Source organism: Coptis chinensis, chromosome 4, assembly GCF_015680905.1.
Source record: "Coptis chinensis isolate HL-2020 chromosome 4, ASM1568090v1, whole genome shotgun sequence".
In the NCBI taxonomy this organism is placed as follows: Eukaryota; Viridiplantae; Streptophyta; class Magnoliopsida; order Ranunculales; family Ranunculaceae; genus Coptis; species Coptis chinensis.
In genome coordinates, this window is record NC_141459.1 from 14,711,801 (window position 1) to 14,772,748 (window position 60,948).

Genomic DNA, 60,948 nt, shown 5'->3' on the forward strand with positions numbered 1-60,948 from the left:
TCTCAGGTTCTTAACCTTCCTAATCCAGTAACTTTACTGTTTTCATATTCGCTTCGTACCTTTCTTTGGAGAAACCATGTAGACACCAGCAGTGCGATGGAATTTCCTGTGCTTCCAGTTGAAGTTCTGTTGCACAACTGGAATTTTCAAAGAACATTACATCCTTTAGAATAGAAAATCGCAATGAGAAGATAATTTAATCTCTCTTCAAATACCGGTGAAGCGATCAAATCTTTAGGTAAAAGCAGAAAAAGGAGGTTAAGAAACAAAAAGGCCTACTGAATTGTCTTGGTGAAGGCTTGGTTGAAGGCTTGGTTGAGACGTCATCCCATTTGCTTGTAGTGACAGATAACACAGTAGACTTTCTGACACTACCGTGTTTTCTGACACTGTAGGCTTGGTTGAGGCTACGGTTACACGATCCAGGCTAGGGGAGAAATACAACTAAACAAGATTATCTTGCTAATTCGGGGCAATCATAGGACCAAGGCCAACGGACCCGCAAGAATAAAGGATAGTGGCGGGGATAAGTAAAACATTTCTAATATAATCATTCGAGGAAGGGAGTCCGATTCCAACCTTGAATGTGTGTTGAAACTAAAAGATGATTATGGAACTGGGAAGTTTGGCTCAGAACGCTAGTTAAGTGTTTAGTAGTTCTTTCTTATGAATCAAATGTTTGCCCTCATATATATCTCGAGCGGACCAAAGACATTGCTCTTGCTTTCCTATCCGAGTGACCCAAGATAATATCATTTGTTCATACACGAAGGAACACGGTTATCAAGCACATTATCAAATTCTTGTTAAGATAAAACTTAAAAGATTAATCTAGATGAAGAAATGCTAAAACTTAGTAAAAAGCCATTTAGAATGAGGGCACAGAACTGCCGCGAGATTAAAGTACAAGTTACCCGGGCAATCCTCCATATCAAAATCTGAGGGTAAGAGGCACATAGCTCATGGATCAATTATAGTCATGCTAAAATAATAACTATTTTTATCCTTTGTTTCCATGATGTCATCTAAGAAGCATACCAATTTCTAAACTAACACCTTCTTACTATTCACTTAGTTAGTATAGGACTCATGGGGAGTCTTGGGATCGCAAGAGGTGGAGAGGCCCTCCATAAAGTGCATGAGCATAAAAATTGTCCTCATGTGGCAAGGAATATCCATGTGGAGCGATTGGCAATTGCTCAAAAACAAAATCCTTTGAGTTACACGAAAAGAGTCCTCCAAAGCTACGGGTGGGAAAACATCGAACTAATGTAGTAACATCCGGACATCCGAACAACTGAACAATGAACTCTTTCTAATTCAAATTTGAGAACCAACACCGGTTGATCACGGTTCTATGAGACATTCGACATGTTCCCCACACTAAAGGGCTGCACCTACTCATTGACGGACTTAGAAGGTATACTTCTAATCAAGATTACACATTGAGAGCCCTTACCCGTTTTTTATAGTGGGCAAGTCAAACCCCTAAGAACATGACTAAACAACTAATAGTACCGCCACCTTCCACTGATTTACACGCTTAATGTGTGTTACTATGTGTGTGTGCTTAATGTAAAGAACATAATAACCACAATAAAATAAATTTCCCCTCACCTTCAATCCACTGAGCTAGTAACTCCACTATTCAGTCAATAAATTCTAGTTGACTATAAATTCCACTGAGTATGTAACTCCACTATTCTAGGCTTCTAGGGTGAATTGTTTGCTGTTATATTCAATAAATTGCTCTGGGATAAAGTGTCTTTGACAGTTTGACCAAGTAAAAATTGTTGTTGTGCGTATTAGGTCAATAAAATGGGAACAAAATAGTGAGAAACAAACAACAACTCGAGTTGTTGACACCAAAAATTCCACATAAATAACTAAGTTGCGACAGTGAAAAGTGCTAATTGATCACCAAACCAAACTCTAATAGGCTCATTAAATAAAAGTTGTGTGGTCTATGGATCTAGCTTTTACCGTCAAATAATTGATGATTAAAAGCAGATTCCACCAATTAAAAGATTCCCAATGCAAATGAATAAGAATCACTCACCGGAATATGCATATCCCTTCAATGTGTAGGGCATTTGTGTCGTTCTTTGAATTAATCGGTAAGATCTCTTCGCGTGACATGGTGTTGTGATTCTTGAATTTATGTTGATTCGTTGATAATGTATTACGGCTTGTACCACCAAGTGCCGCGGTCGATGCTTAGGTGTTCGGTCTACTATAATAGGAATCGAGGATTGAATATGGTACCTTTCTTTGGAAGGGAGTGTGTTCCATATCCTAAAAAAAAAGTGTATGTCTGGCGTCTTCTTTGTCGATAAAAGTACCCATTATATTAGCTCTTACCTTGAGTTTGCAAGCTCTTCGGTCGACATGGGAAGGGAGTATCGCGATTATCCTTGAAGTGATAGTAATTTTGTGATTCCTCTGTAGTAACTATGATTCTTGTCAACCATTTAACCATTCTCCCACCAATAAATCGGGGAATTATCATCCCATCTTGGAAAACCATGATCCGGTTGTAAAAGCTCACCATTCGCATATAAGCTAATATAATATCTCTTGATGAATCCATTGCAACTTCTTCCTTCTTCACGCTTGTACCATATTTCGATCCACCCTCAGGGTAGATCTTGACAGACCTTCAAAGCACACATTAAATCGCCTAAATATCACCGCTTATAATAAGCCGGACTCTTAGCAGCTCTCCATTCCATGATCCCATTCCATCTACAAAACAAAGACAAACCCAAATAAAAACACATAAACCACAATGAAACAATCCAAAAATCCAAAAATCATCCAAACTAATACTAACAATGATTATTCTCGCAAAACCAAAATCACGGGGCAAATGATTTAGTGTTTGGAAACAAAAAGGCCTACGAGAATTGTCTTGACAGTAGGCTTTTGATGGGCTCCTTCCTCGGCGACACGCTAGAAACCACCACATATAATGAAATTGGAAGTTGAAAGAACCGAATTTGAAATTGGAAGTTGAAAGAACTGAAGTACTTGAGCAAGGTGCGGGAAAAGCACTACTTCTATCAAGCTCGGTCGGGGCTCGAATAATGGTAGGACTAAGAATGGTCTTTGGTTTCAATTCTACATGGTAGCTCGATAATCATAGTTTTCTCAAGTTCGAACCCCAAATTTACTCAATGGAGGTCCACGAGCCTACTTGTTAAGAAGATAATCATAATAATTAAAAGAATCCTCCTTTGATCCTTTCTCTATTTCTCTAATCTCTTCCAAGCATATATAGATTGTAACGCCCGTATTTTTTAATACGTATTTTTCTATTTAATTAATAAATTTAATTAATTATTTATTTTCAAAATTCGTCGAATTGGATTTCGGGATCGTGGGCGCGGTTTTGGGCGAGTGTGCGTGTTGAGAACTTGGGTTTGGGTTCCAAAGATATAAACACTTTTAGAAAATAGGGTTTATAAAAATAATAATATATTAAAAATGGAAGGAGCTTGTTCTCGTTCTTTTCTTTGGGTATTGACGGCTCGATTTCGGAGGAATTAGTGAAGGCTGTTAATACCTGTGAGTAGAGTTAACTCTCACCACTACTGAAACTATGATTTTCATCGGTTTAGATTTTACGAATTTTCTACCCAAATAAACTGTTTTGTGAGTAGTTTATTTTTCGTGTTTTTCCCGTATAGAGACACAGTCAATTGTACGTCCAAAAACCATGTTCTGTGTTCTGTCCATCTTTCATTTTCTGTTATTTTTTTCTTGTGTTTGAACTGTTTTGTTGTGTATGGGAAGGGTGTTGATTAAACTGTGATTAGGGGTCGTTATATTGGTTGATTGGTTGAAATTGGGTGGGATGTTGAACCCCTGTCGAAGCACTTAACAGGCGTTAATGGAGGCGCGACCTCGACTTGGTACTGCCCTTCTGATTGTTGTTGTTTGCTTGGTGGGTTATGAGGTTTGATTGAGGGGATGAGGACTGTCGATTGGGTGCTGGAGAGTGGGGGCAGTGAAGCTTGGAGGCGTTAATGGCGCCGGTGTTGGGCTGTTTTTCTTGGGTTTAAATGGGTTGTTGTGTTTTGTGGTGATGGGTTGATGGTTGGTTGTGAGGGGGTGTGTTTGAGGTTTGTGTGAGGGCGGTTGAGTGGGCTGTAGGAAGCCATTAATGGCGGCAGTAAGAAAAATCTTGTAGATCTAGTTTTGAAGATGGGCGATCGATTTAGTGAATGGTGTTTTTGGTTTTGTTAATGTTGTTTGGGTTGTTATGGGGATTAAAACCGCTTGTATAAATTGGGTGGTCGTGTGGAGGCTTGTGGTGGCCGGATTTGGTGGTGGAAGAAGATTGAAGAAGATGAACAGTAATTTTCGGGTTGGGCTTGGGCTTGGGTCAAGACCAAGTGGGTCGGTTTTGTTTAGGCCCGATTCTAATTTCATTTGTATGTTGGGCCGAAATGTATTTGTTTTGTTTGGGCCCAATTTAATTAAGTTTTGTGGACCAGTTTAACTTAAGTTTTGGGACCAGTTCTAATATTAGTCTATGGGCCCGTTTCATTTGTATTTTTGGACTGAACCACTTAATTGTTTTGGGCCCGTTTAATATTATGCAGTAGGGTCATGGGACTTAAAATAGATCCGATTAGGTCGGCGGGTAGAATAAATAAGTGAACTACAGAGTTTAGGGTTAAGGTTTGGGCTCATGACCAGGTCCGAACCATCATGGTCATGAGTCGTGAGCCCACGAGCTACTGCTAGCTTTCGAGCAAGTAGGTAATTTTATGGCCCTGGGCTTGTCGACCGCCGAGCGGAAGCAACCGGTTTGAAACTTTTGTGATGATGAATTGACTTTGCCAGGGACACATTGACTTTGTAGGAGACGGTTTGACTTTGGCCAGGGATAGTTTGACTTTGGTAGGGCGGTTTGACTTTGACCATCGACCGTTGACTTTGACCTTTGACCATGGGCGGTTGACTTTCACCTTTGACTTTGGCGATGCCGGTTTGACTTTGACCATGGACGGTTGACTTTCACCTTTGACTTTGACCAGGAGCGGTTTGACTTTGACCATGACTTTGTTGAGTTTGACCCTTGACAATGAGGTGTTGACCTTTGACCGCTTGATTTCGACCGGATTGGCCGATTGACTTTGACCGATTATTTGTAAATGTTGACTTTTCAGGTTTTTTCGTATGTTTGTTTATATGGATATATATAGTAATAAAATCTTGTCGGATATTGTATAACTTGGTTGGTAAATTATCTAATTTAGATTTGGCGTGAGTAGTGTGAAAGATATTGGGCTTTGATTGTGGGTATGGATTGTTTAATTGTGATCGTTTTATGTGTATATTATATTACGCATATAGTAATAAAATCTTTGTGGAAGAGTTTTGTATAATTTGGTGGTCATTATCTAAGAAAGATTTGACCTTGATGTTGTGTATTTTTGACACGTGACGATATTGAGATATTAGGAGATATTATATTAAATACGTTATAATAAAAATGTATGTGATCGCCAAGCGTTGTGACGTGAGATAATATCTTTGGGATATTTATATTAATGCAATATCTTGGAGAAATGTATATACACTCCATTATTTTATATGTGAGATCTTTAGTATACCTTTGGTGAATATTTATTGCGGGAGTGTGGCGTTGTGTGATAATAATATATTGGCGTGAAAAGAACGAAAGTGGACCATGAGATATAATTGAGATGTTTTAGATATTATGGCTTAGTGCGATAAAGGTAATTGACCGCAGCGTGATATAGTAGAAATGTTTATGAGTCATTAATGTATACACCGAATAAATTACATAACGAAAATCACAGAACGATTACCACAACTCGTGTGATTGGCCCTTCCGGCGTTCGATTAATCCGAATGGCGCCGGCCCTTACGGCGTTTCGGTTAAAATTTGAATGGCGCGAGGCGACCTACAGCGTCGCCGAATAGTGAAATTGATTATTCCGTTCGCATGAAAATAGAGCGATGATCGCATAATATTTTATCTTGAGAATAGTGGCGGTTTACATAGATTTGGCTTCCGTGTGAGGATTTACGGTGTCGCGGCATCATTCCGGGAGTGGATTCGCATTCGCGGAGTGGCTCATTATGTAAGGGAGGCATGTGGATGTACATGTTGGCGTTGGGTTCGCGATTGTGGTAGCGAAACTAAAGGTAAAGGCATGAATCTGACGTGATTTTAGGACACACAATGAAAGCGCGAAATAATCTAATTATGGTAATATGTTAGTTAATGATGTATCTTTAGATAGATGATTGTATCAGATACGCGGTTATAGTTTAGTTAGAACTGAAAAAGCGCCGATGGATGGAGGAACTACATGCCTTATTTATTATGAGTATAGGTTGTTGTGTGGTTAGTGGGAAGTTAAAATCGAGTGGAAGAACTACACGCCTTTAGTTATTGAACTTAAGGATGTTGTATTAGTGGTTGAAAGTTAAAGGCACTCGATGGAGGAACTAAGCGCCATATGGATTGTGTATGTATATGTATAATTATATGTTGTATTTTAATTTCTCACACCAAAGGCATTTTATAATCTTGACCGATTTGCATGTTTTCTTATCGGGTGTGTTCATCAATGAACATAGTTGATAAGTTTTATTGAGTTTAGTGATGAAGAAGATTAGTTCTTTGCTTGTGGTTTTCGTTAGCAAGATTCGATCTCAGGTTGTGTTTTGTTTTCCTCGAGGTGATATAGATTTTTCGTTAAGATAATATTATTTGCATTTTTCATTTGTAAATTGTTTTATAATGAAGAGGACTTTGTTTAAGTTAAAATTTTATTGGTTTTAATTATCCGCGATACTTTAAACCGTTTATGGGCTTTTGGGGAGTGGAAGTCGTCACACCCGGAGATCGAAGAGTCGGGGACAAATAATGTTTTTCGAATGCATCGAAATTCGGGGTGACGATTTAGTATCGAAGCATTTGGTTAGCTTAAACTAGGGTGAGTCCAAAGGTGATTTCGGATCGTGGTTTATGGGTAGTGTTTAAAGAGTTTTATTTTCAAAACTATTTCACCAGTTGTTTTACTTTTACAAAAAAAAGAAAAATATATATAGAAATAAAGAGAGTTAATATTTTTTTCGATTTGTTTATGCGTGTGATGATGTAGATATTTATATTAGTTCACTTGTGGAGTGGATATGAAATGATTTTTATTTTTCTTATCATATGAGGAGTGGTTATATGTGTAATATGTTAATTATTAACGGATTTGATCAAAATGATGTGTGTTGTTATAATATTGTTTTATTGTTGGTGTTCATTTTCACGCGTGGAGTATTGATTAAGTATGACAATTTTGTTTGTGAACTTTGTATTTGAGTGTTATGTTATTAGTTAAGAAACAATGATATATTTTGATCTATATTGAATGAGTTGTATTATCTGATGGTTTTGTGACGTACTGAGTAAGGAACTATCTCGCCTCACTCGTACACTTTAATGGATGAATATTATTTTGAAGTATAAGAGATTAAAAGCTCGTTGAAGTGATTAATTATAAATAGAGAATAATAATAATAAATAAAATAAAATATCGTGTATTCTTTTTGAGATGTGTATACTTGCGTATACACGTGTGTTCTTTTGAGATGTGTATACTACACGATACACGCGTGTATTCTTTTGAGATGTGTATACATGCGTATACGCGTTTATATATTATTGTATATCGTGAACTATTACAGATGCGTATATGATTGATTTATATCGTTAAATTAGTTCCACATGATTTTTGCATATTCGAAAGTATTTATTCGAATTGTTCGTTTCAGATCTATATGATTTTGATAGAGAATATGAAAAAAAAATATATATATATATATATTATTTTTGATAACGTCTTATATTTGATCTAGTTGCAAGCATGAATTAGGATTCAAGGGTTGTTTTAAATTTAATATTTCGGATAGCATGACTAAAGTAAATATAGAGTTTATTATAGTATCAATGACATGAGTGATTTTTTGTTTTAAGTGTGTCGGACACTAATTTTTTTTTTATGCATGATAATGAAAACTCCATAATGTTTTATGAACTTTTTTCCATATTATTGATTAGTTTACGTAGAATATTTTTCGTAGAGTCTACTACGTGTCAAGAAACTACATGCTAAAAAAGATATAATATATTTATCCGGTGTTTAAGTGACATAATAATTTATTTTAATATAGGCGGTTAAAATGTAATAGATTTTGTAATGGCATGAGGATATATATTAGGGTATTATTTTAAAAAATAATTAATATCAATGTTATCTTGTTTAAGTTTAATCAACGCGTGTATTCTTGTATAGGTTAAGTTAATAACCAACGTTGTTTGTTAGATATTTTACTTCCAAATCTCGGGACGAGATTTTTTTTGAATGCCAGATATATGCAGAGCGTATTATTTTTAATATCGTATTTTTATTTAATTAATAAATTTAATTAATTATTTATTTTCAAAATTGTCCGAATTGGACAAAGGGATACGATGAAACGGTTTTTAAAAATTACGTGTTGAGCGGCAGGTTTGGACTCCAAGATATAAACACTTTTTAGAAAATAGGGTTTATAAAAATAATAATATATTAAAATGGGAGAAGCTTGAAGTTTCGTTCTTTGGAAGCGATTGAGGCCTTGCCCGGACTTCGGAGGAATCGTGGAAATTGTTAATACCTGTGAGTAGAGTTAACTCTCACCACTACTGAAACTATGATTTTCATCGGTTTAGATTTTACGAATTTTCTACCCAAATAAACTGTTTTGTGAGTAGTTTATTTTTCGTGTTTTTCCGTGTTTTACACAGTCAATTGTACGTCCAAAAACCATGTTCTGTGTTCTGTCCATCTTTCATTTTCTGTTATTTTTTTCTTGTGTTTGAACTGTTTTGTTGTGTATGGGAAGGGTGTTGATTAAACTGTGATTAGGGGTCGTTATATTGGTTGATTGGTTGAAATTGGGTGGGATGTTGAACCCCTGTCGAAGCACTTAACAGGCGTTAATGGAGGCGCGACCTCGACTTGGTACTGCCCTTCTGATTGTTGTTGTTTGCTTGGTGGGTTATGAGGTTTGATTGAGGGGATGAGGACTGTCGATTGGGTGCTGGAGAGTGGGGGGCAGTGAAGCTTGGAGGCGTTAATGGCGCCGGTGTTGGGCTGTTTTTTTTTGGTTTAATTGGTTGTTGTGTTTTGTGGTGATGGGTTGATGTTTGGTTGTGAGGGGGTGTGTTTGAGGTTGGCGTGAGGGCTGTTGAGTGGGCTGTAGGAAGCCATTAATGGCGGCAGTAAGAAAAATCTTGTAGATCTAGTTTTGAAGATGGGCGATCGATTTAGTGAATGGTGTTTTTGGTTTTGTTAATGTTGTTTGGGTTGTTATGGGGATTAAAACCGCTTGTATAAATTGGGTGGTCGTGTGGAGGCTTGTGGTGGCCGGATTTGGTGGTGGAAGAAGATTGAAGAAGATGAACAGTAATTTTCGGGTTGGGCTTGGGCTTGGGTCAAGACCAAGTGGGTCGGTTTTGTTTAGGCCCGATTCTAATTTCATTTGTATGTTGGGCCGAAATGTATTTGTTTTGTTTGGGCCCAATTTAATTAAGTTTTGTGGACCAGTTTAACTTAAGTTTTGGGACCAGTTCTAATATTAGTCATGGGCCCGTTTCATTCAGTATATTTTGGATGAACCACTTAATTGTTTTGGGCCCGTTTAATATTTGCGAGGCGGTCCATGGGAACTTAAAATAGATCCAATTGGGTCGGTAGAATAAATAAGTGAACTTACAGAGTTTGGGTTCAGGGTTTGGCTCGCCGGTTAAGGTCCGAACCATCGCGCGTGGCGTGAGCCCGACGCCTTTGACGACCTAGCCGACTTTAAATTTATGAACCTGGGGACTTGTCGACCGTCGAAAGCAAAACGGTTTGACTTCGACAATGATGAAATTGACTTTGACCAGGGACATTGACTTTGTGGAACGGTTTGACTTTGACCAGGATAGTTTGACTTTGACTAGGACAGTTTGACTTTGACCATCGACCGTTGACTTTGACCTTTGACCATGGACGGTTGACTTTCACCTTTGACTTTGGCGATGACAGTTTGACTTTGACCATGGACGGTTGACTTTCACCTTTGACTTTGACCAGGACAGTTTGACTTTGACCATGACCTGTTGAGTTTGACCTTGACAATGAGGTGTTGACCTTTGACCGTTGATTCTGACCGTTGACCGTTGACTTTGACCGTTGACTGTAAATGTTGACTTTTCCAGTTTTTCATATGTTTGTTTATATGGATATATATAGTAAAAAAATCTTGTCTGGATATTGTATAACTTGGTTGGTAAATTATCTAATTTAGATTTGGCGTGAAGTAGTGTGTAAAAGATATTGGGCTTTGATTGTGGGTTATGGATTGTTTAATTGTGACACGTTTTATGTGTATATTATATGGGCGTATAGTAATAAAATCTTGTGGAAAGTTTTGTATAATTTGGTGGTCATTATCTCAAGAAAGATTTGACCTCGATGTTGTATATTTTTGACACGCGTGACGATATTGAGATATTAGGGAGATATTATATTAAATCACGTTATAATAAAATGTATGTGACATCGTTGAAGCATTGCGACACGTGAGATAATATCTTTGGGATATTTATATTAATCTCAATATCTTGGAGAAACGTATATACACTCCATTATTTTATATGTGAGATCTTGATATAGCTGGTGAATATTTTGCTACCTCGAGTGTGGCGTTGTCGCAATAAATATATTGGCGTGAAAGAAGCGAAAGTGGTATGAGATATAATTGAGATGTTTTAGATATTATGGCTTAGTCGCGATAAGGTAATTGACTGCACGCGATATAGTAGAAATGTTTATGAGTCATTAATGTATGACACCGCGAATAAATTACATAACGAAAATCCTAAGAACGACTTCTGCCACTTCGTGTGATTGGCGCTTACGGCGTTTGAGTTAATCCGAATGGCCTTTGACCACCTTACGGCGTTCGATTAAAATTTGAATGGCGCCCGAGGCGGCCCTGCGGCGTGGCCGAATAGTGGAAACGATTATTCCGATTCAAAAAATAGAGCGATGATGCTTGATATTTTATCTTAGAATAGTGGCGATCTTTACATAGATTTGGCTTCCGTGTGAGGATTTACGGTGTCGCGGCATCCATTTCGGAGGTGGTTACGCACGGAGTGGCTCATTATGTAAGGGAGGCATGTGGATATACATGTTTGGCGTTGGGTTGCGATTGTGGTAGGGGGAAACTAGGTAAGACATAGATCTGGACGTGATTTTAGGGACACACAAAAAAGCCCGAAATAATCTAATTATGGTAATATGTTAGTTAATGATGTATCTTTAGATAGATGATTGTATATCTTGTTTGGTTATAGTTTAGTTAGAAGAACCAAAACCTCGATGGAGAACTACATGCCTTATTTATTATGAGTATAGGTTGTTGTGTGGTTAGTGGGAAGTTAAAGGCCCGATTGGAGGAACTACCGCCTTAGTTATTGAACTTAAGGATGTTGTATTAGTCGTTGAAAGTTAAAGGCGCCGATGGAGGAACTAACCGCCATATGGATTGTGTATGTATATGTATAATTATATGTTGTATTTTAGGGCTACTCACCAAAAGCATTTTATAACGACCCGACCGATTTCATGTTTGCTTATCTCGGTGTGTTCGTCAATGAACATAGTTGATAAGTTTTGACGGGTTTAGTGATGAAGAAGATTGGTGGCCGCTTGTGGTTTTGCGTTAGCATTTGCATCTCGTGTTGTGTTTTGTTTTCCTTCGAGGTGATATAGATTTTGAGTTAAGATAATATTATTTGCATTTTCATTTGTAAATTGTTTTATAATGAAGAGGACTTTGTTTAAGTTAAAAATTTTATTGGTTTTAATTATCCGCGATACTTTAAAGCTGTTTATGGGCTTTTGGGAGTGGAGAGTCGTCACACCTCGGAGATCGAAGAGTCGAGGGGACAAATAATGTTTTCAGATGCGGCCGAAATTAGGGGTGTGACATAGATGGTCATCATAACCAAGATCTTGGAAAGAGTTCATGAAGAAAGGAGGGAAGTTGAAAGAACTTCGATATTAATGGGAAGTTAAGTGGGTATTAATGGTATTTAAGTGGGTATGAATGAGAAGGCAACACCGCGCATACATGTCCGATATAAAAGTGGATTTGGGTTTTGCCCCGAATTGACATAAAACTCCTTTATGCGTGTGTTGTAATTGAAGGGTATAAATAGAAATAAAATATTAAATGTGAAATAGTCCTTTTTAAAGACATTGAATAATATTTTTGTATTTAATCGGGGTATTAGGTGGTAGAAAAAAGGTTCGGTCTAATTTAAAAGGCGGGTTAATTATGGTGTATTTTACTAATAGAGATATCTTAAAAGTTAGAGACCTCTCATGGAGGATTTTTCTCTCCATGTGGCACTCTAATATGAGAGTTAGTTTTTTCTCACCCATGTGTACTATAATATGAAAGATAGTCTTTTCTAATAGCTACAATCACACGCATACGTGGAACCTCTTTGAAGAGTTTGAGTGTATTTCCAATTCTTATATATTTGATCAAATAAAAAAAAAATTCTTAAAAAATAGGTGATTTGTAAAAGGTAATTTCTATTACTTAATCAAACACTTTTAGTGTTTCAATTCTTATATATTTGATTAAATAAAAAATTGCTTAAAAATAGGTGATTTGTATAAACTAATTCCTATTACAAATCATACAATTTCAAGATTCATGATAAAGCAACCAATTTATTTGAATATATCCTTAACACGGCCCAAAACATAGTTAAAACAATTATACAAAAACTAACATCACAAAATATATAATATAAAAAAAAAAAATAATAACGGCAAAACAACAATGACAAATATTTAAAAAAAAATATAAAATCTTGAATGAAACTAACGCCAAAACAATTAATGGGGAATCGAAACCTGGATGGAAATGCATCGAACTAACTTCAAATAATATTTAATGGAAAATCGAAAATTGAATGCAAATGCAAAGCATTAAATTAATCTTAAAAAGTAATTAATAGAAAATTGGAATATAGATACAACCGCATTAAACTAACCTCAAAAGAATAATTAACGGAAAATCAAAACTTGGATGCAAATACATCAAACTAACATAAAAAAATAATTGTCGGAAAATCGAAACTGGATGCAAATACATTGAACTAACCCTCAAAGATTAAATTAACGGAAAATCGAAACTGGATGCAACCGCATTGAACTAACCTCAAATAAAAATTAATTATAAATTGGAAATATGATGCAAATCGTGGAACTAATCTTAAAAATAATTAATCGAATCGGAAACCGGATCAACTAGACCGAACTAATTTCAAAAAATAAACTAGATGCAAATGTATTGGACTAACCTCAAGAAATAAAGCGGAAATCGAAACCTGGATGCAAATTCATTGAACTAGCCTCAAACAATAATTAACGGAAATCGGAAACTAGATGAAAATACAACTTTATCAAATAATAAACGAGAAATCAAAACTGGATGCAAATGCATTAAACTAATCTCACGTGAGAATAATTGCTGAAATCGAACCTGGATGCAAATGCATTGAATTGACCTCAAAGAACAATTAATGTAAAATTGGAAATTGGATGCAAATGTATTGAACTAACGAAGTTAAAAAATAACACCTTAAGAAATTAGAAATTGAATGCAACTGCATTGAATTGATCTCAAAAAATAAATAACTTGAATTGGAAATCGATGCAAAGCTGTATTAAACTAACCTCAAAATATAACGGAAAATCATAAACCTGGATGCAAATGCATTGAACTAATCTCAAAATATAGTTGGGTTATATGTTATGGGAATGCCTCGATAAGTATAGTTTTGCATTTAAAATGATGTTTATCTTATCTCTTTTCCATGTAATTGGGAACTCCTTGCTATTCAAGTAAACTTCAATATATATGAACTTCACCTTATTAGGCAATCTCACAAAACTTCAATCAAACTTCTTTTATTAAATAACAAAATGAAATTGAAGGGTTTTATCAAAGGTGAGTTCTTTTTTTAATAGAAAGTGAGGTTTTCACGCGTTATAAGAAATTTGGTTGAGTGATCAATATAATATTAGTATATAATAGTTCTCAAGATATTTGTAAATATTTTTGAGAATAATTAATATAACATCACCCCGTTAAGTAGATAAGCTTTGAAGATTTCACATAGTGAGTCATGCATAATTTAAAGAATAATTAATGGGAAATCGGAACCCGAATAATCTTCGATGATCCCACATAGTAAATCAAGCATAATTTACTTTTTATGTCATATTTTACAAGGACACTTCTGAGATGGATCATTAGAAGTTAGTATTACACACACCTCATTGGATAATTAAAAGAAAATCGAAGCTGGATTCAAATACATGCGAGCTCAAATAGTAATTAACGAGAAATCGGAAACTTTATGCAAATGCAATAAACTAAACACAAAAAGTAATTAACTAAAAATTGGAAACTGGATGCGATTGCATTAAACTAACACCAGATAATAACTAACGGGAAATTAGAAATTAGATACAAATCTTTGAAAAATATCTAACGGGAAATCAGAAACGGTATGCAAATACATCAAACTAACCTCAGATAATAATTAATGGGAAACCAAAAACTGGATGCAAATGCATTGAACTAAACTCAAAAATAATTAAAAGAAAATAAAAACCGAATGCAATTGCATTAAACTAACCTTATAGAATAATTGGTGAGAAATCGAAACTAAATGCAAATGCATTGAAATAATCTCAAAGAATAATTAATGGAAAATCGTAAACCGGATATAATTGCATCGAACTAACCTCAAAGCATAAATAATCAAAAACTAGATACATATGTATTGAACTAACCTTAAAGAGTTATTCAGGAAAATCGAAACTGGATCCAAATGCAATGAACTAATCTCAAAAAGACTAATTAACTAAACATTAAAAATAGATGAAACTGCATTGAACTAACCTAAATGAATAATTAACGGAAATTATAAATTTGATGTAATCTGTATTGAACTAACCTAAAAAAAATAATTAATGGGAAATCGAAAACTTGATGCAAATGTATTGAACTAACCTCGAAAGAACAATTAACATAAAATCGAAATTAGATGCAACTACATGAACTAACCTCAAAGAATAATTAATGAAAAACAAAAACTGGATGCAATCGCATTAAACTAAAATCGAGATTAACTAACGGAAATCATAAATTGGATGCAAATGTATTGAAATAACCTCAAAAATAGTTAACTGGAAATTGGAAGTGGGATATAACTGCATCGCGATTGATCTCAAAGCATAAATGTCGCTTTTTAGCCTTCTCACATGAGTATTTACGAGTAATTAGGAACTAAAAGCGAAAATGAGTTTATAAAAGCAGGACTCTTTACATGTATGCAAACTGTATAGAAATTGTAAACTATCGAACTAACTAGAAAAACAATTAACGGGGAAATTAGAAATTGGATGCGGATGTATTGAACTAACCTCAAAGAGTAATTGGGGAGATTGGAACACGGATATAAATACAATGAACTAATCTCAAATACTAATTAACTAAACATTGAAAATTGGTCGGATGCAACTCATCTTGAATTAACCTTAATGAATAACTAACGGAAATCATAAAGTAGATGCAATTGCATTTGAACTAACCTCAAATAATAATTAATAGAAAATCGGAAACTTGATGCAAGCTGCATTGAATTAACCTCAAAAGAATAATTAATGAGAAATTGGAAACCTGGATGTAACATACTACATTAAACTAACCTCAAAAAATAATTAAAGGGAAAATCGAAACTTGATGTAAATGCATTGAACTAATAACCCTAAAATATATTTGTATTATATGTAGGGGAATAAATGTCTCGACAAATATAGTTTTGTATTTTTAAGTAGTGTTAGTCATAATTCATTTATTGTGATTGGGAATGTCTGCTATTCAAGTAGCTTTAATATTATCTTCGCCACATTGGGCATTCTCATAAAACTTCAATCAAACTTTTATTGTTAAGTTCTAACAATAAAAGAAATCGATGAAGTTTTATCAAGGTTTGATGCTTCCTTTTTTATAGAGAGTGGTGCAAGAAATTTAAATTAGTAATTAATATAATTTTCATATCTCATAGCTATGCATAGTTCTTAATATTTTTAGAATAATTTAATATAACGACACACCCCGTTAAGTAGGACGCGTTCATGTGATAAATATTTTCAAGTGGGAGTAGTGTATTCTTTGAGGATATGGAAACAATCAATCTATTTTTAGTGATTTGTACACATTAGTACGTAGTTAGAGCGGTGATGATTTATTGCTAAATTACCATAAATCTAATAAAACTATTAAACAAACTAGATCGAGTTTAAGATAATTCCATTTGAAAATTACGGATTAATATCCTAAACCACAAAGTGAAGAAGCTATCTCAATTTGACCCCTTAGTTTTCAAGTACTTATACACCATAATCGCTGCTTCATTAACGATTTTGGTTTATTTTCAATAAAAATATATTTCGATTCGAAAATTTGCCAGTAAATCACCATAAATATAAGAAAACTATTATATAAGCTAGATCGAGTTTAAGATAATTCTATTTGAAAATTACAGATTAATATCCTAAACCACAAAGTGAATAGACTATCTCAATTTGATTCCTTAGTTTCCAAGTACTTATGCACCATAATTGCTACTCATTAACGTATTTCGATTTATTTTCAATAAAAATATATTCGATTTGAAAATTTGTGACTAAATCACTATAAATCTAAGAAAACTATTATACAAGCTAGATCGAGTTTAAGATAATTCTATTTGAAAATTATAGATTAATATCCTAAACCACAAAGTGAAGAGGCTATATAAAGTTGATCCCTTAGTTTCAAAGTACTTTTGCACCATAATCGCCATTCATTAACGTATTTTGGTTTTTATTTTCAATAAAAATATATTACGTTTGAAAATTTGTGTGAGACATTTTGTAAAGCCTTTTCAAAGACACAAAATATTTAATAGATCCCGGGCGTATGACCGGGTTCAAAATCTAGTCTATATACTAAAGCAGAGACCTTTAAAAGATGATTTTCTCTCTCCTATGTGGCACTCTAATATGAGAGTTAGCCTTTTCTCTATCCTATGTGGCAATATGAAAGATAGTATTTTCTAATATCCTACAATTCCACGTACATGGAACCTCTTTGGAGAGTTTGAGTGTATTTCTAATTCTTATATTTGGAGAGTTTGAGTGTATTTCTAATTCTTATATATTTGATCAAATAAAAAAAAATTGCTAAAAAATAAATGATTTGTAGAAAATAATTTCCTATTACGAATCAAACACTTTTAGTGTTCCAATTCTTATATATTTGATCAAATAAAAAAAATTGCTAAAAAATAGGTGATTTGTAAAAACTAATTCCCTATTACAAATCATACAATTTTAGTGTCTATGATAAAACACTGACTTATTTCAAATATATCTTTAACACAGATCAAAACATAGTTAAAACAATTATACAAAAAAATAACATCACAAAATATATAATAGAAAATGAAAATAATAATAATAATAGCGGCAAAACAATAATGACAAATATTTTAAAATATGTATAATCTTGAATAAAACTAACAAAAAAAAAAACAATTAATGGGGAACCAAAAACTGGATGCAAATATATCGAACTAACCTCAAATAATATTTAACTAAAAATCGAAACCGAATGCAAATGCAATCATTAAACAAATCTTAAAAAGTAATTAATAGAAAATCTAAATATGGATACAATTTGCATTAAACTAACCTCAAATAATAATTAATAAAAAAATCAAAACTTGGATGCAAATACATCAAACTAACATCAAAAAATAATTGTCGGAAAATCGAAAACTGGATGCAAATGCATTGAGCTAACCCTCAAAGATTAAATTAACGAGAAATCGAAACTAGATCTGTGCATTAAACTAACCTCAAAGAAAAATTAATTATAAATTGGAAACATAATGCAAATCGTGGAACTAATCTTAAAAATAATTAACGAGAAATCGGAAACCGGATGCAATTGTATTTAACTAATCTCAAAAAATACACTGGATGCAAAACCTCAAGAAATAATTAATGGAAAATCGGAAACTGGTTGCAAATTCATTGAACTAACCTCAAACAATAATTAACATGAAATCAGAAACTATATGCATATGCAACTTTATCAAATAATAAACGAAAAATTGGAAACTGGATGCAAATGCATTAAACTAATCTCACAGAATAATTAACGAAAAATCAGAAACTGGATGCAAATGCATTGAACTGACCTCAAAGAACAATTAACAGGAAATTGGATGCAAATGTATTGAACTAACCGAAAAGAATAATTAACGAGAAATCGAACCGGATGAAAATGCATTGAAAGGCCGATCTCAAAAAAATAAATAACGGGAATAGAAAATTGGATGCAACTGCATTAAACTAACCTCAAAATATAAATAACGGAAAATCAGAAACTGTATGCAAATGCATTGAACTAACCTCAAAATATAGTTGGGTTATATGTTATGGGAATATCTCGATAAGTATAGTTTTGCATTTAAAATGATGTTTATATTATGTCTTTTCCGTATAATTGAGAACTCCCTTCGCTATTCGAAAGTAGCTTCAATATATATGAACTTCTTCTTATTAGGCAATCTTATAAAACTTCAATTAAACTTCTATTATTAAAACAACAAAATGAAGTTGAAGGGTTTTTATCAAAGGCGAGTTATGTTTTTTTTAATGGAAAGTGAGATTTTCACGTTATAAAAAATTTGGTTGAGTGATCAATTTAATATCAATATATAATAGTTTTATATATTTGCAAATATTTTTTAGAATAATTAATATAACAGCACCGTTAAGTAGATAATCTTTGAAGATTTCACATAATGAGTCATGCATAATTTAAAAAATATTTAACGGGAAATCGGGAACTGGATAATCTTCGATGATCCCACATAGTAAATTAAGCATAATTTATTTTTTTTTATGTCATGTTTGCAAGGACACTTCTGAGATGGATCGGTAGAAGTTTGTATTACACACCACATTGGATAATTATAAGAAAATCGAAAACTGGATTCAAATACATAAGCGAGCTCAATGAGTAATTAATGGGAAATCGAAAACTTTATGCAAATTGCATTAAACTAATGATGAGAGAATAACTAACGGAAATTATAAATTGGATGCAAATCTTTGAAAAATATTTAACGAAAAAATCGGAAGCGGTATGCAAATACATCAAACAAACCTCAAATAATAATTAATGGAAACCGAAAACCTGGATGCAAATGCATTGAACTTAACTCAAAAAAATAATTAACATAAAATCAAAAACCGAATGCTGTTGCATTGAACTAACCTCATAGAATAATAATGGTGGTGGGAAATTGGAAACTAAATGCAAATGCATTGAAATAACTTTAAAGAATAGTTAGCGGAAATCGAAACCGAATATAATTGTATCGAACTAACCTCAAATAATTAGAAACTAGATCTGCGGATGTATTGGACTAACCTTAAAGAGTTATTAACGAGGAAATCGGAAACTAGATCTAAATGCAATGAACTAATCTCAAAGACTAATTAATGAAACATTGAAAAATGGATGAAACGCACTTTGAACTAACCTAAATGAATAATTAGCGGTAAATTATAAATTTGATGTAACCGCATTGAACTAACCTCAAAAAAAATAATTAACGAGAAATAAAAACTTGATACAAATACATTGAACTAACCTCAAAGAACAATTAACATAAAATCGGAAATTGGATGCAACTGCATTGAACTAACCTCAAAAAATAATTAACCGAAAACCAAAAACTGGATGCAATTACATTAAACTAAAATAAAAAATTAACTAACTGGAAATCGAAATTGGATGCAAATGCATTGAAATAATTTTAAAAATAGTTAACTAGAAATCCCCGAAAGTCGGATGTAAGCGCATCGCATTGACCTCAAAGCATAAATGTCTACTTTTTTAGCCTTTCTCACATTAGCAATTACTTAGTAATTAGGAACCCAAAACGAAAGTGAGTTTATAAAACGGAGGACTCTTACATGTATGCAAACAAATTATAAACTATCGAATCCAACCTAGAAAAGCAATTAACGAGAAATCTTAAACCGGATGCGGATGTATTGAACTAACCTCAAAAAGTAATTAACGGAGATTGGAACACGGATGCAAATGCAATGAACTAATCTCAAAGACTAATTTGAAACATCGAAAACTTGATGCAATCATCTTTGAATTAACCTTAATGGATAACTAGCGGAAATCATAAATAAGTAGATGCAATTGCACTAAACTAACCTCAAATAATAATTAACGGGAAATTGGAAACTTGATACAATTGCATTGAACTAACCTCAAAGAATAATTAATGAGAAATTGGAAACTGGATCAACGCGTCTTACATTAAACTAACCTCAAAGAATAATTAATGGAAAATAAAAAACTTGATGCAAATGCATAGAACTAATAATCCTAAAACATATTTATATTATATGTAGGGGGAATAAATGTCTCAACAAATATAGTTTTGCATTTTAAATAGTGTTTATTATAATTCTTTTATTGTAATTGGGAATGTCTTGCTATTCAAGTAGCTTCAATATTACCTTCGTCATATTGGGTATTTTCACAAAGCTTCAATCAAACTTCTATTATTAAACCTAACAATAAAAAGAAGTCGATGAGTTTTATCAAGACTTGGTGCTTCCTTTTTATAGAGAGTGGTCAAGAAATTTAAATGAGTAATTAGTATAATTTTCATATCTCATAGCTATCCATAGTTGCTAATATTTTTTAGAATAATTTAATATAATGACACCCGTTCGTAGGACACGTTCATGTGAAAAATCTTTTCAAGTGGGAGTAGTGTATTCTTTGAGGATGGAAACAATCAATCTGTTTTAGTGATTTGTACACATTACGTAAGCCGAATGGTGATGATTTACCGCTAAATCACCATAAATCTAATAAAGCTATTATACAAGCTAGATCGAGTTTAAAATAATTTTATTTGAAAATTACGGGTTAATATTCTAAACCACAATGTGAAGAGGCTATCTCAATTTGATCCCTTAGTTTCCAAGTACTTATGCACTATAATCGTTGCTTATTAATGTATTTCGGTTTATTTTAAATAAAAATATATTCTTATTCGAAAATATGCCGCTAAATCACCATAAATCTAAAAAAACTATTATACAAGATAGATAGAGTTTAAGATAATTCTATTTGAAAATTATGGATTAATATCCTAAACCACAAAGTGAAGATGCTATCTCAATTTGATCCCTTAATTTCCAAGTACTTATGCACCATAATCGCTGGTCATTAACGTATTTCTATTTATTTTTAATAAAAATATATTCTAATTCGAAAATTTGTGTGAGACATTTTGTAAAGCCTTTTCAGCACACAAAATATTTAATAGATCCCGAGCGTATGCCCGGGTCCAAAATCTAGTTTCATAACTGAAAATTAGGGCAGGAAATTAAACCGAGTTGAACCAGAATATGTCGGGTTCGTACATATTTTTCTAATTGTATTTAAATTCGGGTCAGATAGGTTCGGGTTCGGATTTAGATATATATTTTGAGTAATTTTTCACATATTTTTAGTATTACTGATTTGATTTGGAGTTCAAATTCAGATAAAATATTTGGAAAAAATCCGGATTCAGGTTCGGTTTGGATATTATGAAAAAAATTAGATTTGGATTTGGATATTGGCATATCCTACCCGCACCCACATCCCGTTTCCTGCCCTACTGAAAATACTTATCAACAAGCTACTTGTATGATTGTTCAAAGTCCAAAGAGAAGACAATTAATTTTAACAAAAAAACAAGTGAGAAGACAATTAATGCCTGAAATTGCCCATTGGTGGCATACACATAGATTGTGGAGTTCGAAACAAAGTTATAGTCCATCCAAATCAAATGCTAATACATTATGGAAGAAAAAAAAAGTCAAATGCTAATACAAGTGTGCATTTCTTTTTGAATAATAACTTTGGAGCTTTCCATATGGATATACAAAATATTAGAATCACGTTCATGAGGGAAGAGTTGTTATTCGTGCTTTCGGCCCGGATTTGCTCAAGGCACTGAGAAACAGTTTGCTCAAGTAGAATTATGTTCCATAATAGAATTGTTAATTTTGGATTTTTACGGTGGTAATAATATTATGTCTTAAATTTTGAGTCCAATGACTTTCTATCTCTTTAAAAGTAAATTTAAAGTCGATAAAATGGAAATTTAAAGTCAACATATTTTACTTCTCTATCATTATTTTTACATGTATATATCTGAAAAATTTTTATTTTCATCTCTATTTTACTTTCTATATATAGTGAGTAAAATAGAGATAGAGAATAGAATCCTTTGTATATATAAAGAAGAAATTAATGATAGAGAGTAAAATCTGTTGATTTTAGCTCTATTTTTAAAGGGATAGGGAGCTATTGGACTCAACCTTATCAATTATAGCATTCGTTCAAAGGTTGGCTCATGCCACTAGGGCTGGAAAATGGTGCGGGTTTTGACCCGAATCCGACCCGATTCAAACCCATTTCAACAGTTTGGACTTTAATAATGAGTCTGAATAAAAAAATGGTTTGGATATGAATTATCCATTTTTAATTCGGGTTCAAATATGGTTTTATTCTAAATGGTTTAGATCTTCCTAAATCCGAATCCAAAATGTAAAGTTGTGTTTAATATATTTTCTAAATAAATATCTTCTCTAGTCTCTACTTAAATATTTTCCAAATAAGTATCACACAATTCGGGTCGGGTCGGATCCGATTATACTATTTAAAGAAATGGTTCGAATATGGTATGATATTTTGGATCTATTCGGGTCATGGATATAGATCTGGTTTTGTGTTGAAAAAATGGATTTAGGCATGGTTATAGTCTGATCCGACCCGAACATGCTCCATTTCTAGCCCTACATGCCACAGATTGATTGGTATGTTCCAAGTATCTAAAGTCCAAACACTCAATCAGTATAGTTCTTAAGTCTTCCACACCCAAAACTATCCATTTTAAGTTCAGAAATAACTTCATGATTAGAAATAATGGATAAAGTTGAAAATGTTATGTATCTAGGATTCTTGATAGATCCACACCCAAAGCTATACTTCATTTTAATTTTTCACACGTTCGGATAAAGTTGGGCGACATACTAGCAAGGTCATGGACACGTCTTAACTAATTTGCGTTTCTCTAATCTTCTCAATTCAAGTGATCATTTCCCATAAAAACCCATACCTAGACCCACCTAGAAGTTTCAGGAATCTGAGGCCCACAGATCAAAGATTGAAATTGGCAAACCAAAATAATTCTGGCAATTGAATTAGTGCAAAGAAATCACTTGGAATATGGTAGCCTCTTATTAAACAGTTATCAATATTGAAAATTTGGCACTGACAAAAGCTTACATAGGCTTCAATATCAGGTAGTTATAAGGCCCAATAATATGTCAATTGAAAGTATGGACTTATATCCAGTCCAGCCCAACCAAACGCCAAAGTGGTGAGAAGACGTGTAAACCGTCCAACATTACTATTGTACATTTGTACGGTCAATCAATGTCTCAAGTTTCCCACCACCTCGTATTCGTAACACCACCAACTAAAAAAAGAGTTTGTGTTGTCTTCGATCTCAAATAATCGCAACAAAAAAACTAAAAATAGCAAATACAGTGTTCGATCTCAAAAACTAATTTAAAACAAAATGCAGACGTGATGGACTGAATGGATATTGAAAAGGGTAAACCAAAATAATATAGAAAAAGTTTTGTTTAAACATTATTAATTAATTAATTAATTTTGACTAGTATTCCATTAGAAGTTGGAAGTTTCTAGGAAACTCTGCATGGCACATGGCACAACATCATTAACACCTGTTATTGTTCTTTCTCTTCATCTCTGATTATTTAAATAATATAATTGAACCATCCACCATCCATTATTTTAATAAAATATAGTTGTTGAACAAGACAAGGACATACATTTGAGTATCTGGAAAACGTTTACTATTTCTAGCTTGGGTGTTTTATTTTGGAAATTGGGTTGCTCAGTTTCAACGGTCTTGAATAAGGTGTGGATTTTATCTTTTTTTGGATTGTTTATGTGTTAATTTGTTGTATGGTGAGATTTTTTGGTTGGAGCATTCCTAAAGTTTTAAACTTTTGTAGATATTTAAGGATTAGATCATTTTGAATACTTGTTAGTTAATATGTGCATTTGAAGGTTTGATTGGTTAGTTGACATTGGAATTTCATAGAAATTTTGAAATTTGAGAGCTGGAATTGGGAATTAAGGGCCGATTTTGTAGAATATTATATGTGTATGGGCCATGTTCTACAAGATCAAAGTGGAGAATCAGAGGAAATGGATAGAGAAGCTACCAGGGAATCTCCTCTCAGGGAAATTCGAAGTACTCGAAATCGATTCCCTGGAGCTGTGAGACTAAAAGCTTATAGATTTGATGGATTGGGAAATTTTGATAACAAGGAATGGGATTTATCAGAAGGTACTGGTAAAGAAGGTATTGGTAAAGAATTTTGTTGGTATCATGTTGAAATTCCAAGGGGTAATCATAAGCTCTTAGTATCAGCACAATACCTTATTGACGTCTTATGTCCTCCATTGAAACTTCAAGACATTCTTTCGCTTGTGAGCAATGGACCCTTTTGTGGGCATGTTGATGGAGCCTTGGTATTCAGGGTGAATTCACCAGGTCCTGCTCATAGTGATTTTACGATTCGAATCGCTGCAAGGATTACCGAGAACTCTGTGATTACTGTATCTTTGGGACGTGTTGCGCGGTTAGGGTTCTCGCCTACTGGTCAATCACTTCTTTCAGAGGTTCCTAGTGTAGAGAGTCCCAGTGTGGCTGGAGGTCAGGAGAACGACGAAAATAGCATTGTTATTATGGAGCATGTTCTTGAATTTTTTTTGACAATGAATCACTCGGAGGAGGCCGATAATCCGGTTCCTAAGACTGTCTCAAATCTCGTTGTTCATGTTCTCGATACACATGTGGATCACCTTCAAGATATAGTGACCAAGCTTGAGATGGATTTGGATTCTGTTGAGCTCCATATGGATAAAGGTAACTTTTGCTGAAACAGTTCTTTCTGTTGTCATTTCTCTTTTCCTCGTCAATGATTATTTCACACTGAGGTGGTTCACCTCTTGGTGTCATTTCGTTCTGTGCATCCCCCATTTCTCTATGTTTGTACAGTATTATAATTACGTGGTTTGGGTTAAGTCTTGAGCTGGAATATTTTTTCTTTGTGTATGCTCAAAATAATTCAACAAATGCTAATAAGTTCATTGTTTTAGGTTATAATTATGCTGGCTGTATTGGTTTCTCACACAATCACCTTTCCCCACCATTTATGTGTTAAATAATAGGTTCATTTATACTATCTAGTATGTGGCCCCCAGATAGTGCTTTGCATACACATCTCTTCTTTAGCCTGGATCTATGAGGTTGAGTTGTTGCTTCGCCAATACAAAGGTTAGGTGTTGAAACTAATATCTTACAAAGTTTATGCACTGTTTAATATTTCTAATTGTGTCTACATCAGAAATATCTTAAGCTTGCCCTAACCTCAATCTAATGGTTGTATGAAATGAACTTCGTGATGTGTTTCTCAGTTTGCACCACAAAAGATATTCTTGATCATCACTTGAGTTTTGTTAAACATGTCTCACTCTTTACTTTAAGAGGACAAGTTGAGGTCATTAAATCATAAGTATAGAAAAGAAAGCTAACGTTTGATGAACAATAGAGCCAAAGTTGTTGTCATTGATGCCTAGAAGTAGACCCCCCACCCCCTTTCTTTTGGGAGATCAGAAAAGTGGTTCTTTAAACCAGAACCCGTATTTTTAATTAATATTTACTCTCGATTACTAAAAGATTAAAGTCATTTATGATTTTCAATGCTACTTATCTGTATATAATTCCTTATTAGTCGTTGAGATGATACAATGTCATTAACCAATTCCATTCTGACATTTTTTTTTAAAGTATTGGTTACTTGTTAGTAATATCGTTCGAGTAGTTAGTAAAACCTTTATGAAATTCAATTCTTTGAGACACAGAGACAGCATTTAAAACTCCCTTTGAAACTTTAAAGTTAAGAAGATGAGCTTGAAGATGCGTACAATACCGTCACCACGATGGCATCATCTTCAGAAACACCACATGCCATAGTCCATAGAACTACTAAGTTTATCTTTCACTACCCTACCTTCACCACTGACATCATTGATTTTGTCATCATGCTGACTTCTGAACAATCATGGTGCACCGACATGAGTTTCGCACCATCATTTAGTTGTTGTTTTTTAGAGCTCCAAATGACATATAGCTCAGGGCGTCATGTCTTCATTCCATAGTACAATCGAAGTGTAAGTGGATACGTTATTCCATTGGCAGTTTATTTATGCGAGACTTATAATTCGTCTTAATGTGATAAAGAAAATATGCATTTCAGTTGAACTGTCCCCTTCCCTTTCTCTGGTTTCAGCACAATAACTTTAACACAATAAATTTAATAAATCTCCCCTGGTTAATGGGTTCTCTCTAGATTTTGTAACATTCAGCATTGCTTTTTAAGGGTTTACAATTGTTTTTCACAGTGAGCAAACAAGGGACCTCAAACAAGAGAAAAATTGGTTGGTTGACTTTCTAGAGTAGAAGAAGGAAAAATAACAATAGAAAAAGAGAATATAGTGGGAAACGTTGATAATGCGTTCTGGAAATACTTTGATCTTTATACGATTGACTTCTCTTCAAGTGGCACGGTGGGAATTACATGTTATACTAGTATCAAGTTTGTTTCTGTAGCAGCAGTAAGGTTTTTGAGGGTTGAGGAACATTATCCTGTTATTGAGTCTTCATAATTTTCAATTGAATAAAAGTACGACATGTGACCTCATAACCTTTGTTGCAGGTGGTTTTGCTTTAAAGAAACAAATGATGGATGACAGAAGATTCCCAAAAATGCATCTGAATTTGCAGCGCCTCCTGCAGGTAGTTTCTCAGGCTGAAGTCACTCGTGTTGATTTAAGTAGAAAAGCTAGTGTAATATTCTTCAAATAGATCAAGTATAGTCCTGTGGACTAAACTGTAAAAGGTGCTCCTACATGCTTGTTATCATGCATTTCTATTCTGATGAACTATTGCATGCACTGCACCAGCTAAATCTCGGTCCAATCCATGAGCTTGCATGGTTGTTGGAAGAAATCTTTTATATGTGAGTTATAATATAATACTGGTAGCTGTGGGCACCTGCAGTGCTTTATACATGTGTGGTGTATCCATTCCAGTTGAATTCCTAGATGAAACTTTTTCTACCTTTTAATTGTGAACTCATGAGAAGAGGTCTGGAGACCTTATCACGAGTCGCATGCCAAACGATCATGGTTCTAAATTTAGTGTTTGTGTAACCCAGGTAATTGCGCATGGGGAACAAGTGTTTCCACGTGTCAAAGAAAAATGTGCTACCAAGGCCTGGTTCTCTGGTGAAGATGTTGTTGCTTTAGAAGAGTTAATCGGGCGGATCAGGAGACTAAAAGAGAACGTTGGTTTTATAGCAAATCGTGTCACAGCAATCCAGGCTGGTCTAGACAGCTGGCAGGCTGAGCAAATAAACAGGAAGCTGTACTATCTCTCATTTCTTTCAATTATATTCCTTCCACTGTCCATTGTCACTGGAGGTAAACTCTCTGTTCAGTTCAATTGTTTTGCTTTGCAGTTCCACAGTTTTCCTGCATGATTTTGATTTTATTGAGAATTATTCAGTCAAATATCCACTTCTCTTAACAGTATTTGGGATGAACGTGGGGGGCGTGCCATGGACAGGGCAGAATAATCCTCTCCTAAAAGAAGGGTTCCGAAATGTCATGTTGATCTGTGTTGCAATGGTACTTCTTGTACTGCTTTGCTTTATTTTCCCAGCTCTTTATGTCCGCTTGGCTTCTTGGAGGAAGCAAATGCTATTGAAGAGAAGTTGGTCTCTGAACAGGAAGTCCTTCTTTAGAAGAAATGTTGAAGGTAGAACTCAAGAAAGAAGCGGCTACCTACGGATATGATTAGACTCGTGTCCTTATGCCACCAGTGCGAAGTTGCTTGACCCAGAGGGGTTCAGTGATCTGCAATTCAACCTTGAGGTTTTCGCGACATGTCTTCCACAGTGCTCAGAAATTAACGTCTGTGTATATCATCCTCTTCGCATCATTTGTGATATGCCCAACTGTATCAATGGATGAGAATAAGTCAGCAAACACTCAGTGCCCATCGATAGAGAGGAAAGCAGCTTCTTGCCAATTCTGGGCTGCAGGTGTTGATATTTCTGTCGGTATTCAATTTGATTCATTATTTCAGGGTTCTTAACATGCCCAGTTTCTGAATAATAGACTGAAACACATGCAAACATGTTTACTGTAAAATGTATATTTTTGGCCGAGTTTTGGAACTATAATTACCTTCAGATAGTTGTGATGTCCTTGAAAAAAAGTAGCCTAGTCTAAAAGTTTTAGTTGCGCCAATAATGTCCCAGAGAACCCCTGCCATAATGTGTTTCTATATTGTTGAAACCTATACTGGGTAGTCTCATGCTTAAATTTGAGTTTTAGCCTGCACTTGGTACAAAAGCCGATCTGGAAGAGCATTACTTGGTAAACCGGAAAGTGAAAATGAAGTGTTTCAAGGACTTTGATGGTCTTGGTGGTGAGCCTCAACAAATTTCAGTATCAAAGGTGATACAAATCAGCCAAAACTTTGACTATAAAAAATTTGGCATTCTTCATATAACTTTCAGGGTCAGATTCCCAGCGCCAAAGCCCTACCATGCAGATCGATACAGGGCCCGGCCTTATTGTTATTATCTTTTGGACATGTTATTACTGTTAATCACATCAATGGAAAATTGCTGCTTTATAGAGAGTGACATCTCTAATCAGATACACAAGAAGCATTCCAACATGAATCCACAATCTGATATTGCAAAACATGGGTGGTTTATCCGTTTATGTGGCTACTAGCTAAAAGAGCTCGGATAGGGCATGGGTGGTTAGTTTTAGGATGATGATGTTGGTACGTGGCATCATTGCATCGTGAACCTTATTCCCACCTTAAGAATGTTAGAAAGTCTTTCTCAAATTTTTATTATTTTTAATTATTTAGTTTTATATCTTTGTTTTTAACATTTCGTTTAACTGTAATCACTTATGGCCGTGCGTGCATGGTGCGTTTCTACAAAACCTCACAGGTAGATTTCAATTAAGGAACTTCGGTCATAGTGTCATCTTAAGAATTTAGGATATGAATTTCTGAGTCCCACATGCTTACATGCCCATGAGACACGGACTGTTAGTTGACCCTAAGTGTATAACACACGATTAGAACAAGTTGATGCTCTGAGTTATTCACCTAATTTTCTTATTACCGTCTAACACATATATATGATGTATCTTTCTGTATATGGACGAAGAATCACTGTCATTGTTGGTGTTTAAAATCTTGTTCAACGTTGTTAGATCTGAAGTTTAAAACAAGAAAATTAATGGTAGAATACGAGAGAGGCTCAGAGCAAGTCCAATGGGGGTGCTGCTATATGTGCTAGAACGAGTATAGCCCCTGGACATATAGGTTGTCGTATTGCAAATTTGCAATATATATATATACTGAGAAAAGAAAGTAATTGAATTTCAAATAAAAAAATAATAATTTTTTTTTTTTTTTTTTTTGAGTTTAACCGCCATCAGTCACCAACCCCACAAAGGAAAACACTAAAAATGGCAAAAATCATTTTTTTTATTCTCTTTCCTCTTTTATCAACAACCAACCATTCTCTCGCTCAATGGCGATGGCAATGGCGCTACGCAAACTTTCTTCTTCTGTCCACAAACCAATCCGTCCTCTCTTCACTGCTGATACTTTCTATCACATGGTTCTTTCTCTTTCTTTTATCTCTATTCATTTCTACGTAGTTTTTTTTTTTCTTCTCTTTATACTGATTTGTTTTGTTTGTTGGGCAGACATCTTTGCCGAATGAAGTTGTATATGAGAAGGAGAAAAACAACTCTGTTCCTGTAATAAGCCGAATATGTTTTATCTTTTTTTTTTTTATAGAATCTCATTCATTCATTCATTAAGATCTGTGATTGTTTATATATGTATATATATTTGTTTTGTTTTGATATTCAGTGGCCGAAGCAATTGAATTCTCCATTGGAAGTTGTTGATCCAGAGATTGCTAATATTATCGAGCTTGAGAAAGCTAGGCAATGGAAGGTGATATTATTTTCTCTTTACTTTGAATCTGTAGTTGAAGTTTGAGCAATCAAGTTTTCTTTGGTTTATCTTCTTTTTCTTAAATTTACAACTGAAAAGTTTTTTTTTTTCGAGGTTACTTACTAATTGAATTACTTGTTTTGTGAAGGGACTGGAACTCATTCCTTCAGAGAATTTCACTTCACTCTCGGTTATGCAAGCGGTTGGGTCTGTCATGACCAACAAGTATAGTGAAGGATATCCTGGTGCTAGATACTATGGAGGAAATGAGTATGACAATCCATTATTTTGTTTTCATTTCCATTACTTCTCTTCTATAGTAGCTATTGTTGTTTATTTCACAATGAACAAGTGTTTTGGTTCTATGGTTAATGTTCATATGTTGCCTTGCGTCAATACAGGTACATTGACATGGCAGAAACTTTATGTCAGAAGCGTGCACTGGAGGCGTTTCGGTTGGACCCTGCAAAATGGGGAGGTAAATTCTTATGATGTAAGCTTATTTCAATAGAAAAGTCCTATATAGGTTTTTGTTTCTCTTCACCCTTTTGGAGGTAGGTTGTTCAATTCAATGTGGCTTGCAATTTAGGCACTTAGGCTGCTATTGGTATGAAAGTAAATCTTATGAACGTTGCTTGACAATAATGATATTTTATTTTCTGTATCACTGTAACATATGACGCGAACTTGATTGAAATTTTGCCAAAGACAATATTAACAACTTTTCCCTCTAGTAGGAGTTGCTTTTCAGTAGTTTTATATCTGTTTCAATGTGATGCTTTCTTTCGTTGTCTTACTTACCTTATATCTTGCAGTCAACGTGCAGTCCCTGTCTGGGTCTCCTGCTAACTTCCAAGTTTATACTGGACTTCTGAAACCTCATGAGAGAATCATGGCACTTGATCTTCCTCATGGTGGGCATCTTTCACATGGGTATCAGGTGCTTACTATTTTTCCTCATTCAAATTATAGTCAGTTGAAGTGAATGATACCTTTCCAGAGTGACTTTCTGCATAGTTTTCTTTCTTAAATGTGCACTTTCACTCTTTATTCTAGTAATGTGGAAAGTCTATTCGGTCTGTTTGGCATTTATCTACTGGATTTTGTTTTTTATTTTTGTTTTTAAAATTTCTATTACAATCATTCTAGATGTATTATTTATTTCGAAAAACCACATATCTTTATCAGTATCTTGAACTTACAATACTTTTCCAATATCCTAAAGCACATTTCTATGGACTTGAAACTCCTACGATCCAGTAGGATTTATAAAACCACCTCTTCTGGTGATGTTTTTATTGCATACTGAAGTACTGAACTGGAAAAATGTAAAAGATTTTTACAGTTGTTAATATTTTTATTATTCTAATGCAAATCCAGAGTGAGCATATGATACTTTCCATTGTAATAGCATTTTGTTTCTACATGCGAAGATTTTCTTGGGCTAGAACTCACCATCTTATTTGCTCGTGCAGACTGACACCAAGAAGATATCCGCTGTGTCTATATATTTTTTGAGACAATGCCATATAGATTGGATGAGAGCACTGGTTATATTGACTATGACCAGGTATTGTTTTATTTTTGTATTTTGGCTGCCTTGTTTCAGTTGTACTCCAGGATGTGTTTCCATATAAGAAACATTATGCACTTATTGGCAGCATTTTTCTAGTTTTCTAATTCCAATCCAGATCATAAAATCATTTAAGGTAGTAGCACGAAGAGGAGTGAACTGGGAAATTTAAGTGAGGTGTCTGGATTTCTCAATAAGCTTACGGCTAAACTCAGCGCCGCTCTTCAGTGAGACATGGTAGAATACAATGCATAAGAATGAAATTTACGTCTCATTCTAGTTATTGGGCCGCTCTTAGGTGTGCTACCTTGACCAGTGATAATCTTAGGAAGGAGAAATGATTTTGGTAAGAATTCTACTCCTTAAGTAAGATTGACGTCAAATAGGTTAGTCTTGCCATATTTTGACCCATGGATTTTTTCTTTTCTCTCTCTCTCTCTCCTCCCCTCTCTCTGTCTGTTCTGCCGTGAAGTTAATGATGCTAGTTTAGTGATGGGCCTCTTAACATTGTTTCAATTGAGGGTATATTCTCTGAAGGCTAATTCACTTTGGTGCTTGGTTCTGTAACATTGGGTGTTCCTCATTTTCATTGAAATCCTCCTTGAGGTCCTTATGAGATATAAGAAGAGATTCTAATAATCAACCAAGCTTTTCATTATTCATTAATGGCGTTACCGAGTTTCACTCTTTCTCTTTCTTGTTACAAAAGTGTGGAATGAAAAAAATGAATGATCTTTCTCCTGTCTCTTTCTCTCACTTCCCTCTGCTGAGAATGTTGTGGACTGAATTGACTTGTTGTGACTTGTCTTTTTCTGTAGCACCCTTTCTCCTTTTATAGCTGCTTCACATGGGCTTCATCCAATAGCTTTATGCCATGTGTCCATTCCTTTTCCTTTCTCTTCTACCTGCAATTTATACTAATATATCGGCTCTCTTGCGATATTGTATTAGAAAATTATTGAAATATTGGCGAATATCGTTAGTATACGATATTTGGCCACCACAATGATGTCCATGAAGGCATTCTTTTTTATGGTTCAAGGTGTGGGAAGAGTTCAGGGGGATTCTGTTTGGGTATTATATTTTGGTAGAATTCCATTATGTATTGTCATGTGGGGCAGCATCACAGATTGCGTAATTGGGGATTTGATCTTTTATCTGCTGTATTAGCTGTTTCATGTGTTGGCCATGTAGTCCCACTATATTATCTTGTATCTAATAGTCTCTATTGTTCGTATGAAAAAAGAAAACAAAGAGAAATGAATATTGGTACGTGCTTGTAAGTATTTTAAATAAATAGAGGTCACTTGAGAAATTAGGGAAAAGGAAAGATAAAGGAATACCTAGTTGGGTTATTTATGGATCTCAGAGTTTGTAAAATCAGCTTAGTAATTATTAGATTGTTCCTATGGTATTGGGAGATAGAACAAAAAGTAGTGAATTTTGTTACAATTATGAGGATAATCATATCGTTTCTGATACGCCCAATCACAAGGAAGGATGCTTGGAGCACATCTAATTATAAATTGTTATTAAATAAAGTATAACTGTACATGTCATTTAAATAGGAAGAATTTGTGAGTTTCTTGAAACCTACGTTTCCCATTTTATTTTCATTTGACTTCTCTAGAGTTTGCTCATTACATATATTATGCATATTGTTTTCTGGTCGCACTTTTTCTTATTTGAAAGATTTCTATGTGGATATTTAATTACAGTTGGAGAAAAGTGCCACACTCTTCAGGCCAAAGCTAATCGTTGCTGGTGCAAGTGCTTATGCACGCCTCTATGATTATGCGCGTATTCGCAAGGTAAACTTCATTATATTGAAATATACTAATCAAGCAAGGGATCATCCATCACTTCTTTATTTTTTGGGTTTTTTGTTTTGTTTTTGTCTCTTGTTTTTTGTGCTTTGTTGTTTGACACGTTTACTTGGATACTACGGCGGAAATGTGAGGGAAGATAGATCTTATAGTCTTATGTGTGTTTACTATGTGCCTATGTTCAAAATTTTATTGTAACTCTGATTTAAGACAAAGTTGTAATGGATTTGACAGGTCTGTGACAAGCAGAAAGCTATCCTATTGGCTGATATGGCACATATTAGTGGATTGGTTGCAGCTGGTGTCATTCCATCTCCTTTTGAATATGCAGATATAGTGACCACCACAACCCACAAGTCACCTCCGTGGGCCACGTGGAGCCATGATCTTCTATAGGAAAGGGCTGAAGGAGGTTAACAAAAAAGGAGAAGAGGTAATTGCATGTTGGCCTGTTTTGTATTGAAGTTGAGATTATGGTTGGAATACCTGCATCACCGATCAAAAAGTAACTGGAAGGAAAGCTCTCAAAGTAAGTAGTCGCAATGATGATTAACGTTTCTATTCCATTTTGAAGGTCATGTATGATTTCGAAGACAAAATCAATGCTTCTGTCTTTCCTGGGCTTCAGGGTGGTCCACACAATCACACGATTGCTGGTTTAGCAGTTGCTTTGAAACAGGTTTGACTTTGTGATCTTCTTTAACCAACTGTTGATAAGGTGGAAACCTTCTTGGAATTAGTAAGTGGAATATTGTATTGCTGGTAGCAGTTAATCAAATGTCTCTAAGCACATGATGGTAATAATACATATGCCCGTACAGATTGGAGTTGGACATGTGAGATCCTATGTTATTAAACTTGCATAGATTAGTGGATGTTTTTGTAGTTCATTAAAGATGTACAATATGGATGATGGCCAAAACACTGGAAACGCTCTTCATACTGATAAAGTGATAATTGATATATAGTTTGTAGTATATTAGTGATAACAAGCTCCTTTCAACTTATTACTTTTGCGGTAAAATTATATTGAATGTAGGCATGATGTGTGTCTGCTCTCATTCATTGGTACCATATTGTTGCAGGCTACCACTTCAGAGTATAAAGCCTATCAAGAGCAAGTCCTCAGTAACTGCTCAAAGTTTGCCCAGGTATAATTACTGAGACGTTTACTCAATGTACTGGCGCTGCATGTCCCAACTGGCTTCAACTTTTTGTTTTTTTTTTCTCCAAAGTTAGTCATTAGTGGTCTCACATTAATGTTTGTTTGGTTAATACATGTGGTCAAATAGAATTTTTGTCTGTCCTTCTAATTTCCAAATTTTAACTTTGTGCAGACATTGACTGAGAAGGGTTATGACCTCGTCTCTGGAGGAACTGAGAACCATTTAGTATTGGTGAATCTGAAAAACATGGTGAAAGATTTTTCCTCTTAACTTCGCAGAACCAACCCTTTCTTCTTGTAACTAAAGTACCATACGATTCTATACCATTACCATGTTTTTTTAGTTTGGGGGGGAGGGCGGCAACAGCTGACTTAATCATCATTTGACTAGCATACATATGGTTCTATACCAAGAATATGCTTGTTACATTACATAAAAGAATTGTACAAACTAAATTCTCAATATGACTATCAGAACTTCAATCACGGGCTATTTGTTCCTGTAGGGTATTGATGGATCGAGAGTTGAGAAGGTGCTGGAGATGGTTCACATTGCTGCCAACAAGAACACTGTTCCAGGGGATGTGTCTGCCATGGTTCCTGGAGGCATCCGGATGGGTAGATGCATCTTCCTTGTATCTCTATTTAGTTTATTTCTTGTGTGTTTTCATTTTAAGACCAAGTACTGCAGACTGATGAGCTTCCTTCCTCTTTGGTGGTTCACAGGAACCCCAGCCCTTACATCAAGGGGCTTTCTCGAGGAGGATTTTGCCAAAGTGGCAGAGTTCTTCGATGTTGCTGTGAAGTTGGCTCTGAAAGTTAAAGCCGAAACCAAAGGTCGTAATGTTACCAGTTTTTTATCCTACAGATAGTTCCTGAGAAATTTTGTTCACTTGCATGGCATGAATTCTTATGAATGCAAGGCTTGTTAAAATTTCTAATATGAGATGCATTATTTTGTGGGATTTTGTGAACCAGGAACAAAGTTGAAAGATTTCTTAGCCACAATCCAGAGTAGCAGTGACATTCAATCGGAGATTGCAAAAATCCGCAATGATGTTGAGGAGTATGCCAAACAATTCCCAACTATTGGGTTCGAGAAAGAAACAATGAAATACAAGAACTAAGGTCAAGGGTCTTAAAAATATGCAAGGTACACATGAATCCACTCAAAATCAGTACTTAACTTTTAGAGTGATTTCAAATTATTCACAAGTTATTTATGTAGGGCGGTGTAATGTAGTATTTTTGTATTTTTCTTTCAAGCGGTTTTTTTTTAGGATACATCATATCCTCTTATGAATGTTTAAATAATTCCAACCAATCTGATATAAAACGTCTGTAGTCACTACTCAGTGGAGTCTTCTGTCTTTGCGAACTACCAGTTATTATTCAAATTTTATTCTTCTCTTAAAACAGTTTTGTTTTTCGTACAGTCCTCAACTGTGTTGCGTTAGATCAATGTAACCGGTTCCTCATTGTATATTATCTGTGGAACAGGGACTGCCTGGAGCTTGTATGTTTTCTCAACTAAATGGAGGTGAACTTGAGAAGAAGCCATATTCTAGGAATATACTTATCAAGGATGGAATGTTGGAGAGCTCACAGTTCTAAATGAAGCATAACTTTTGATTTATTTCTTCAACCAATAAATGTATATTATACTTACTTTTATTTGATAAGTAGATCTATGGTCTCATTCCATATCTGTCTCTGCTCTTCTTTAGTTATGACTTCATAGGTGCCTGAAATGTTCTTCATCACTTAAGAAGATACTAAAGTAATTTATATATACCGGATTATATATAACGCATGGTGCCAGATATCAACACATGTAAATGTACCAACGACTTACATAAAGGCTGAAGCTGAAAAGCAATAAAAGAAAAAAATGGAAAGCAGTGGAAATTTGGACAGCCAAAGGCAAAAACCAATATAAATATTGACGAAAAGAGGCTATAGTATACTATTTCGAGGACAAACTTGATGGACTTTTAAGTTGTGATTTTCGAGGATGATGTTAAACTGTCATAACGGTCATTTTCAAACTCTTTTAACTGAAAGTGAAATTTGAAAAAATTAACTAACTAACAGTTTCTCCTTCCCTCCACAATTTTATCCAACAAGATCATTCTAGATAACGTATTCTTTTTCCTTCTTCTTTTAATTAATGGCCTCTCTTCCATCTGTTGCTGTAACCGGTGTCACTCAAAAGCTTGACTTGGAATACAGAAAATTCTCTCAACATTATTCCATTTCCACAGATAAGGTAATTAATTCAATCTTGTGTTCAACAACTTTAAGGTTCTTTCTATCTATCTATAAGGTTTAAATGTACTTCACTTTAAATGTTGCAGAACACAAACATTTCATACCAAAGAAGTTATACTAGCAAACCATCAGAGAAAAACATTGATCCTAAAAGCTTGGATTATAGAGAAGCACTTTCTATCTTAAAAGAAAGTAGTGTCGTCGAATCTGCTGTCTATGTTCCTATTTTGCAAGAATGTATAGACAACTATTCAGTTTCAGAAGCTCAAATGATTCACACCCATGTTATAAAAACAGGATGTCATGAAGATATGTTTCTTATGACATTTCTTATAAATGTTTATACCAAATGTGGGGCTATGGATTTTGCGCGTGGAGTTTTTGATAAGTTGTCTAAGAAGAATGTTGTTACTTGGACTGCTTTGATAACAGGTTACGTTCGCAATTCTGAGCCTGAATTGGCCATCAGAGTTTTTCTAGAATTGTTGGAATCTGGGGCTTATCCGACGAATTACACTTTGGGGGCTGTAGTAAGTGCTTGTTCTTCTTTGTATTTAGTTGGCATGGGGAAGCAAATTCATGGCTATATTGTTAAGTACAATATTGAGTCTGATACTAGTACAGGGAATGCAATATGCAGCTTATATTCCAAATGTCGTCGTTTTGATTTAGCGGTTAAAGCCTTTAGAAGGATCCCTGAGAAGAATGTAATTTCTTGGACAACGATGATATCCGCTTGTGGTGATAACGGTGATGCTATGTTGGGTTTGAAAATCTTTGTTGAGATGCTCTTAGATGGCGTTGAACCGAATGAGTTCACACTGACTAGTGTCTTGAGCTTATGTTGTGTAATGCAGGCTTTGGAATTCGGAGAGCAGGTTCACTCCTTGAGTATCAAGTTTGGATGTGTATCTAACCTACCCGTTAAAAATTCAATCATGTATTTGTATCTGAGATCTGGAAAAACAGACGAGGCACAGAAACTGTTTAGTGCAATGGAGACAATCAGTTTGGTTACATGGAATGCGATGATTGCAGGCTATGCCCAAATGATGGAGAATGAAAAGAATGTTTTGAAAGCTCAACATAGTGGAACAGATGCGCTTAACATCTTTCTTAAACTGAACCGATCAAGCCTGAAGCCTGATTTGTTCACCTTTTCAAGCATCCTAACTGTGTGTAGCAGCTTGGTGGCAATAGAACAAGGTGAACAGATCCATGCCCAGACCATCAAAACTGGGTTTTTATCCGATATCGTTGTTGGAAGTGCATTGGTTAACATGTATAACAAATGTGGCAGCATTGAGAAAGCGACCAGAGCCTTTGTCGAGATGCCCACGAGAACACTGATATCTTGGACGTCGATGATCACAGGATACGCTCAGCATGGACGGTCTGCCCAGGCTTTACAGCTTTTTGAAGATATGAGACTGGCAGGAGAGAGACCTAATAAGATTACATTTGTTGGTGTCTTTTCAGCTTGTAGCCATGCCGGCATGGTTGATCAAGCGATGAGATATTTTAAAATGATGAAGAAAGAGTACAGAATCAAGCCGGTTGTGGACCATTTTGCGTGTTTAGTTGATATGTTTGTTAGATTAGGTCGGCTACAAGACGCTTTTGATTTCATTGAGAAAATGGAATTTGAGCCCAATGAGTTTATATGGTCAATCTTGATTGCTGGTTGTAGAAGCCACGGGAATATGGACTTAGGATTTTATGCTGCGGAGCGCTTGCTTGAACTCAAGCCTAAAGACTTTGAGACTTATGTCTTACTGCTAAGCATGTATCTCTCAGCTGGGAGATGGAAGGATGTGTCGAAGGTGAGGAAACTAATGAAAGATGAAAATCTGGGCAAAGTAACGGATTGGAGCTCAATTAGCATTAAGGATAAGGTTCATTCTTTCAGACCTGATGACAGATCACAAAGTCATAGTACAGAGATTTACAAGTTACTGGATAATTTGCTTGACAAAGCAAAGAGTCTTGGATATGCATCACTAAAAAGCTTAGAGATGGCTGATGAGGAGGAGACTGACAAGACATTTTCTTCTGCTATCCATCACAGTGAGAAGCTGGCTGTTGCTTTTGGCTTGTTAAATATGACCAGTGGGGCCTCTGTACGCGTTCTCAAGAGTAGTAGTATGTGTAGGGATTGCCACAGTTTAATTATGTACATATCAGTATTAACTGGAAGAGAAATCGTAATTCGGGATAGCAAGCGACTTCACCAGTTCAATAACGGTCACTGTTCTTGTGGGGATTTTGGCAGTCTTCTGTAACTTCGGCGATTGTTCTTCTTCTTGTAATTGTCTCCAGAGAGATAGGATTTTGAATTTTGACACTGGGACTATGTAACCATTATTTGACCATGCAAAATAATGTGAAAAATCGAGCATCTAAATCTAAATCAACGCTTCAGAGGTTCTTCAGAGTAATCAACCCAAGATGGATCGTTTATATTTTGTGAACCTGAAGGAATTGAGTTTCACAAATGGTAACAAATAATGGAGTTTTTTCTTTCTGATCGTTAGTAGTTTTCGAACATATTAAAAATATTAACAACTATGTAGAGATATGAGATATGAATATTATATTGATCACTTATCTAAATTTTATGTAAAGTGAAAACCCCACCCTCCCTAAAAAGAGAAAACCCACATTTGATAAAGAAGTCAGATCTTTTCCGCCCGGGTGTAAAAGTACAAAAATATAGTAACACCTGTCCACCTATTTCACACCTATAACAAAGAGTTCTAACGGTGTTAGATAGAGATAAAACAACATTTTGTTTGTTTGCAATAGTAACAACACTTTCATAACTGAGTTCATCAAGAGGTATCTCGCTGGTAGACTTGATGCCCAATCCTTTCACTGGCTTCTTGAACCATATCTCATTAGTTAAATCGTAAGCGAACAAAGTAGTGTGGGTAAACGTGATAGAGATAAAACAACATTTTGTTTGTTCAATAGCAACAACACTTCCATAAGTGAGTTTATCAAGAGGTATCTCGCTGTTAGATTTGATGCCCAATCCTTTCACCTCTCATTAGTTAAATCGTAAGCGAACAGAGTAGTGTGGGTAAACATGAAGAGAATATCATCTAAAATGGTACCTCTTACCGACCAACATAATAAAGTATTGGACAAAGGTGTTGTTACTTGCTCCCACACCTTCCTTTTCACATCAAGTGAGAATACGCTCTGTTCGGAGCACAAGCACACAAAAAAGAAACCAGTAACTAAAAGGGTGCAAGGAACCTCAAGACATTAGCAGCCAAAAATAAAATCTTGTCGTAGTTTTGGGTTGGTTGAATATCGAAGTAAACACGGTAATATTGAATCCGCTAATTCACCGATCTTCCACTTCTCCATCCTTTTTCTCTTCTTCCCTATTAAACCATTTTTGTAACAACTATCACAATATAATTGGTATTCCCCAATTTCATTATGTTTGTTCAAGAGATTTTATTTTCTTTGGAATATATATATATATATATATATATATATATATATATATATATATATTTTTTTCGGATAGAGAGTAGAAGAAGAGGGCGATGGTCGATATATTCATGAGTTGCCTGTTTGGAATCCATGAATTGATTTTTATTATATATTTTACGTCAAGACTCAAGAGCTGAGAACAAAGAGTTTTTTTCCCTATTTTCCATGCACAGAATCATCTTTCCTGTTATTTTTGCATGATTTGTTTTGATTTTTTTGTTTTATCTCTATCTAACACTATTAGAACTTTTTGTTATTGGTGTGAAATAGGATGACATGTGTCACTATATTTTTGTAAGGTGTAAAAAGACAACTTTTACATCTGGGCGGAGAAGATTTGACCTCTATGATAAAACTCTTGGACTTCTTTTTGTTGTTTAATAATAAAATGTTGATTGAAATTTTATGAAAATACTCTATGAAGCGAAGATGATATTGAAGTTACTTGAAAATCAAAGAATTCCTAAACATAAGAAAAGGAATATGATAAACACAATTTTTAATGCAAAACTATACTTGTCGAGACATCCCCATCCCCATATACATATAACTATGCATGTTATTTTTTTGAGATTAGTTATATGCATTTACATCAAGTTTCGATTTTCCTTAATTAATTATTCTTTGAGGTTAATTAAGTATAGTTATATCTAGTTTAATTATTTATTGAGGTTAGTTCAATATATGCATTTGCATCTAGTTTGCGATTTCACATTAATTATTCTTTTTTGGTTAGTTCGATGTATTTGCATCCAATTTGCGATTTTCCATTAATTATTCTTTGAGGTTAATTCGACGCAGATGCATCCAGTTTCTAATTTTCTGTTAATTATTCTTTGAGATTAGTTCAGTGCATTTGCATCCCGTTTCCGATTTCCCGTTAACTATTCTTAGAGGTTAGTTTGCTACATTTGCATTGTGTTTCCAATTTCTTGTTAGTTATTTTTTGAAGTTAGTTTAGTGCGGTTACAGTCAGTTTTTGATTTTCTGTAAATTATTCTTGATATATCATTATTCTTCGAGGTTAGTTCAGCGCAGTTGCATCTAGTTTCTGATTTTATTTTAATTATTCTGAAGTTAGTCCACTGTATATGCATCCAGTTTCCGATTTCCCGTTAATTATTTTTCTTCAAGGTTAGTTTGATGCATTTGCATCATATTTCCGATTTCCCATCAATTATTTTTTGAGATTAGTTCTATGCAATTGTATCTAATTTTTGATTTTTCATTAATTATTTTTTGAGGTTATTTCAATGCAGTTGCATCCAGTTTCCCATTTCCCCATTAATTATTCTTTGAGGTTAGTTCAATGCATTTGCATCCAGTTTCCTATTTTTTGTTAATTATTTTTTGAGGTTATTTAAATGCAGTTGCATCCAGTTCTGATTTCTCGTTAATTATTGTTTGAGGTTAGTTTGATCTGATTTGCATCCAATTTGATTTTCGTTAATTATTGTTTGAGGTTAGTTCGATACAGTTGCATCCAGTTTATGATTTTCCGTTAATTATTTTTTTGATGAGTATAGTTTATTTTTTTGATGAGTATAGTTTTTTTTATTTTTTTGATTGTCAAGCTTGTTTTAAATGAGATTAGTAATTTGTTTATGCTAGCCAGGGGTTCGAGCCCCAGATATCTAGTATCATCACCCAAAAGTTTTACCAATTTTGCTAGTCTATTATATTTGCATCCAGTTTCTGATTTTCCATTAATTATTTTTTGAGATTAGTTCAATCTAATTGTATATAGTTTCTGAATTTCCATTAATCCTTTTTTAATGTTAGTTCTATACATTTACATCTTGTTTCTGATGTCTAGTTAAGTATTTTTTTAAAGTTAATTCAATGAAGTTACATCATGTTTCCGATTTTCCATTAATTATTCCTTAAAATTATGTCTATTGTTCACCCGTATATGCTGCTCATCTGTTCTAATTGGGTTGATATAACTGTCCTACGCGCTAATATTAGGGTGCTAAAGGTAGGCACGAAAGAGATCTTACAATGTTGTCTGTTTGTTAACCTTTGAAAAATACAAGACCGCCAGTCTTATCTTTTTTTTTGGTAACTCGCCAGTCTTATCTTTGTCGTTGGACCTAATTATGCATTAATTTTAATGATACTTAAAAGGTGTCGATGGTTATCCTTAAGTTAACGAAAATCGTTAACATTGTTTAGTAGCATGGACTTAAAAACGATATGAACAAGATATTGAAGACTTTAAGAATAATGAAAATATCTTAGAGGTACACCAAACAACTAGTCTGACTTGAAGCTGTTTTGTTGGGCCTTCAATGATCAAATTGGTGGGTCGTGCATTTTGCAAAAAGGAAAGGGTACAAAGCAAAAATATGAGAGCTACTTGAAGTTGTTTTGTTGTATCTAGACAAAGGGGGTCTTATTTCTTGCAAATTTCTTAGAAAATTTCGATATTGAAATTGATTTTTGAAAATTTCCGTTATGAGCTTCGAATTTGTGAAGATGAAACTCGGTGTCCAAGAAATTGAAGATAAGAACTGGTACGGTTATTATTTTCGTTTTTTTATTGCCTAATGTTTATACTATTTCTACTACAAATGATGCTAGTGTTAATTTTGAGAATGATTGTTTTTTTAATGTTTTGTTAGATTTTATTTGTTTTTAGTAATTTGGGTGTTTTGGGTTTTGAGTTGCTATTGATTTGATGTAGTGATCGATCGGTTTGGAGAGACGCTTTATGGTTAGTCCTGTTGAGATTAGTGGTGCCCTTTGTCTTATGATGTTTCTAGTATGTTCTCATTTCTTTGTATGTATTGGTGATTAGATTGAAAGTTCATTCTTGATTTAGGATATTGGTTAACACCTAATTATAGTTACTTTGGTAATTCTAGATAGTCAATTGTAATAGAGGCTTATTGTATTTAAGATTTTGCTCTAACATCACAATTATAATCAGAATTGATTGTTTTTTGAAGGAAGTTGATTTGGTTTTAGGAAGATATGAAGGGAAAGAGTGCACTTACAATAATTGTTGGTTGAAGAGGCTTAGAAATATTCTCTTGTCTTTCTTGTTATATCTGGATGGCAATGATGGAATTTGCACTGCTTGTAGTTTTTCTTGCCATGGTGGTCATAAGGTATACCATAATACTCCCATTTTCCATTTTATCAAAGTACATGTTACAATGGGTTTTAGTGGATGTTTGTTTTTTTGCAAGTTCTGCATTAAGAGGCGCTGAATAACTTAAATTAAGAATTTGGAGGTGTAATAGTTGTTTGTTTTTTCACTTTTGATTCAACATTCAGTGGTAAATTTCAAATTCAGCATTCCGCGATGCAATTGGTGTTGAACACTGAAGTTAATTACTTAGAGCAATTGTTACCTGTTATACCCTTTTCTCTAAACACCAAATTTTCATAGTGCAGCCATTGAATCTCTTTAATTAGTGAACCCCAAAAGTCCAAAGCGCACCTTCATATACTTGCTTTGATGTTCTCATATTTTCCCTCTTTCATCAACATGGATCATTTAAATTGCTCATCTTTAAGCTTGATCTATTTTGGGTGAATCCATCCAACTACCTCATTCTTAATCTTTATATATAATAGTGAATTGAAGCAAAATAATCTTCACAGGAAAATGGTCGATGTTCTGGCCCCCACAAATGTGGCTAAATAAAAGCTCAATTCAATACAAACTCACACTCACACTCGGACCGAGAACCACTTAACTTACCTACCTACAATAAAACTCATGCTCAGAGCCCAAAAAGCCCACACTCAGAGCTTATCTACAATAAAATCCATGTTTAGAGCCCAAAAATCTCACACTCAGAGCCCATGCTCAGAGCTTATCTACAATAAAGCCTATGCTTAGAGCCCAAAAAGCCCACGCTTAGAGCTTATCTACAATAAAGCCCATGCTCAGAGCCCAAAAAGCTCACACTCAGAGCCCATGCTCCGAGCTTATCTACAATAAAGCCCATGCTCAGAGCCCAAAAAACCCACGCTCAGACTCTATTTATAGCCTACCTACCCATATAACACAAAGTCTATTCAATTAAACACGTGTCTTGAACATTTGCGAGGAAGTTGTTTGACCGAATCAATAAACTTTCACAACTTCGTCCACAACTTCGTCCACATTCAAGATTCACTTCCATCAACTTCAGATCATGTGACGGTTCTCCAGCAAGTTCTCCAACTTCATCCCACGTACGATTGGAATATTGGAGAACGAAGAAGTAATTATTACCAATCTGACATATAAAATCCAACATTGGTCATTCTTCAGAATTACACAATTGAGACTTGATCCAAAAGCAATACAACATTTGGGTATGTAGGCAACTTCAAACCGAAGTCCAATATTAACTCTCACCAACAACCATCCCCTTCGCAATCTCTTCTGAAAATATCACTTCCGACTCAACTAGTGTGTTTTGGCAAAACTTGCTGAAGCATATTTGGCGCAGTCTGTGCTCCTACCTTCAACCACAAAACAAAAGTTACGTCAATGGCTTCTCGAAAAATAAACAACGGTGAAAGTTTCCCTCTTGCCGCGCAAGTTCAGCACTCACCTTATGCTGGAAATTCACTTTCCAAGTCCGATGGTCCTCGACCATCTGCGACTGAGAGAGTGGGTATTCATGTATCCGATCTATCAACTCAGGTCTACCGTCATCTCTGACAATTGGAGAGCAAGAATAAAAATTTGAAGACACAACTGCGTCAACTTCTCGAAGATGATTCAGGGTCCACGACAAAAAGTGTTTGGGATCGTTTGAACTCTGAAACATCTCTATCAAAGACTCCAAGCACAAAGTCCCGCACCAAGAGAAACCGTGCGAGTCGCTTATGGAAGGCTTCACGCAAACAGAATGTGCAACGTCAAAAGCCAACACTTTCTAGTGTAATCATAAGTGAATCCACAAACTCCTCTGCCGACCTTGACACCGACCACCCTGTGAGGGATCGCCAACTCACAAAAGATCTCATGAAGAAAATAGGTTTAGCCAATTCGAACCATACTAAGGGAGATCAACAAAATATCCATATAGGTCGGCAAGGTAGACTACCCAACCAACGAAAAACCAATGAAGTTCCTACCCCAAGCTCTAGGAGGGGTAGGCAAGCCACTGCAAGTCCTCGTCGCAATAGCAGTATGTGCCGATCTCGACAGCAGCACTATTCACCAAGCAGTTCCCGTTCACAATCTAATCGCTCAAGTTGTAGTCCCAATCCAAGAGCTCATTGTCGGCCAAAGTATGTTGACAATGGTAGCCATGGAGATGGAGACTCACTTGCAACAGGTCAAGAAAATGGTTGTGACAGTCCATCATTCTGTTCGTATTCTCCCGATGTTCACCATAGGAGATGAAGGAACCAATCTCCACTACTAGCTCGGTCATCTTCTCCTACATGGGCAGGTGTCCATTTAAAACTCACTCCACTTCCTCTGAAGAAATCTTAGCCAAAACATCCACAGTTCGGTCGTGACCATCGTCGAGAGAATGTTCCATTTTCTGAACGACGTTTCCATGAGATGATATTGAAGGCTGTTAATGATAAAGAGTCACGAGAAAACAAAATTTGAAATTTCGCTATAGAGAGTGGTATTGATTCTCCCTTCTCTCTCCGAATCTAAACAATTGTTAATCACAAGGACTTCATGCAGCCAGAATTCAAGAAGTATGATGAGATTGATGGAGATCCTTTTATGTATCTTGTTAATTACAGAAACAAGATGATCTTATGGACTTTCGACGATGCTCTTCTTTGCAAGTTATTCCCATCCACACTTATTGGAATTGAGTTGATGAGATGGTTTAACATGCTTCCAGAAAAATCCATCCACAATTTTACTGATCTTGCTTACAAGTTTGCCGATCATTTTTGTCACAACTAGAAAGAACCGAAAAATATTAATTCTCTATTCATTATTAAACAACAAAAAAATAAAAAGCTCAGTAAGTTTGTTGCGAGATTTCGGAAAGTGGTTGTTGAAATTCCAGATGCATCTGATATTCTTGTCATTTATGCTTTCAAGGAAGGCATTAATTATGATAGGGACGACATTTACAACTCTATAGTAAAAGACGTCCCAACAACTCGTTATGAATTTTTTGTTCGAACTCAACAATTTATTCGAGTTGAAGATGATACATCGGCACGAGTTCATAGAGATAGGGATCGAATAAGCAAGCCGTAGGAACAGAGTAAAAACTGAAGTATCAACAAACAACCGATCAAAAGTCCAAGAGTAATGGTAGGCCACAACAATGGAACGACAAAGAACAAAAAAAACTTCCCGAGTTAAAGCTTACCACCCTCAATGAGAAGTATGCTATTATCTATGAGAAGATTAAGGGAAAAAATATCTTATCTCCACCTTTTCCTCTCTCCGAAGATACCAAGGCCACACGTGACAAATCACTGTGGTGCAAGCTTTAGTCATGACCTCACACAATGTAATCAAAGTCGGTCATGCTAGAGTTGATTCATTCAATGTCTAACACCCAGTGCAAGAATTTCAATCACTCCAAGATCACTGATCTCAGCCACCACTATGTTTATAGTGGATATGATTTTCTCTACGGTATGGGTATTGAGACATATGAGGAAGGACCTCTCTGTTGGACTGACAATGATCTGATAGGAGTGCACCATCCTCATTATGATGCTATTGTAATACAAGCATTTGTTGGAATTCATCGTGTGCAGAAAATCATGACCGATACAGATAGTTCAGCAAGTGTGATCCACAAGTGTTATTACAAAGGACTCAATCTCCCCGAGAATATGATAGTTCCCGATCCAAATCCTATCATTGGCTTCGATGGGACAGCAACAAAATCAATTGGTAGATGCTCTCTTCCGGTGACATTAATGAACAAGGAAGTTATAATTGATTTTATTCTCTTGGATTGTAACTCCTCTTACAATGTCATTCTGGGAAGAGATTAGATTCATTCCATGGGAGCTATTGTTTCTACTTTCCATCAGGCTATCAAGTTCTGGTGTGATGGTATGGTATGCAAAGTTCGAAGTGATTAGATAGCAGCTTTGAAGTGCCATTAGTTTGTGCTCGAAGATTATAAAGATTCGGAAATCAAGGGCAACACCATCCTAAATGTCGATGGGGTAAAATAGCAATTACAGAATTCCATTGGCCGGGTAAACACTATGGAGCAGCATTTAGGTGGCCCCCGACCATCGACATGCTCCTTGAAGTACAGATCGGCAACAAGGAAGAAGAAACCACTTTTATTTATCGCGGAAATTTCCAAGAAGGAACAAGATGAACTCATTGAGTTTTTTAAAGAAAAATTGCACGGTGTTTGCGTGGGACGGTCGAACAAATGCCTAGGGCTAATCCTTCACTTGCATGTCACGGGCTAGATATTGACAAAACACAAAAGCCGGTCGGCCATAAGCCTCATGTTGAATGGCTCCCCGATCGAAAAGCTCAAAGTGAAAGAAGAGATCGACAAACCGCTAAGTGTTAATTTTATTAGGCATGTACTATATATCGAAATGGATATCCAATGTAGTAGCGATCCGTAAGAAAAATGGGAAACTTAGAATCTGTGTTGATTTTCATCGATGTCAATAAAAATGTCCCTGTTCACCCGTATCCCTTGCCTCGTATTTCTGAAATGGTTGATGCCACTTCGCCGGGGTTTAAGCAAATTTCTTTTATGGATGCCTTAATGGGATTTTATCAAATTGCATTAGCCGAAGATGAACAAGAACTTACAACTTTCATAACATACCAAGACTTATTTTTCTATAAGGTAATGCCTTTCGGTCTAAAAAATGCACCGGCAACATATCAGAAATTCATAAATACATTATTTTCAGACTTTTTGGACAAGTTTATGGAAGCTTATATTGACGATATGGTCATCAAGTCGCATGAAGAGTCTTCACACCTTCATCACTTGCAAAAATTCTTTGATCGACTGGTGCATATTCGAATGCGTCTAAATCCATCAAAATGCGCGTTGGGTTAGCATCGGGTAAATTTCTTGGATATCTCATGACCAAACGAGGCATTTAAGCTAATCCTGATCAAATCCGTGCAATTACCGAAATTCCCTCACCAAAAACCAAGAAGCAGATCCAACAACTTACAGGTAGGATAGCCGCTTTGGATAGATTTATCTCAAAATACTCAGATCGGCTCCACCCATTTTTTCAAGCCATTAAGGGATCTCCACAATGGGCAGATGAGTGTGACGTAGCTTTTCAGAAAATGAAATAATACCTAGTACATCCGCCAATTCTTGCTAGTCCGACCACCGGACAAACAATTGACATCTATTTGGCAGCATCAGAAATAGCTGTGAGTGCTGTCTTATTCATTGATGATAAAAATGAACAACCAATTTACTTCATAAGTAAGACCCTTATAGCTCCAGAAGCAAGGTATTCAAAGATTGAGAAAATAGCTCTCTCACTTGTCCATAGTGCACGAAGATTGAATCTTTATTTCCAAGGACCTACCATCAATGTCTACACTGAATACCCCTTGAGAAAAGTTTTTCGAAATGCTGATTCGAGCCGTTTAGCAGAATGGGAAACATATTTGAGTTCCTACGAAATTATCTGTAAAGCCCGATCATCTGAGAAAGGCCACGCAATGGCATCACTTATGGCCGATTTTCCTGTCGATGACATACCGACCATGGAAGAGAATTTTGAGGAACCTCCTCTTAATCCACAACAAGGATCGGCCGATCCTTTCACAAGTGCCGCTTCTTTATGGATTCTACACACGGACGGTTCCAAGAACAAATCAGGTTCGGGCCTTGGTTGTGTTTTGATCTGACCTGATGGCGAGAAAATTGAAAAATCTATTCGCCTCGGATTTTGCATATCAAACAATGAAACTGAATATGAAGTGGTTCTTTATGTAATGCGAACAACACTTGACCTGGGGGTGACAAAGATCAAGTTATTCACTGACTCAAAGCTTGTTGCGAATCAATTTGGCAGATATTTTGTTGCTCGAAATGATAGGATGGCTGCATATGTCCAAAAAATACATGAGCTATCCATTCAATTCAAATCCATTGCTATTCACCAGCGCTCTCGCAATGATAATCGTCACACCGATGCCTTAACCTATCTCTCTGCCGCAGTTGATGTTAACAATGAAAGAAAAATCTATATTGATTTCCAACATTTTCCAAGCATAACTGTTATAAAAGAACATGTTCAAAACTTATATATTGCTCATCTATGCTATTTCCAGACGACATCTCGGAATTTCAAATTCGAGCAAGTAAATGCTATAACAACAAGGAAAAGAAAGAGAGAAGAGCTAGCTCAATCGGTTGGCACAAGTTCAGAATCTCACTCACAGGAAGCAGCTCAAGAAGATTTAGCCAACCATCAAGATTTGGCTGATCATAGTGTTGAGAGTGATTCTCCATTTGCCGACCAAAGCAATGTTGATATGGAAGATAAATCTCACGAAGCAGATAATTCTCCAGAAGTACCACATTTGGATCTCCAATCTATCGGCGATGATTCTTTACTAGATGATTGGAGACCTACTTATTTAGAATTTCTACAACATGGAACTCTACCTAAGGATTCGTCACTTTCCTACAAAATTAAAAGAGATGCATGGAAATTTGTCATAATTCCAAATTTTAAAGGCAAGCTCCTACTTTATAGGAAGGCAAACAATTTCAGTCATCTTCTCAGATGTCTTTCCAAAGATCAAGGTCATCTAGTTCTCGAAGAGATACACTCCGGACTTTGTGGAAACCATTCTGGGGGACGTAGTCTTGCACATATATAAATCTATGACTCAAGGATACTAGTGGCCTAGCATGCAAAGACACTCAGCGGAATTTGCCAAAAAATGCATACCATGTCAAAAACATGCAAATATAGACAAACTTCCGGTAACGAAACTCCACCCAATTCTAAGCCTTTGGCCTTTTGCTAAATGGGCCTTTGGTATTTTGCTAAAGGCTCTTGAAAGTGTACGATTCTTATTGGTTGCGACTGATTATTTCACTAAATGGGTAGAAGCTCAACCGTTTGTCAACATCTCAGCAATAGATGTACGACGTTTCTTATGGAAAGACATTGTTTGTCACTTTGGAATTCTATCTAACATCGTCTCTGATAATGGTAAACAATTTGATGCGGAATAAATTCATAAATTTTGCGCCTCACTAAAAATTCAGTATAATTTCTCTACACCATATTATCCACAAGCAAATGGACAAGTAGAAGCAACCAATAAGACGATTCTCTCGACTTTGAAGAAGAAGCTTCGTGAAGCAAAAGGAAACTGGGTTAAAGTGTTGCCAGCAGTGCTTTGGGTTTATCACACCACTCCAAAGTATTCTACCAATCTTTCCCCTTTCAACCTAGCTTATGGAATGGATGCTGTCCTCACGATAGAATTAATTGCACCGACTACAAGGACAAAAGCAGTACAAATAACTGGAAACAATGATGTTGCTCTAACTTTGGTAACAGATTCAATTGATAAAACTCGAGAAGAAGCTTTACAATGTCTAATCAAATATCAGGCAGACATGAAATGCAAATATGATAGAAAGCTTTGCCTCAAGAGTTTTGAACCAGAAGATTGGGTACTTAGCCGCAAACAGAAGCTCATTGAATCTGGGAAGCTATCAAAGAATTGGGAAGGACCGTTCATTATTATTAGACCAGCATCTAAAGGGTCTTATTTCCTTCATCGAATCACCGGAGAAAAATTTGCCAAGCCATGAAATGCTTTTCATTTAAAGAAGTTTTATTGTTGATGTCTTTCTCTTATTTAATGTTTGTTTTTCATTCATTTAATCATTTTATAATTCAATAAAATTCAATCCATCTTTCAATTCGTTTTAACTAGGGATCAAATATCCCAAATTTTATTATCATTACACTATGGGGGTAACGTCACCCCAACTTTCAATATATAATCTTATTACGTTATAGGAGCGGCGACACCCTAAATCTCATTACGTTATCATTACACTGGAGCGGCGACACCCCTCACATTTCTTTACATTATCATTACACTATGGGGGCGGCAACACCCTAAATCTCGTTACGTTATCATTACACTGGGGCGGCGACACCCTAAATCTCGTTATATTATCATTACACTGGGGGAGGTGACACCCCAAATTTTCTTACGTTATCATTACACATTGGGGGCGGCCAAACCACGAAAAATTATTAGATCTTCTTGTTAGCTCAGAATGTTCTCATTTTTTCGTTGGAAAAATTGATATTTCTGAAAACTTCTTTTGAACCACCTTTAATAGATCGGCTACAAAAAATTTACATGCCTTAGCAAATGAATCTTTTTATGAGTCTTCCCATGTCTTGCCTTCGAGTTGATCCGATCCTTTTAGAAGAGCTGATGATCCCTTTTATCTTTTAATAATTCGTTAATCAAACCCACGCGATTTATTTTTAATAACAAGGGCCAACCTACCCTTGTTACTACTAAGCAGATCCTAGTTCGTGATCCTAGATAGCTCTTAACTATATCAATCAATATTTACTTTTTTAACTTAAAACAGCCCACCAATACACTCCAAACCCGATTAATTTTTTGAATTCACCAAACCGCTCCCAACCCGAGTGAAGTTACCTATCTAAATTAAATCTAATCATTCCCAACAGATTTTGATAACCCAAATTGAAAATTGGAAAGAGTTTCTAATTGTTCTAAACATCTTATATTGTTACCCGATCTCTTTGATTGGTAGCTCTATTTCTCTCTTGACCCAAAACAAGCAATTGTGTATATTGGTACCCGACCTTTTTTCTTTTTGGGTAGTACCCTTTGATGTTGTTTGCCGATCTAATTGTCTTTCTTTGCCGATCCTGTTCTTTCCTTTGCCATCCCAACATTCTAATTAATTAAAACCATAAAAATTGGTTTGCCGATCCTTTCTGTCAGGATTAGGAAGGCCCGTATCTAATACACCTAACTAAAACTAAAAGGCCAATACCCAACTTTGATTTTAGCCCACTCCTTTACATTTCAGCCACTCTAAAAATCACATGGGCCATCTTTGTTGATCTTTTAAGTTTTAACTTAGCCTCCAATTCCTAACTACCGACCCTACGAAACTGCAATTGCATATATTTCAACATTATTTGAATCTAACCATTGCCTTTAAAATAAGGTATTCATTTTGACCGACCCTATAGTCTAACCATTGGTTTGCCGATCCTTTGCTTAACAAGAAAAACAAAAGAGAATCCCATCTTTAAATTTAGGATAATTGTTTGAATCGGCCATAATAAATACACATTGTTCTCCAACCGGCCATGCCATTCAATTTTGACAAATTCAATGGGGTTTTTGACACTTTTGCCCTTCCGTACCACACTCTCTCTCCTCCTGCCACACTTTCTCTCCTCTGCAACATACTCTCTCTTTTCTTGTACTTCTGATGTTGACATGCACAATCATATTTATCCGTTAGATTCTCTTAGCGATACATACCAGCGATTAATGACCGTTGGATTTCAACCCAGCAAAAATGAAAACGGACTTTAGCTATTGTGGGATCACGAACCAGCAACTTATGGATCTACTATCAACAACTTTTACATTGTTTTTGTTGTACGAACATGCAACAATGTTCACCTCGATTTTTGTGCCAAACTATAAAAGTGTTTACAAATCTCCAAAGCTTCCAGTTTTTTTACTTCATCTTCTTGGTTATCCTCTCCTTCGTAATTTTGGTAAGGTTTTTCATGGAGGACAATAACACAAATCTTGATAATAGATTTTTCTAAGGTTCATCTTCTTGATTATCCTCTCCCTCTACGGTTCTCATTGTTTATTGATATGTTTTGAACTTTGGTTTATTGTCTTCAGTGTTGGTTTCTTTCTAGGTCGTCTTGGGTTTATTTTTACGTAGTAGTGTATAGAGTTTTTTAAGGTTTCCATAGTTGTGTTTATTATTTCCATGTTGATTTTGTTCTTGTTGCATGGAGTGAAGAAGTATGTAACAGGTGAGGTGAAATTGAGAGTGTTTGATGTGTATATTTTCTTAGAAGGATTCATGTGTCTTGTGGAAGGTTTTTCCAAGCACATGAAATTGAGTTTTTGTATGATGTACTTGATGAACAAGTCCCTTTCTAGATCGATGAAAAAATTGACTACTTAAATATGATTCAACAGCAGAAGAAGATAGCTGAGCAGTCATTGCGGTGAGCTTGGGTTCAGTCATGGTTCTGCCAGGTTTTAGCAATGAAGACTCCAGGGATACCACCGTAAGCGACACTTACATATACTGTCAGCAACTTGGGTTTGTTTTTAAGTTCTAGTGTATAAAGTTTTTTTAAGGTTTCCATAGTTGTGTTTACTATTTCCATATTGATTTTGTTCTTCTCTTGTTCTTTTTGCATGGAGTGAAGAAGTATGTAACAGGTGAGGTGAAATTGAGAATGTTTGATGTGTATATTTTCTTAGAAGGATTCATGTGTCTTGTGGAAGGTTTTTCCAAGCGCATGAAATTGAATTTTTGTATGATGCACTTGATGAACAAGTCCCTTTCTAGATCAATGAAAAAATTGACTACTTGAATATGATTCAAGGCGTGATACAAAAGCAGAAGAAGACAATTGAGAGTCATTATGGTGAGCTTGGATTGCCTTTTCAGTCGCGGTTCTGCCAGGTTTTAGCAATGAAGACTCTGTGGATGTCACCATAAGCGACTTGGGTTTCTTTTGAAATCCCACTTCCACTTCCACTTCACAGATCACCTTATGGAGTTTTGGAAGTATGTTTCAATGTATAGGTTTCTGCTTGAATCGATGTAATGGTATTTTGTGGTTTGTGAAACAGCCATTTTATTGTGCTTGAGTGTCAGGACAGAAACTGTTGATGTTCATATGTTTTGTTTGTGATTATATCAGGGTTACCCTTGTATCATTGTTGTTGTTTATAAGGAGATAATGAGACTCTAATAGAAAGGAAAGAAATCTGGGTAGAAATCTGTATGGAAACTCAATAAGAAGAAAAAAGAAAAAATACATTTAGCATTCACAAAACTGGGCTAGACGTGTTATTCGAAATGGAGGTAATTGGCAGCGTTTTATGTATGGTATATAAACAACTGAAGCCATAAACAAGAACACAATTAAGGCTATCAGGTTGACTTTAATATACACCTATAACTTATATACAAAATAGTGTTATCCAATAACAAGTTAAACAAAAGTTAACTTTGATAAGTTTATTCAACCCTTTGTTCAATATCAAGTAAAGCAAAAGTGTAGCATTTAATAATATATACTAGCATCTCAGTTCCATATTTCACCATTGTTCCCATCCAACTTTGTTACAAGATTGTCCGTAGTTCAATATTTAAAAAGTTTTCTTATACAAATAGCCAAAATATTAGGATGTCCCACCCTTTGTAAAATGACCAGACTCAGAAATTGCTGATAGTTAGTACATTAGAATATGTCTGTACTAAGATAAACTGGTGAGATGAAAAATCTAATTTGGGCGGGAAAAATCTTTGCCACGTGTTAGGAATGATACGATAGCATTAATTATTCGCCGAACTGTTGAAGAAATGATGGTTTTTTGACCTTTAACTGGCACGTGTCGGTAGTAATATGTTTGAGGGTATAAGGACGGTTCAGTGTTCATTTTCGGACAAAAAAAAAACCGCCCAAAATCCCTAATTTTCCGACCATTTGCAATCTTTCAAAAATGAGAAAGCTTAATTTGACTGTATGTATGTCACTCGATAAAATGCATAAATTGTTCAAGACATTTACTACTGAAGAGAGGGAAGATTTTGAGAAGTCTTGCTTCGGTAAGTTTTTAAGCATTAATGAGAGAATGCACACCACTACTACGCTAGTGTATGCTGTTTTGGGACACCAAGTAGGTAAACTTTGCTACCGAATCGGTAAGAAGGATTTGGTGTTTAAGAAAACTGATGTTGCTTTTATAATGGGTCTTAGTGTGAAGCCGGTTTCTAATTCATTCTACACGGCAGATATCAAGATCCCATCCCAATTTTGTGCAAGGTTTTTTAAAGGAACCACGGTTTCTGAAACAGAAATATTGGAACCTAGAAACTTGGCAAAATCCAGTGTTAGTGAAGAAAGTCAGAATGATGTGTTTAGGTTGAATAGGTTGTATATACTGTTGCAAGTTGAGCTTCCAGGATCTGCTAGGCAGTTGATGGGAGGTATATTGAGATGACTGAGAATTTAAATGCATTTGACAGCTTTCCTTGGGGCACACCTCTGTTTAAAATGTTGGAAGAGTCTTTGGAAGACATGTCTAACTTGGTGAGTGTTAGAAAGGATTCTTTCGCAGTTTATGGTTGTTTAATTTGTTTTGTTATTTAGGTATATCTTCACATCCCATCTCTTGGGGCTCGAAGACAAGTTGATGGTAGGTTCCCAAGAATACTAGATTGGGTAGACTTGCCTTCTAGAAACATACATCTATATACTTATCAGAAAAAGCTTCAACCTTTTAAGGGGAAGACAGTGGTGTTGGAAAGTCTAGATCTTCCTGAAGGAGAACTGAATGAAGAAGTGCTAAAGGATGCTTTGGGGTAACAACCCATGCAAAGTGGTGCAGCAGTTTCAGGGACATACAATAATGAAATGCTTTTTCAAAGACAGGCAAAAGTAATTAAAGGCCTTGTAAGTAACTTGTTTTCTTTTGACATTTGAAGTACTCACACAATCTTATAATGTTATAGAAGTTGTAATATGATAATGGAATTGCAAATGTTGTTAGGACCCATGTTGTTAATGAAGCACTGATAATGTGTTGTTATGGAACTGCATGTTGCAGCATTGTTTCATATATAAGGCAGTAATATGTTATGGTACCATGAGTGAGCTATTATTAAACAATATATATATCAGCAACTACAATGTATAAATAGTGAAGTGGGATCTTGCATGTTAAACCCAAAATGATAATAGGGTACCCATGATGCCCTTTTAGGTAACCAGTTTGACATGGGTACCCTTTTGACATTTGAAGTACTCATATAATCTTATTTAAAAGTTATAGAAAGTTGTAATATGATATGAGTACCCTATTATATAGTCTTGAATTGGAATTGCAAATGTTGTTAGGACCCATGTTCTTATATGAAGCACTGAGAAATGTGTTGTTCTGGAACTGCATGTTGCAGCATTGTTTCATATATGAGTGAGCTATTGGGAAACATGATATGTCAGCCACTACAATCTATCTGTAGTGGTTTACAAATAGTGAAGTGGGATCTTGCATGTTGATCCCAGAATGATAATAGGGTACCCATGCTATGGGTAACCAGTTTTTGACATTTGAAGTACTCATATAATCTTATTTAAAATGTTATAGAAAATTGTAATATGATATGGGTATCCTATTATATAGTCTTGAATTGAAATTGCAAATCCTGTTAGGACCCATGTTGTTATATGAATCACTGATAATGTGTTGTTATGGAACTGCATGTTGTAGCATTATTTCATATATGAGTGAGCTATTGCGAAACATGATATGTCAGCCACTACAATGTATCTATAGTGGTTTACAAATATTGAAGTGGGATCTTACTTATATTATTTGTTATGTGCTCTGATTAATCTAAAACATGTCAGTAAAGAGGTTAGGGTTGTTGGGGATATACTCCAGAGTGAAATAAGGACTGTCATGGAAACAATAATTCAAGAGATTGCTCATGGTGGGTTGAAAGGTGGTATGGAAAGTTCAGAGGTTGAGGTTGTGCAAGGGCCTAGAACAAGGGGTAGAACAAGGAGTAGAACAAGGAGTAAGAGTAGAACAAGGAGCAGAAGTTTAGAGGTTAAGGTTATGAAAGATGTTGACGCTAGAACAAGAAGTAGAACTAGAAGCCCAAGCCCAAAGAAGCCAAACAATGTAGGCTCTGATGCTAAACTGAAAACACCAACAAGGTCTTCCCAGAAGAAGTCTACCCTGAAGAAGTCTTCCCAAAAGAAGGTTCACTCAGAACCTAAGAAAGGGAGTTCATCTGTTTCTAAGAAAGTTACCTTTGAGGTTTCTCCTAGTTCCTCAAATAAAAGAAAAAGAACATTGGACAAGGATCAAAGCCTTGAAGTTGTGGGAGATACTTCAAAACCTACTCAAGATGAAAGAAAGAAAAGGAAAGTGGTCAAAGTTTGTGGTATTTCGAAGTTCACCATCTAGGGCAAGAAAAAATGAGGCTATAAAGGCTAGTGAGAGGCAAAATTTGAAGAAAAAATATCAAATCAGTGAGAGATTAAGGGAAAGGGAGCTGAAGTTTAAGGAACCTGAGACACCCAAACAAAGAAGGAAGTTGATCCAGGCTGAGTCAGACGAAGATGAAGATGTTGCACAACAACAAAGAGGGCAAAATAATTTGGAGTCAATTGCTGCAAATGCTTTGCAGGAGATTAGTGAGGTCATACCCAGAGGGACATACCAAGAACATAGTGTGGAGCTGGAGGAGGACCTGGTGAGGGTACAGACTACTATAGTACCTTATGCTGAATATTCAATGCTTGATCATGTTCCCTTTTACTCTTCTTTGTCATCTGGGGATCTTGATGGGGTATTATATCCTTTGGCATTTGTTTTTTAGTCCTTCCTCCTGGTGATCTTGATGGGGAAGAAGTCTAGAATAGAGAAATGGAAAAATTCAATTTTGTTTCTCTATTGGTTGGAAGTACAGAGCTCTCTGACATAACTGAATTGCTAGCCCTATCACCATCAGAAGGAGTAAGAACTGAACATGATGTGGCAGATGTAGATGATGATCAGAACACTGATGGTCAGCATGATGCTGGTGATGTGGAGGACCCTGATGTGGTACTCATTCACACTCAGATGGAGAAGGAAATGGATAAGAAAAGTGCAGAGAATGGCCGTAGAAGAAAGAGGAGGGAGAAAAAACTGGGAAAAGAAAGTACTAGTTTATGGGAAGAGAAGATGGGAAAAGACTGTGACTCATTAATCAAGGTTGCTCTGTCATCAACCTTTTACTAGAAAACAACTACCACAGGTGAGGTAAATGTTGTCAATTATTATTGGAGAAAGTGTAGTAGGAAGAAGAATCAACAGAACTCTCCAGATATGAGAGTTTTTGGGTATGATCAAGTTATTTTAGTACATAATTTTCATTCGTTACATGGAAGACAATGGGTGGATGGTGAGGTAATGAATCTACCATTAGTAATTTGCTCTAAAACTATCAGCAACTTGGTATTAATGTGCAAAGTAAACTACTATAGAAAGTTAATTGTTATTAATTCCTATTTGATTATTTTATAGGTTCTCAGCTTATATGTCAAGCTATTGATAAGGTGGTATAAGCAGCACTGTAAGGAACATGCCATTCCAGAAGATGAAGTGTATACTGTTGTGAAGGATGTTTACTTTGCTGGGAGTTCTCTATACTTTAATACTAAGTTTCTGTTGAAGCTTACTCACTAATCTTACTTAAGTTTGATAAGCTTAATCATCACTTTGTGGATGTAGACATTCATGATAAGAGAGTATGGGATATTCAAGAATAAGCTACAAGACCCAAGTTTTCGCGGCCAAAAGCCCGAGGAAAGAGTGGTTAATGGTTTGTACCATACGATGAAATTGTGAAAGAGTATTTGGACCCCGTTGATAGAAGGATTAGAAATCAACCACACCCAGTACAGGGTAAGGGAGTAATTGTACCTCTTCAAGTTCATGGTAGTCATTGGATTGTTGATGTCTTTAACTTTAAAGAGATGAAAGTGTGCACCTATGATTCTCTTGGTGGAAAGCAAATTTCTAATGAACAACTAGCTTTGGAGAGAATGATTCCTTATGTGCTCAGGTGTGTTGATCCAAGCTCCACTATTGATTTGAACACACCATGGGCTCGTGAATTTGTTAGTGTCACACAACAACCAGATTCCAACAGTTGTGGGTTATATTGCCTTGCCTTTATTGATAGTCTTCTTAGAGGTGTTCCTGAGAGGGTAAACAATATTGACATGCAACCATTTAGAATGCGGCTGAGGATTGGAATTGACATTATATCCTGTGGATTAAATCCAGATGAAGTGTTTAAGAAGAGAACAAAATTTGAAAAGAGGTTGACAGAAGAAAGTCCGCAAGTAGAGAGCAAAGTGTCCAAGTATGTAGCAAACCATGGGATAGAGGTAAGCAAGCATGTGTCCAAGGATGTAAAGACTCGGGCACGCAGGTATTGAAGCAAGTTCACATTGGCATAGAGCTAGAGAGTGAAGCGATTCATTTGGAATTGACAAAGAGCCCAAGGATCCGGGAAAGCGATTCTTGAGATAAAGGATGATGAAGCCGGAAGTGAGCAAGTGGACAAAGATGTTGAACCCCGCTACTCGGAACCAAGTGGGGACGGAGCAATGCTCACAAAGTGAAGCAGATGCACTACATTTGTATGTGAGAAGGAGGATGTTGAACCCATCTGGCGAGGAGGATGTTGAATCTGCTACTAAGGAGGCCGTATGTGAGAAGGAGGATGTTGAACCTGTTCTTTGTGGAGGATGTTGAACCCGCTACTAAGGAGGATGTTGAACTTTCGGCTTTGTGGAGGATGTTGAACCCGCTTCTTTGAGGAGGATGTTGAACCCGCTACTAAGGAGGCCGTTGAACCCGCAAGCATCGAGTTGGTCCAAGTGGAGGCTAACCAATGCCAACAGAGTGAAGCGAGATGTAACAATTTGGAATTGAGCAAGTGAAGGAGGATGCGAAGGCAAGCATCGAGGACCAACTCAACCTGGAACCAGATGAAGTAAATCATGATGAAATAGTTGGAAGACAGGTACAGCTGCAGGATGCAGAAAACAACAAAGGTAAAGATGTTGAAGATGGGTCTGCTGACCAGCAGGAGAACATAGCTAAAGATAAGAACTAGGGGACATCGAAATGCTCTCATTTTCAGATGTTTGTTATTATTCCGTTATTATTTTGGAACTTATGTGTCTAATTTTGCAGTGCTCCATTCTGATAAACATAATATTTTGAAGTCAGTGGTTTGTTAAGATAACGTATCTAAACAATAGACAAAACACCTGAAATTAGTATTTGTTTAGATAATTTTCAAGTTCCAAACCTAAATGTTTCAATTGAGGCGTTAATTTTATAGTATTTTTTATAGTATTT

The 60,948-nt window shown here is 35.5% G+C and overlaps 4 protein-coding genes across 4 annotated transcripts; all 4 read left to right on the plus strand.

The window, feature by feature from the left end:
• The first annotated feature begins 23,915 nt into the window (after nt 1-23,915).
• Nucleotides 23,916-28,889, plus strand: LOC147502093 (uncharacterized). Its single transcript, XM_086607056.1, has 4 exons — nt 23,916-25,276; nt 27,129-27,208; nt 27,630-27,894; nt 28,004-28,889. The coding sequence occupies exons 1-4, from the start codon at nt 24,505-24,507 to the stop codon at nt 28,267-28,269; spliced, it is 1,383 nt and encodes a 460-aa protein (XP_086463182.1). The 5' UTR covers nt 23,916-24,504; the 3' UTR covers nt 28,270-28,889.
• Nucleotides 28,890-29,970: 1,081 nt separating this feature from the next.
• Nucleotides 29,971-36,744, plus strand: LOC147502094 (serine hydroxymethyltransferase, mitochondrial-like). The gene is given in 18 exon segments (XM_086607055.1): nt 29,971-30,128; nt 30,217-30,270; nt 30,386-30,472; nt 30,621-30,742; nt 30,874-30,950; nt 31,288-31,412; nt 31,948-31,977; nt 31,980-32,042; nt 33,764-33,856; nt 34,106-34,231; nt 34,233-34,304; nt 34,446-34,550; nt 34,957-35,022; nt 35,209-35,286; nt 35,543-35,654; nt 35,763-35,873; nt 36,015-36,189; nt 36,537-36,744. Coding segments are annotated over 17 exon segments (1,560 nt in total). The 5' UTR covers nt 29,971-30,038; the 3' UTR covers nt 36,164-36,189; nt 36,537-36,744.
• A 388-nt stretch (nt 36,745-37,132) lies between these two features.
• LOC147502095 (putative pentatricopeptide repeat-containing protein At5g52630) lies at nt 37,133-39,649 on the plus strand. The gene is made up of 2 exons (XM_086607054.1): nt 37,133-37,305; nt 37,394-39,649. Exons 1-2 carry the CDS (start codon nt 37,207-37,209, stop codon nt 39,587-39,589), a joined length of 2,295 nt encoding a protein of 764 aa, XP_086463180.1. The 5' UTR covers nt 37,133-37,206; the 3' UTR covers nt 39,590-39,649.
• A 10,061-nt stretch (nt 39,650-49,710) lies between these two features.
• LOC147502096 (uncharacterized) lies at nt 49,711-54,009 on the plus strand. Its single transcript, XM_086604442.1, has 4 exons — nt 49,711-50,481; nt 50,780-50,899; nt 50,999-51,412; nt 53,938-54,009. The coding sequence occupies exons 1-4, from the start codon at nt 49,711-49,713 to the stop codon at nt 54,007-54,009; spliced, it is 1,377 nt and encodes a 458-aa protein (XP_086460568.1).
• Nucleotides 54,010-60,948: the final 6,939 nt, after the last annotated feature.

Coding starts and splice junctions, on each gene's coding strand:
- LOC147502093 (XM_086607056.1), top strand. CDS start 24,505: ATGTGTATGGGCCATGTTCTACAAGATCAAAGTGGAGAATCAGAGGAA. Junction 25,277..27,128: donor TGAGCTCCATATGGATAAAG/GTAACTTTTGCT, acceptor CCTTTGTTGCAG/GTGGTTTTGCTTTAAAGAAA. Junction 27,209..27,629: donor ATTTGCAGCGCCTCCTGCAG/GTAGTTTCTCAG, acceptor TGTGTAACCCAG/GTAATTGCGCATGGGGAACA.
- LOC147502096 (XM_086604442.1), top strand. CDS start 49,711: ATGCGAACAACACTTGACCTGGGGGTGACAAAGATCAAGTTATTCACT. Junction 50,482..50,779: donor AGCTCCTACTTTATAGGAAG/GCAAACAATTTC, acceptor ATTTTGCTAAAG/GCTCTTGAAAGTGTACGATT. Junction 51,413..53,937: donor GTTTTGAACCAGAAGATTGG/GTACTTAGCCGC, acceptor GTCCCTTTCTAG/ATCGATGAAAAAATTGACTA.
- LOC147502095 (XM_086607054.1), top strand. CDS start 37,207: ATGGCCTCTCTTCCATCTGTTGCTGTAACCGGTGTCACTCAAAAGCTT. Junction 37,306..37,393: donor ATTCCATTTCCACAGATAAG/GTAATTAATTCA, acceptor TAAATGTTGCAG/AACACAAACATTTCATACCA.